The following is a 72089-nucleotide window of genomic DNA, read 5'->3' as shown; positions in this document are numbered from 1 at the left end:
AGTGTGGTGGAAAGGGTCGTAGTTGAGCCGAAGGGACAGTGAAGTCAGATTGTGAAGACTCATAAAACAATCTCGTCAAAACTTTTTTGAAACCGAAACTCTTGTCTCAAATCAGTGTATTCTCTGTCACCTCTTTCTATTCGTTGTGTGAGTTGAACAACAATGTCATCAGCATTGGTGGAAGAAGATGATTGGTGCTTGAGACTACCTTTTCATATAATGTAATTTGTAGCAAGTTGTCATGTCTCGTAGACTCATCCTTTTTTCTTCCCACCAATAACATCGACACAATCATGTCATCGTGATCATTACACTTTTCTGATGTATCAGGACATTACCCATGCTTGGATCTGACTTGTGAAAGTCTACTTGAAAATTCTTCCTGTTCAACATGATGCATAATGACAGTAAGGATATAAATGAATAACTTTAAAGTTTAGAGCAATTAATATTAAAAGTGTTTTCTTACATGAGTCCTCCAAGACCTTTCATCAACGAACTGGCCAGATCCCTTCCGAGGATGAGTGTGTTGGAAAACCTCATCAACATGGACAACCCGTCCCAACTCTTGTTCTTGTAACAAAATATGGAGTTACATATGTACATCAAATTTAAAATACATAAGTTATATGTAATGGATACAAAAGGAATGAAGGTTTACCATATGAATGGCATGATTATGAATAGTGATTGATCCACCTGTATACAAGGATGCACCCTTTTCTAAAGTTCTATTCCTCTGGGTAGTAACACATTTATTACGATAATCTGGCAAATTTCAATGTGCTAGCAAGTAATTCTATATTTCAAGGAATAATAATTCCATAGGTCGTCTCTCAAGGACCAATATTTGGTTCAGTCATTAGATCAAACACTTGGTGGGGGGAGTTGTGAGCAGAATTGTGAACTGAATGAACCTATTAAACACAAATTAAAATAGGTTGGCATCTAGATCAATTTCAATGCTTCCTATCACAGATTACCAACAATTAAGAAAATGGAGAAGAGATGTCTTTCTCAAATCCGATTTGGGTATATACAAACCCTAGGACGAAAATGCCCTCTAAATGGGCTTCTCCTAATTTACTAAAAATGGGCCCAAAGTCATAAAGTTTGACCCAATTACAAAAAAAAAGAACGATTTTAAAATGAAATTAAATTGTAATATTGATGTGGATAATGGAAAATGACGTGGCCACACTCTTATTATCCCAAAATATGATTCCAAAATTGTCCTACAAATAATAATTAGAATAATTAAGCCCAAATAATTCAAATCAATTAAAATAAAAATTACTAGTCAAATTAAGCCCAAATAGTGAAAATGAGACAATAATGGAGAAATAAACACAATTTATTAATACAATTCGATGCGGAAAGCTAAGAGAATAGTACAAAATAATGATTCGTTAATCATGCTCAAACACATTCTAAACGTAAGAACATTAAATGCATGAATGTGCAATACCTTTGTCTACTTTGTTTTTTCTGTCTTTATCTGTGCAGATAATAACAACACTAAGCTTTACTCAAAAGCACTGCATATGGATCAGAAAGACATTGAGAAATAAGAAGATAATCCTGGAATGTTTCTCTAAAGCTTTATGTCCTACCATAGTCGTACAAGCTCTCACTGCTAAAGCAATGTTGCTATTCCCAATTGCAGATAACCACCTACTCTCAAGGAGGTCAACTCTCTCTTAGTAACGATTGTCTCTCTTAGTAACGATCATCTCTCGAAGAAAGCTATATAAGGAGTACTCACAAAAGAGAAAAGAAGAACTTCTGCTCTCATTGAATAGTTAGGCTGTTATTCACTCTAAAAGCTTACATTGCTTATGACTATTCTTAGAAGAAGAAAAAAGTCTCTCAAGTTATCAGATTTCATTGTATTCATTTTATCCTCTCTTTAAGAGTTATTTAAATTTGTTCATGTAATCAAAACACTGATTGTGTTTGTATATTTAGAAGTGAATTAAAACACTTTTATTGGTTAACTCAATTGAATTAAACATTATAGACAATTGTCTAGGGTTAATACCAAGAGTGGTTAAACTCAAACTAGTCAACTTGACTAGGGGAACCATAAGTGGTTGATAATACTTATATACCAAGAGTGGTTTGTACTCATGTGTACTTGTTTGTAATCTTTAAAAAATATTAATGGAACCCCTTAAGAAGTCTTAAATGGAGACTGGAGGTAACTTAGGTTGAGTGAACTAGAATAAAAAACATATGTTATTGTCTTTTCTACTTAAAATGTTTTCTTAAATGCTTGCTTGAAACCCAAGCATCTAAAACTACTGCAGTCTATCTAACACTCACAATAGTTATGAAATGTTGTTTTTACGAAAATAAATGTGAAGTCATACTCAACATTAGGAGCCCTAACATCCTAAAGGAGGTTCAAAGCCCGAATGCAAAAATGGTCCTTCTCTTAAAGATTGAACCATACTTAGCAAAAATGGCCAAACTCCTATTTAAACTACTTAAAAGGTCCAAGGCATACTACTAGAACAACGAAGGTGAAATGATGTTCCAAAAACTAAAGAAGAAAATAACAACACTCCTAATATTGAGCTTCCTTCAATCAAGCACACCTTTAGCTTAGTACTTATTTGTATCTCACGTGACTATAAGCTCAGAACTCGTCATAGAGGAAGGGAAGAAGCAAAATCTGGTGTACATTACAAGCCAAATGCTCTAGCCAAATAAATAGCAATACCAAACTATAGAAAAGCCAGTGTTTGCCCTCATCTTCTTAGTTCAACGACCTCAACAATATTTTTGGAGTTTTAATATAAGTGTTAGAACATAATACCCCACAAAACAAATCTTGCAAAAAACTAAACTTACAGGAAGAATGAACGCCTAGTTAGTAGAACTCTCTGAGTTCGAGCTTACTTATCAGAATCATGGACCGATGATAGCCCACTTCTTGGCTAACTTCCTAACAAGATCCCAACTACAAGAGAAAGTCATCCTTGGTGGTTGTTTAATGTGGATGGATCCTTGAATAAAAAAGGAAGTGAAGTTGGAGTTATACTTGAGCAACTCGGTGACCTGATTATGAAGTAAACAATCCAGTTCACTTCCAACATATCCAATAATTATATAGACTTTGAATCATTGGTTGCCAACCTACATCTTGCATGTGATCTCGATATAAAGAAGTTGCAATGTCAAAGCGACTCTCAACTTATTACTAGTCAAATAAAGGGAGACTACCAGGCTAAGGAACCCTTCCTACAAAAGTACTACCGCTTAGCCAAAACCCTAATTGTGGAATTCAAGGAGTTCTAGATACATCATGTCCTTAGGGAAGAAAATGACTAGGTTGACGTGTTATCCATGCTCACCAGCACCAAAAAAGTTAACCAATAAAGAACCTTGATTCAGGAGACACTCTCGAGTCCAAGTTGGGATTAGGAAGAGAAATTCCATGTCTTTTACACTACATCCAATTGGATGACCCGCATTATAAAGGCAAGAGTCCTATTACACTATGAAAAATAGAGAACTCTTCAAAAAAGGGTTTTCCAACCTTGATGGCATACCCCTTAACCATGGTCAGGAATCTACGAGAGGATTTGAAGTCATCCATGAAGATGGTTTAAACTGTATCTTTTTTACCACTTTTGGAGTCATCATGTAGCATAGCTTGTAGTAGAATATGTTTCTTTAGACCGTGTATTTTGGCCAAGTAATGTAGGTTTCTTTAGGCCATGTATTTCGGCCAAGTAGGTAGGTTTATTTAAGGCTTGTATTAAGGCGTAATTAGTATAGGATTTTTCCTTAAGCTAGACATCCAAACCATGTAGAAAGTATGTGCCATGTGTCATGCTTCCATTGGAGAGGATTTAGCTTTAATAATGGCCACATGACACTCTAGGAGTGGAGACCACACGTCCTTCCCTCATTGGATAGGATTTGTGGACACTTGTCCACTCCTGAGAAGGCCTAATTTTTGGCCAATGAGTGCAAGGGTGTGAGATCATGCTTTTATGGTTTTTAGGAGACACCCTTGCCTATATATAGAAGTGTCTCCTTTTTTAATCATTTTTTATGATAAGTAATGTTATGCTTCCCATTTTTGGTCATACTACTCATCTTACATCAAGACTAAAGCAACCCATGAGGTCCCTTTACTCACATCTCTTAGAGCGTTCAAACACCACACCACCACCATTTAACCACGATATGGTCGTGAGCTACTAGGCTCACAAACACCATAGATTTCCTATTTCCAGCCCCTAACCTTGATGATCCACCACATTTCCTCACCATATATCTCTAAGGGACCCTCTTCATTACATGCTCCTAACTTTAGCCCAACCTAACCAAGGAGGCTGGTATCATTTGGTATCAAGAGCTTAGGTTCTTCAAGAGCTAAGTCTTTTGGTCATTATCTATCCTTTATTGTTCCATATTATTAATGTTATTTCCTTACTTGTCTTGTGTTTTTCCATCTATCATTTGTTCGTGTAGTAAAATGTGACAATTTTTCAAAGTTAAACTGCACCTTGCCCAAAGGTCCAAAAATTATATATTTATAGTCAAATTAAAGCCTTTTGAGTCTAGTTTCCAACAAAAAAAATATCATTTCATTTGGAGTTCTATGAAGAAAGTTATGAGTAAAACACTCTGCAAATGCCAGAGTTGCCAGAATGTTTTCATCATCATTTTTCAGGCTCTGTTTTGGTAGTTTTGGTTACTATTTTGTGCCTTCTAAATGTTGCTTAATATGTTGGATATCATGTTCTTAGTTTTTATTGAGTCTTTATTCATATATTGGTTTTTTTATTTTGATTTTTAATCTATCCAAGTTATCTAGAGTTTCGTCTAGTCCTTTATATGTCATTACTTCTTAGTGGAGCTTTGAAAAATCACAAAAATATGTGTTCAAGTGTGTTTTCCGAAAACTGTTTTATGTGTGTGTCTTTGAGTGCTTTTATTTTATATATTTGAGTTCATACTTGTTGTTAGATCATGAATATGTTCATAGAGTAAGGTTTCTATTATGTGAGTTTTTGTGTTTCATGCCATATTTGATTCTAATAGGTTTTCTTCGTTTTTGTGCTATAATTTTTTGTGCTCTTCCAAACCCTTGTTGCATTTTAGATTTGAGGTATGATTTTGTGTGTGTATGTTTGTGTGCAAACATACCATTTCCACTAACTTTGTGAGCACTTTCATGTTGATTTTCCTTGCTTTTTTTCACATAAACGCACCTCTGTCCAGTAACTGTTTTGAGCCCAAAAGAGTATCCATAGTGCAACATTTGATCAAAGCTTGCAAGAGACAAGAAAAACACCTTGCTTTTTCTAGTAGTTTTTGGTTTTTGTGGTCTATTCTAGTTCCTTTCTTTTGGTAATCTCTTTTGTTGTGCTAACCATTATTTCTTGCCATTTATTTTCTTGTTTGAATCCTAATTTATCTCAGTATTGTCCATATAAACTCCTTTTGCAAGAGCCTTTGTTCATTTTAGACCTTTTCTTACTTTATCCTTGGAGTCTATTTGACTTTGTGGTGTTATCTTGTGGTGTATGTTTCTTTGGTGAACCAAAACTGTGAGGTTCCTTTAGAAAGCCAACACAAAACCTTGAGGTAGAATCCTAGATGAAGGAGGCCTTGTGGTAAGCTTAAGGTCTTGGCTTGAAAAGAAGAAGATGAAAGAGTAAACACTTTGTGAGAAGAGTGATTTGTGTGTATTTCATTTGAGTTGTAATTTTGTTTTTCTTTGGACTTGTAATTTTGTTTTTGTTAGGTGTCTTGGATGAGTCTTTGGTGCTCAATCTCGTGTCTTAACAAGAGCCTTTAACTTTTATTTTTTTGCGTTTTTAGTTGGTTTAAGTGTAAGGAAACCAAAGTTCCTTCTAGCTTAACCTTAGGCCGCATAACTTTAGATTTATGTGTTTTCTTAATTATGGTAGCTTAGTGCGTGTCTACTTGTATTTCAAGTTTAAGTCCCTTTGAGAAGTAAGGTATAAAAGGACTTAGAGTTAACTTTGGTTAGGAAAGACTTGGTACTTAAGTAATCCTTAATGGTTCACTTCTTTCTTTGAAGTGAGCTCAAGATCCTTTTGTCTCCTTAAGTCTCATAAGGATTTTTATTTGAAATACTAAGTTTGTTTGCATAAGCCATTTTGAAAATCTTAAAAATACCTAGGATTATTTGTGAATGTTTTTTTTTAAATTCTTTTGAAACAAATGAATTTTTATAGTAGCTTGCATTTAAGTCATGGTGAGAATGAGCTACATTATAAAGTCAAGGGTGACCTTCCATTCTTTTGTGAGAATACTAGTGCATTATCATACCTAGCATGGGAGAAAAGAATAGAAGAGCTTCATTCATTCTTAGTTAGGCATGGTAAATATCATATGCTTAGTTTATGCATCTATATGGTTGTAGGACGTGCAAGTGAATGTTGGAAACAAATACAATCTAAGGTTGAGAAAGGTGTAAAATCTCCAATTAAAAATTAGTGTGACTTGAGAGCATGCATGAGAAGAAAATTTGCCCCTTCTTCCTTTGTGATAAACCAAGAGTAGATATGTGAGATAAGAGAACTCATTAAAAAAGGAAAAACTTTTCTAAAAAGTGTAAATGGTTATCTGAAAGAAAAGATGAGTTTGAAGAAAAAGTGAGAAAACTGTTACCAATAAGGAGAATTGGTAAATCTTGAAGAAAATTGTTTTGATGATGTTGCAAGAAGTTTCATTTGAAGAGAACATTAGAATTATTTAAAAGAAATTTATAGAAATTGAATGTAGTAGGAAAGTCCTTAAGGAATAATCGATTATCACATTTTGAAAAACCTGTGACGGACTTAAATAATCGATTATCACTTACAATAATCGATTATTCATGGAAGTTGGAACTTGACCTTTGATATTCAGAGTAGATGGCTATAAGTAGGGATTCTGAGAAATTCAAATGCAACGTTTTTTAGCAGAAGCTCAGTAGAATACTGTTTGTCAGAGGAAGTTCTCAGAAGCTAGAGTTCAAAGTTCCCTTGCTTGGTCTCGTGAATAGGAGAAGCTCGCGAATCGTTGGTCGATTGTCGGAGCGGTTCTCTTCGAGTTAGTAAGGTGCTCTGCCTGGTCTCGTGAATAGGAGAAGCTCGCAAATCGTTGGTCGATTGCCAGAGCGGTTCTCTTCAAGTTGGCAGAGTGTTCTTCTTCCGGTTCGTTCGTCGAAGGAAGGTTTAATCTTATCATTTATTCATTACTGTTGTAATCTGTAAAACCCTTTTCTTAGTGAAACTGTTAATCACTTTTTATAGTGATTAACGAATGGACGTAGATTCTGTTGAATCGAACCAGTATAAAAATACTTGTGTGATCTTTCTCCTCCCTACACTTGTTATTTTTATCTGCACACAAACTGCTCGATAAATTTTCTGAAAGAAAATTGATTTTCGAAAAAGGACAAATTTATTTTAAAAAGTGACTGAACACGCTTTCCGCTTACTCTAAGTTTTATTCCGCTGCGTCATACTCTATCTCAGAACGATACCGATTGTTCTGACAAAAACTCTTGAGTGACAAGAGAAAAAGAGAGATTAAAAGAAAAAGTAATGAACAAATGAGAGAGATAGAAAAGAAAGAAGAGAATAAGCTAGAATGGAAGAGATTAAAAGAAAAAGAAAGGAAGATAAGAAAAGAGAGAAAAAAGAGTGAATAAGATGAGAGAAAGAGGAGGAAGAGAGAAGAAAAGAGTGTGAGATAAGAGAAAAGAATAAGAAAGAAAAGAGATAAGTAGGCGAGATTGAGAGAAGAAAGGTAGAAAAAGAGTTACTAAAGCCCCCTACCACTCCCACAATTGTAGTTAAGACTAAGATGATGAAGGGAGTTTTCTAATCTTTAACTTTTCTCAATACATCTAACCATCTTTCATAACTTCAACTTTTACTTTTGAAAAATTTTCAACTTCTTTTTCAGCTCCCACTATTTTTAAATCCTAAAATTTTTCCAAATCAAACTTTGAGTTGATGTTACCTTCTAGGTTACAACTAACTCAAAGTAAAAACAAACAATTTTGTGGAGTAGAGCTTCAAAGTTTTCAAGTAAACTCTTTTGAAATTCACATAATGTCGTCTTCAAATCTTTCATCTAGATACATGTTCTTTGTGGCACATAAGATTATTGGATTTGTGTTTGATGACACTTGCATGTGGATGTTAGATCCCAATGGAAAGATACATAAATTAACCAATAATAAAAAAAAAGTTTTTGACATAAAAGAACATGAAGATTTGAGGACAAATCCTTTCAAAAGGGAGGGTATGATAACATATCCCTAAAAATAGACTCTTATGTTTGAATGGATAATCTTTCAAACACATACATCCAACACAAAACAATAAATGCTTCAAAGATGCTCCTACTCTCCAAGACCTTGATAATTCATTTGATTTAAGGTGTATCATTCCTTAGAGCTATATTCATAATCTACTCACTATCATAACACTTGTTTTAAATTGTGTTATAAGATGGGTATTTGACCCCAGCGGAAAAGAGCACAATGACTCGAAAACAGATGAGGAAGTTTGCCTTAGCCCAAGTTGAAGATTTAAGGGCAAATCGTTTTCAAGAGGTAGGGGATGATGACGTACCCCATAGCCATGGTCAAACATCTACAAGAAGACTTGAAATCATCCATGAAGATGGTCTAAACTCTACCTTTTGGACCACCTTTAGAGCCATCATGGAGCATATCTTGGAGTAGTATAGGTTCTTTAGGCCATGTATTTTGGCCAAGTAATGTAGGTTTCTTTAGGCCATGTATTTCGGTCAAGTAGGTAGGTTTGTTTAAGGATTGTATTAAGACCTAATTAGTATAGGATTTTTACTTAAGCTAGACATCCAAACCATGTGGAAAGTATGTGCCATGTATTATGCTTCCATTTGAGAGGATTTAGCTTTAGTAGTGGTCACATGGCACTCAAGGAGTGGAGAGGATTTTTCTTTATGAGTGGCCACATGTCCTCGCCTCATTGGAGAGGATTTTTGGACAATTGTCCACTCCTCAGAGGGCCGCATTTTTGGCCAATGAGTGCAAGGGTGGGAGATCATGCTTTTAGGGATTTTAGGAGTCACCATTTCCTATATATAGAGGTGTCTCATCTCTTGTAATCGTCTTTGATGTTAAGTAATGTTATCCTGTCTATTTTTGGCCATAATACTCATCTTAGATCAAGACTAAAGTACTCATCCTCTAGTCATCTTCCTCTTAGAGTTGGCCTAACCTTTCTTAGAGCCTTCAAACACCACACCACCACCATTTAACCATCAATGGTCATGCCCTCCTAGGCTCACAAACACCATAGCTTCCATATTTCTAGCCCTTAACCTTGATGATCCACCCCATTTTCACACCATATATCTTCAAGGAACTCTCTCCATTGCATCCTTCTAGCTTTGGCCCAACCTAACCAAGGAGGTTGCTATGAAGCCCACTCCTTAAGTGCCTTGATCTTGAGCATGTGCAATATGTGTTGGCTGAAATGGATCGATCAATGTGCAACATGCACTCAAGAGCTCGAAGCATGGCTTCTCAAATACTTAAAGCCACTACTGACAGACTTTAAAAGAAGATACATTATCCTAGTTTATGAAAGATCATTTAAGAAATAAGGGAAGAAGCCTGAGTTAGGGATTCGCTGGAAAGTAAAAAGCAACTCGAAAATACATTATCCTAGTTTATGAAAGATCATTTAAGAAAGGTGACCTAGTTTGAAGAAAGCTCAATGATGTTCAAAGAAACAAAGCAGAATGAAAGCTTTCCCCTAACTTGGATGACCCTTGTCATATAGTTGATTCACTCTAAAATAGAGCATACAAGTTGGAAGAACTTGGAAGAAAGCTAATCTCGAGAACATGGAACGCCACCCATCTAAAGATGTACTATAACTAAATGTAAGAGGAAGTGTGTACTCTTTTCCTTCTCTTAGATTTTATTCCTAAGTTGGGTTTTTCCAAGCAAGGATATAAGAAAGAACACCATATTCCATTAATAAAATACTCTTCTGATTACATTATTTTTTTACTTAATTATTAGGCTAAGAGTTCCTTGAGACAAACATTGAAGAGCGAAAACAATTTTTTAAGCTCGTCCAAAGATGACAACATAACATGAAGCCTATCAAGCGACAACACCAAACACATTTAGGAAACGAGGATACTAACCTCGCTTAAAGACAACGACATCCAAGCTTACCTAAAAAAGGTAACATTACACGACACGTAATCATTAAAGACAAGTAATTATGACGCTTGACTAGCATGTCAAGAAGTAGAAACATAAACATAACTCAGTACATTTGCATAAATATAGAGATAAGTTTCATATATAATAAAAAGTAAAATCTAGAAAAACAAAATATGACAAAGTCATAAATGTCATCACCTAAGATGTTATCTACAATGTCTTTATCTGTAACAAACTACTATAATTTTAAGCTGACAATAAAAAGTTGCTTACCTTTAAATTTCTTGAATCCTGTAGCATAGGCAACTAGGTCAAACTCTGCCAACTTAACCTTTTCAGTAATCAATTGATGCTTAGTAGAATATAACTCCTCCACTTCCTTCGGAATATGGGTTACTTCTTCTTGGACTGCAACAACATTAATATTTTACTTCTCATATCGATCTCTCACCCCTTGTTTCTCTTCCTTTAGAAAGCCGAGCTTAAAGCTCAAAAAATTGATCCGATTGAAACCTTGTCCCAATTGTAAGTCCAAACACATGTGAAAGTACTATAAGGATGAAGCCCCTTACATTGATGTTGAAACATGGTTAACTTGGGTAAGGGGATCTTTAAATCTAAGTATTAACCTAGGAAGCTACATGGGACTTGGATGAGGAGGAGAAGGAAGAGGTGTAGGAATTGGCCCCTTTGCTCTGAAGTTACAACCTATATTGGGCTACCTTGAGAACGACCATCAAGGGGAGTTTGAGCAGATTCCTTAGGTTGAGGCTCTACTTCATGTGCATGAGCTTTACTTCTAGTGTTAGTGGCATTGCTACTAGGAGACTCGAGGTCGTCAAGTCCATCATAGTCAGCACGATGACAAGAGGAGCGCTTCCTTTAATAGCAATATCGGTCATTGATGTCCTGACTTAAGTCTTTTGCTTCTTAGAAGGAAGTCAAACGGTCAAGCCAACACACTGGTGGAGGGCCTTATAGTCAAACTGGTTCGACATAATCTAGCAAAAAGAAAAGAAAAGTAAGGGTATCAATCATAGAAAAAACATTGAAACACGATATTAAACATACCATCAAAATATTCCTCACGGTCCTTGACATTTAGGACACAAAGCATTTCCCAACAATTTATTCCTCGAGGTAGCTTGCTAAGAAGCTTAACCTTTTTCTTCTCTTTGAAGCTTAGTAAGTTCTCCCCTACAAATTTAAACTTATGGGGGAAATTCTAATTAAGAGGAAACTTTGGTTGCGAGTACCAAGGTTTAAGAATAAAAGAAGCTCTATTTTGGGAGTTGAGGCCGACAGGTTTAAAGTTCTTGAAGGATTGAGTACATACAGAAAAGAGCAAGTTGTACTAAACACCACTTAATGATACCCAACTGTAATAAAAGAATTGCCTTATATCTCAAGTCAAGAGGGGGTGAATTGAATTAAGCCTTAAAAATTGTTCTTTTCAACATCTTTGTGAAATCTTTGGCTTTCTTGAAATCAATAAACAAAAATGATGAATCAACAAGAGAGAAGAGATAGAGAAAGATCAACATAAACAATCTATACTGGTTCGGCTAATCTCAAGCCTACATCAAGTCCTCCTTCAACAACCTTAGTTGAAGGGAATCCATTGTATACGATTGAGTTTACATAAATACAGAGATACCCCTCTCAATGCACTTCTCACCACACTCAAAATCAATATAGCTACCCAAGAGATGAACAATCCTCAATCTCTTTATACAAAAACACTCACAGCCCTTAAACCCCTGGCTAATTAGCACAAGAACACAATACAAAGATTGTCAACGAAGAATTTGATCTCTAAGATACACTCCTATAGTGTAGATCAAATCAGAGTAACTTTAGCCCACTTTTCTTGAAAGAATCTTGATGTATAAGCAACCAATGAAGCCTTGATTCTCCAAGATCTCTTCTCGAACGCTCATGTATTCAAAACTCAATGTAAACGTTAGTATTTGAAAATTATATCAATTGTTGTTTTGAAACAAGTATTTATAGGATTTTCTGAATCTTGATGCATTATAATCGATTAAGGTTTTTATGTAATTTGTTAAGTTTTTCCTTCTGCTTTAACAATTTTTCTTCTGTTTTAACAAATTATCCTAAGCATGTAATCGATTATATAAGCACATAAGCCAGTTGTTGATTGACATTTATAATAGATCAGGCTATTAAATGAAATTGATTAAACAAAGTAAATTGATTTAACCGATTAGACAACTTATATGTAATCAATTAATCCTATACTTAAGCAAATTTTTAATCCAATTTCCATTCTAAACAGATTTACTCACTTATTAATCAGATAATGGCATTGCTTTTTCTTTAATCGATTATACCACTTATGTAATTGATTACTACAGAGCAGTTTGCCCCTGTTAAGCATACTAAGTGATATGGTGAAATCTAACAAACTATATACTATGTTAAATCGATTATTTCACCCAGAAATAAGATTATTAATCTATTTAATACATGATTCATTTAATATAAATGATTTCTCATATCAAGCTCACACAAGATATAAATAAAATAATTGTTATGTCATTTGTTGTGTAAGAAACTATAAAATCATTCTATTGTTCATCATAAAAAAACAAAGATATAAGCAGTTGGTTTGGCTCCCCTTATCAACATTAATCAACCTTGAACTCGTGTTTCAATTGGTAAAAAAAACAAAAAGATGAGGAATACATATAACCCCCAAGTGAGTACACAAAATATGGAACGCCTTTACAAACAACCAAGTATTAGGATGAAGTTGGCTTAGATCCACGTTTAAAAAAGATTTAGGATCGACCTCAAAATTGATCAATGGAAAGGTAACATCAAAATTCTTGAAGTAATACTCATAGGCAAAACTAAAATTATTCTCTTTCACCTAGGACTTCAAAAAGACCCTATCAAAGAGGGAACAAGGAAGAGTAGTGAGCCTATCTTGACAAATTGTGAACGTTGCAGTAAACTCGGCTACCCTCTCGGTTGAAGTAAAATCAAAGATGTAAGAACAAACTTCATCTAAAACTCAGGTGTACCAAGTTTGGAGGAAACGATCCCAACGTTTAGCTTTGGATGTAACAAACACTACTTTTTTCCCCTTTCCCTTCGTCTTAGAATTATGTTTCTTGGAAGCTTTAATTGCAACCCTTAAAGAAAGGATTACAAAGGAAAGAAGGGTGAAGGGTTCTGGTGAAGAGACCCTATCAAGAAAATCAAAAGATGACATAGAGCCCTCATCCATGGAGTTAATCTCCCTCTTTAGTAGAGGGTAACTTGAAGAGGATATGGATAAGGTAGACATACCTAGTGATGAAAAGTAGAAAATGTGAGTGTAGTTTGCAAAAGACACTTGAAGAAATAGCTTCACGAGAGTGAAAAATATAAAGGATGCAAGAGAGAGATAATTTGAGGAAAACATGATGCAAAACAAGTTAGAGCAAAGAGGAGATAAAGTATGAGAATTAGAAAGGTTTAGGGGTTCGCTTAAGTGTCACTTCCCTCTAAACGGATGTGACCTTAATCATTTTGCATCCACTACTCAAGCCAATAGGATGACGCCATATCAATAGGGCAGTCAGATGCATATAATAGGATTATCTTATGATGTGATTTTGGTGGTGTCGAGCATCTAGAACCTTGACTTACAGGTGGCGCTAAGTGAAGAGTTAGTGATTCTGGTTGTTCGGAGAAGACGGTGGGGCTGTGGAGGTGTGATTTGATAGGGCTTTTCTTCCTCTTCTGCCATGACACAAGGTCACACTGCCTCTGCCTGAACAAATCGCCACATTTTAAAAAAATGATGTGACACACCGTTAGCGGCATCAGATTAAATTTAACAGAGTTAGTTTTGAAGGACGAAAAATTATAGTTTCCTTAAGGACAAGGATCAAAGTGTACCAAAGTTTGAAAGAAGAATTAAAACTAAAATCGTTTGATAATTGAGGAACTGAAAACATATTTAACCCTAACAAAAATCTATAACAGAACTACTTAAAGATATAATCAAGGTGAAAAATAACAGGTAAACACTTTATACAAAATTAAAAACATATTATATAAACACTTTTACGTAACACCTAAGTCATAACTAATAAAAGAAAAAATCATTTCTATAAGTTTCATCAATTTTATTCTTCACGCCTCTATATTTTTCTCTCTCTTTTTTCTTTTCATTTATATCAGTATTACCAATTCTTTAAAGTTTTTACCTTTCATTTCTTTTAATTGATTTTTCTTCATGGAATTTAAATATAAATCTATGTTTTCATTTACTCTAGGTATTCGAATTGAATTTAAAGGAGCTAAAAGATACTCAGCAATTTAAAACTCAATACTCCTTAAATATGTTTTTAATTTTCAAATTTTAGAATAAAAATATCTTCTAGCAAAACGTAATAAGAATGCATGTTTAAAAAGAAAAACACAAACATACATAATATATATATATATATATATATATATATATATATATATATATATATATATATATATATATATATATATATATATATGGTAAAATGTTTGATAATCAATGTTAAATAAAATAGGTTTAAATACTTTATCATTTTTAATATAGTCCGTTAAATATTTAATAATATTTGAAACAAAAAGGATTAAAGTATTTTTTGAAAATTATAAAGCATCAAAAGTATTTAATTTAAATATGGAAAAATAAAAGTAAACTTATTTAAGTTTGATAAATTAGAATTGTTTTTAAGTTACATGTACTTTTCAAAAATATGATATTTATTTAACCAAGTTAAATTAAAAATTTTAGTTTAAATTGTTTTAAAGTATAAAATAAAAAATTTTACATTCATTTATTTACCTATAATTTATCAGTTTACATATTTTCAATCCAATTTCTTGTAGATTTATTAATTTTTTTTTAAATAATCAATGCACAAATATTATAGACGAAAAATATTATATATATAAATAAAAATTTGTTAACTTTTGTAATCTTTTAAAAATATATTAAATTTTAGTTGACAAAAACACTTTATTTTAAATTTTAAAATTAAAAGTATTTAAAATATTATCAACTAAAATTTGATATACCTCTTAATTATATATATATATATATATATATATATATATATATATATAGTTTTATTAGATGAAAACTACACTTTTTTCTTTCATTAAATACGACAACTGTTAGGCCAATAATTATTGTATGACGCACACCGACTAAATATCGATTAGAAAGTGACCCAGCTTTCGGTCGGTTCTCCTTACTTTCTTGCCGTTGACCTAACTTAGTTATTTTGAAAAAAAAGAATAATAGTTTATCCTTTTTAATGTTATTTTTTACTAAAATAATTTTTTTATCCTACATCTTACGAACTATCTCATACGCCTTTTTTACTCTCTGGATTTTATTTATGCTGAGTATTTTAATTTACTATTACATCATCCAAATTTTTTTTTCAATCAAAATTTAAATGGCTAGTTGAATTAGAGTTCATGAAATAATAAGTTAGTTTAAATATTTTTTTATTAGTGTTTTCATTTGATCAACTAAACTTTTTTATTATAAAGTAGGTGAATTTTATGTCTATTTGGTCATATCCACATATAATAAATAATCTCATCAATTTGGTGTTATGATTATTATTTGTCATTTTGTTATTATTAACTACATTGTTATTATATGTTTGGGGTAAGTATAATTCAAATAGGAACATGAAATACAACTAATATTCTCCAAGGAATATTTACTTCATAATAACCCATACTTATTATATTCACAAAGATCATAAACTCTCTTACTGACTTGAGCGTCAAAGAGTTTTTTGTAAGTGGATTTTCCCTCTCGGAGCAACAAGGAATCCCATTCCAACCAACAAGAGCTCTTAAAGCTACCGTTATGATCTTGTCACCTTTCCATACAAATCTACGCTTAAGATCCTAGTAAGATCATTTGGTGCCCAATTTTGGAACGATAATGGAACATTATTAGGTCCCTTCAGCCTTCCATTGGGGATTGCCAATCATTTCCCTTATACCTCGATTGGGGAGCTTATGTTCTTACCACACCTAATAGTCCATATCGCTTAGGAGTTAATGTCTAAGGTAATTTAAATACTCCTTCCTCCTCCACCCCGTGGGGCAACTTTTAAGTAAAAAATCATGATGGAGTTTCACGTTCCAAAGTGGACAATACCTAGGATGTATGGTGATTAACCCTAACGATTTCACTCGATGGGGTTGAGATCGAAACATTGGCACCCACTGAGAGGCCGATAACGAAACCTTCGATCCCTTAAGCGCTCAATTAGGTATGACTAGTAATTCTCCTTAGATCTCGATTCGAGACTTATGTTCCTACAATGCCCAATATTCCCACATCACTTAGTCAAGGCCTAAGGAAATTTAAATAGTCCTTCCTCCTTCCACCCTCAAAGGTTCCTTTTAATGTAAATTCCCAGGTTTCATGATAAGCCAGAAAAACATAAAGGTTGCCCTATATTAATATGAGCCAACTCGGCGTAGAGCACCCAATGTTGCCATTTAAGCATCCATAAGTGAATAGGCAACTTTGATCTTCACCCTTCTTAATGAGAAAATAGTTTCATTCGTTACTAGAGCTCGACAAGACAACATTTTGACAAAGAACACAATGAAGAAAATCTTCGAGCTAATTTGGATCTCAAAGTTTGGGAATGGCAAAATAGAGAGTTGCACCACAATTTAATCCTTGAGTAAAAGAATTTGAAACTTAACACAATCAAGAAAAGCCCAACGAGCAATTGCCTAACTTTGTCTAAATAGCGTAGCCTCACACATCCACTTCAAGAAACAATAATCTTGATCTCTAAAATTTCCAAAGCAGTAGGGTAGACTAAAAAAGGATTCCTAAAGGTCTGAAATATATCGTAAGCTACCTCATTGATGTAAAAGGGTGGTTGGTTCCCATTACCCAACAAAGGTAAGGCCTGAAGACAGGACCGCAAGAATGAACCCTTCAGACGAATCAAAAGCCCATCATTACAATTTAGGAGCACAAAAAAGCAAATTTAGCATGTACTAGAATACAAGAGAAGCACGACATTTCAATGTGTGAGTATTAAAGAAGCCCAACATTAAAGTGCCCGAGTACTAACAAGAAAAACGGTGTGCCAGTGCCTAGTTCAAAGGAACTCAATGTTCCAGTATTCGAGAACAGAATCACATTGGAGTTCAAGTGCTCGAACACAATAAGAAATATAACGACCAAACATTGGAGCAACTCGACATTAAGGCAACTTTACCTTGGTGCAAAAAAAAGTTCAGTGACAATATCTAGCTCAGGGATAACCCAATAGTCTAGTACAAGAGAAACTCATTGTTCCAATACCTGAGTACAAAAAAAGTTCAGTGAACACAAGATCAACTCATCGGTACATTGCCCAAGTACAAAAACAAAGTGGGCATTCCAGTATCCAAATATAGGAGTAAACTTGGAAATCTAGTGCCCGAGTAATATATTAGCTCGGTGTTCTAAGGCCAAGTACAAGAGTACAGGAGGGCTTCAGTGAGTACAATAGAAACCTAACTTCCCAGCGACCAAGTAAGAGTATGAACTCGTCTTTCCAATGTTCGAGTACAAAAATAACTTGGCGCTTTAGTGCCCAATTGTGTTAGGATATTACGTATCTGGTGTTGCAATACTTGGATCTAAGAAAGAATAGTGCAGAAGGTACAACTAGTTTGGAGAAAAGTTTTGCTATAAAATAGAAAGTTTGCACCTAATCAGGACCATTATGGATCACCTCCATTACAGAGCCCACAAGGTAGAAAAATCATTGAGGTCATCTCAAGACAAACCTCAAGAATAGATAAGCACGAGGACAAATGTCCACTAAGAGACACCCAAGTTACTTAGATAGCAACAAAAGCCCTCCAACCAAGACACACAAAAACCCTCAAATCAAAGCAAAGCATCAAGTTACTCAAACAACATTAAAAAGGAGATATCGAACTGTTCAAGTTAAAGTAAATCACTAGACTGAGTACAAAGGAAGCTCGACATCCTAATATAGAAGCAACAACAAATCAATGTTCCAATATTTGAGTATGAAAGCAAAAGAGACTCGGTACCCGATACTTGAGTATAGAAGCAAGAATAACTCGACATTCCAACATTAGAAGACACGAGTTGTCCGTAGGATCCTACTAATCGTCCATGTTTCTTGTGGTCACCATTGGGTTTCTTCCTACGTCCTCAGGCCCCACAATGGACGCTAAAGTGTTTCAATTTAAGGGGTTGAGGTTAAGCTTGCTTCTCCAAACAGTCTCCAACTTCCAAGCTCAAGTTAAAGTTCTTCCTTCACTCCACGCTAGTTGTCATTCGGTCGAACCGAATACCTGCTGAAAACACTCTGATGTTAAAGTCAGTGTATTTCTGATAATGCTAGCAATAAACGTGTAAAATGTAACCAACTACCTAAATACTATAAACCTGTATTTATAGATTTCGAGATGAGCTTTTCGATTAGTGCTAGAATAATTACATCCTAAACGATAATGGTCTAGCTTAGGGTTAATATATCTATCCTTAATGTTAACTCTGTTTTTAGTGTGACCAATCGGTTTGCCGAACGACTCACATGACCGTAGGCTGGTTGACCACCCGGTTCTTTAGTTGACCGGACGGTCATACCTCATAATAACTAATCCCAACAATTTGATGTTATGGTTATTATTTGTCATTTTGTTATTATTAACTACACTATTATTATATGCTTGAGGTAAGTATTATTCCAATATGAACATATGTCCACGACCCATGTTGATCTTATGAATACAACTAACATTCCCTAAGGAATACTAACTTCATAATTACTCATACTCACTATATTCATAAAATATTAAACTCTATTACTTGAGCGTTTAAGAGTCTTTTAGAGGTGGATCTCCCTTCTCTAAGTATCAAGGAATCTCATTTCGATCAAGAAGAGCTCTCAAAACCACCATTAGAATTTTGTCACTTATCCCCAAATCCACGCTCAATATTCCGATAAAAAAATGTATAATTATGAAAATATTTAAAAAATTTTAATTCATTCACTGTACATTATCATTTAAATATCAATTTTAATAAAATCATTTTTAAAAAAATAATTTGAAGCTCAACACTATAAAAGTATATGTTTTATACTTAAGACCTATTATATAAAAAATAGATATTAACTATTTCTAAATGTTTAAATAGATTTCTAAATTATCATTACATACAACATATATTAAGTTTTGTTTTAGCGCTTTCTCACTATATTTACTAGTATAAATATTATAGGGTAAAGTAATTTAATTAAAATAAATTCATATCTTTGAATATGTAACCTATATTTCATATTTATAACAAATAATGATAATGTTGGGATTAGAAATTTATATATTTGATTTGATCAGTTAAATTTTTTAAGTTTGTAATTTTGTAATTTTCATATAGATAAATAAATATTAATATGTGTGTGTGAAAAAATTATTTAGGATTTTTAGGGTAAGAATCTTAAAGAAATTTTGGGAAATATAATGAAAAAGTTCATAAAATTTTAGAAACATTAATATCTCGAGTTATAAAATTTTAATTTGGGTGTTTTCAAAACAAGTTGAAAACTTATGTTCTGAAGTTTAACTTTGGCTTAAGAAACACTTAATTTGGACATGTAAACGCAAATTATGACTATGAGATAAATTGGGCAGAATTGAGTTTCTATAATTCGTGAGAAGAAAGAAAAATAAAGTGAAAAATGAAAAAATGGACGAAAAAAAATCACTCTTTCCAACGGAGAGAACACATGAAGGATGGAAAGTCCTTTAATACAACCAAGGGATCTTGAATCACTCAAGAACATAGGAGAATCACAATTTGATAGGGGGAGCTATGGGCAGCTGAACCCATATCTCACATATGAGTATTTGATGATGACAAAAGAAATGTTTTATAGTTTCTTGCATAACAAAATGTCAAAACTATTGCTTGATTATATCTGTATTTGTGTTTGAACTAATTGGTAAATGTATCCATTGAGTGAGAATGAATCATTGGGCGAAACACATTGCATATCTACATGAAATAATCAATTACTATGTTTGTATAATCTGTTAGATTTCATCACATTTCAACATATGCATAATAGTGGCAAAACAACTATGTTTTAACTGATTACATTAGTTGGATAATTGATTAAAACACGTTGTGTCAGTACTTGATTGTTGAGTGCATTGAGGTGTTTTGAATGGAAAAAGTTTTCAAAGTTGCTTAAGTATGAAACTTAACTGATTATGTTGTTTTCCTAATCAATTAAAATGTGTTATATGTCAAAACTTCTTTCTTGGAAAGCCATAACTGTCATAACATTCATATTTTTAATTGTTGTGGCTTGTATGATATGTTGAATTGATTGCATACACATTTAATCTATTAAATCCTGTGCAAATGTAAAAGTGTTAAAGTTGAAGGAATTGCTTAACAGAATACATTAATTAGCTAATCGATTAAAATGCGTCAGAGTTGAGAAATCTATAAATAGACGCGTTGCTCATTGTCTCAACAGACTTCTATGAACTTAATTTGTCATAACTAATTTGTTTGTTGAGATTATAATTGCAGGAGCGTCCTGAGATCTCTAAGAATCAAGGGTTGCTACATTTAGAAGAAACCAACAAAGATTCTTGCAAGAACATAGTGTTTTCATAGAGTTGATCATTTCTGCACATTGAGGTGTACTTCTTTAGATTTGTGTTGTTATACAATCAAGGTTGATTGTTTCCCTGTTGTTGCGGCCAGGAAGAGGACTTGGTGAAGTTCTAGGACTTAAAGTTGATATTGCTCTAAGGGTGACAGAAAGTGCGTGATCTTTCTGGGTTTGTACTATAGTTGATATTGAGTTGAAATGAGCGTACATTTGAGAGGATTATTCTCTATATGTCTTGCTTGTAAGAACTTTATCAATATATCTAAGGTTGATTGAAGGAAGACTAGACGTAGCAGTGGGCCGAACCAGTATAAACAATTGTGTTAATCTCTTTATCCCTTCTCTTTTACCTTGTTCTTATTCTTGATTGATTGCATTCCAAGAAAGTTTCAAAGATTTCAAAGAGATTTTAAAAGAACTATTTTTTAAAGGGGAAAACCAATTCACTCCCCTCTCTTGGTTGAGTATATTGGCCTAACTTTTTCTACAACAATCACTAATTAAGATAAAAGAGATAAAACCCTAATTTGTTTTCTGCATAAAACTTCACATGTCTCTTTGATGAAAAATGTTAAGTTTATAAGGGCTGCTAACTAAATTTCCAATTGGGCCCATATTACAACTTGAAAATAAAACCAAACTAAAGCCCAATAATTATTTATCCCAAAACATAATTTGGTGCAATTTTACATGATTATACAAATATTTAAAACAAAACTAATAACTTAAAAGAAAAAAAAAACACTAACATAGAGCTTTATTCTTCCTCCATTTGGGTCATGATGCAATTCACCATCTTACTCTTTTCTTCTTGAAACTTGGGTCTTTATTCAATTAATATGGACAATACTTGTTGAAGATTTTCTTTTGCTTTCCTTATTGTATGTCTTAGGTCCTCAAAGTCCTTCAAGTGGATCCTTTCCCTTTCTGATGGTCATGTCCTCGTCATTCTCGCCCTTTTGAGAAGGATTTATATTTAAATTGGATTCTTCATTTACTTCAAAAAGATATAAGTCAGAGACATTAAAATTTCAACTAACATTATATTCACTAGGCATATCAATTTTGTAGGCATTATCGTTGATTCTTTCAAGCACTTAGAATGGACCATTCCCCAAGCTTTGATTTCCTTTGTTCTGGAAACCTTTCCTTTCTCATGTGCACCCAAACCCAATCTCCAGGTTGGAAGACAACCTTTTCTTTTCAATTTGAGCTTTCACTTACTCATGCAGCTTCTTCACATATTCAACTTTTAGCCTGTGTTTCTTTAAGCTTAAACATAGAAATGTTAGGCAAATGCAACAAATCAAGAACATTCAAAGGATTAAATTCATATGCAATATCAAAAGGTGAAAAATTAGTTATGCTATAGACATCCCTATTATAAGCAAACTCAACATAACGCAAAACATGTTTCACATGTGCCTAAAGTTTTATTGACTACCTTAGTTTGACCATCATTTTGTGGGTCACAAGTAATAGAAAATAACAATTTATTACTAATCTTATCCCACCAGGTTCTCCAAAAATGCCTAAGGAATTTGGTATCCCTATCATTATGCTCCTTAGTAGTTCATGCAGTCTAACTATTTCTTGAAAAACAAGTCAGACACATGATCACCCACCTTCTTGCAAGGTATGAAGTGTGCCATCTTAGAACATCAGTCAACAACAACAACAAACACAAAATCCTTTCCATTCTTTGTTGTGGAAATTGGATATATACTTATGGTGCTCTTATTTATTTTTTAATTTTATTCTTTAAACAAAATTCTTTTAAAATTAAAATGATTATTTTATTACTTTTACCTTTTAACTGTATGTTTCTTTAAATTTAACATTTTTTTTGGCTTAACGATTTTTTTATTTATAACGCTACCTATATAGTAAATAAAAGCTTTTTATAATAAAATTAATTTTTTAATTTAATTTAATTTTATAATAATAATAATAATAATAATAATAATAGCAATAGTAATATTTTATTATTTCTTATTATCATAAAAAAAAGTGAAAGTATTAAGTATGTTATTATCATGATCACTTCTACTCTCTCGTTTTAATAGTCGCTTATCATGGAAACTATGGTTTGCATATTAACTTATAGTTGTTATCACACAATAAAGATAATGATAGTTACAATAATCATTACATATGTGATAATAATTTTAAGGAAAAATGACTTGATAATTAACATGTTTAGAATATAATAATTATGATATTTTAAAAATATGATTACTTGAATTTTAATAAATTATTGAGTAAGTATTTTATGTTAGTCCTTCGATTGAGGTTAATCATTTTTATCTGAAAATATTTTCATATGACATGCTATTTTATCGTCTCTAAAAGAATTTCTGATTGTATTATTTTAATTAATAATTCCATGCAATAATCCAACTATTAATCATTTTAATTAATGCGACTTTGCCACCTTTTAACATAATTCCACTTCTCTACATTTAAAAAAAAAAAACTTGAACGATTATTATATATTATTATTTTAGTTTGGAATAATAATGAGTTATTCAAATTGAATTAAGCTTATTTAAAATATAATTTCATATGGTGGCTTTATTTAGTTTATTTTCATGAATGAAAATTCTAGAATCGAGTTGAATAGAATTTTTAAAATCTTCTTGTAAATAAGTGTTTAAACTCTTTTGTAAAGATTAAATAGTCAGTACTAAATATTAAATACTTAAGTTCTTAAATAACTTTTAGAAAAGTGTTTTAGGAAATCGAATAAATAAGACAAGTTTATTTTTGTACTGGTTTATTCAAATTGAGTTATATCCAGTTTTCTATAAAAGCAATTCCACTAATCCACTCTTGTTTCAACACTAGTCTTCTTGACCAGACCATTTAACTCAACTAAACTAAACAACTAAGTGTTTTAATTCTCTTTCGAATTTACAAACATAACAAGAGTGTTTTAAGAAAACAAGTACAAAATAAAGATCTCGAAGAAAGTATGTTTACAATACAAAGAAATCTGAAGACTTGTAAAACTTTTTCTTTCACAAAGAAAGCATTAGACAATGGATACTTAGAGAGAGAGAGAGAGAGAGTAACAACGTAAGATTCAAAGATATATTCTTGTATTCTTTTTTTTCATCCAGTCTCTTTATATAACCTTCTTCGTGAAAGATCTGTTAGTTAGAGAGAGTTGACTTTGAGAGAGTAGGTAACCTTTAAATACGAAGTCACGTGCTAGGTAGCGTTAGAGAAATAACATTTACGACTTCCTCAAAACAAAAAGCATTAAGGAAACATTTAAAGAATGTTTACCGATCTCGTAACGTCTTTCTGATTGTTACAGAATTTTTGAATAAAGCTTGGTGCTGTCTTAATCTGTACAGATAAACAAAACAGACAAAAACATAGCTTTTATAAGATACAAAGTTTAATAAAGTTTTATCTTAAACTGTTTTAAACACATTTTGGTATGTAAGTTATATAATATCTCATTCAGACTTATCAATAATAATTTGCTTAAGTTATTCAATATTGTTTTAAATAAACATATCTTTTAGATAGTTTAGTCAATAAAGACTATTTTGTTAAATATTTAATTGTTAAATTTAAAACATACTAGATGATTTTATCTTTCTATACTATTATGCCTTTATAATAATGTAAAGATGATTAATCCTATAACACTCTACTTTATTAGTTATAAAATGTCATGCATATTTAATATATTGATCAACTAGATGTTATTGTAATATTATATTTTGTTTTACTACACATTCTTTTTATATGGGATACTTTTCCTTTAAAACAATAAACTTTTACACGTATTTTACATCTATATATTATTTTATCTCTTTAATTCTTTTCTATAAATACAAAAAGTAATTTTTTAATGAGTAAAATATTCCTAACAGTGAGTTGTTAAGTGTGGATCTAATCTTAGAAAAATATTTTCCTTGTATGTTTTTTTACTCTTTAATACTTAAAAATATACTTAAGTATAAATATAATATTATATAAATATAAATATAAATATATAAATATAATATTTCATTATATATAAATATAATATTTTATTATCGTAACAAGCTGTCACATGCTTCTTTTCCAAGCATAGTTTCTCTTTCCTTTTAACCTCAATGGTCGTTGTCCCCGTCATATAGGTCCCATTTCAACACCCTCGTTTCGTAAAACGAAATCTTTTCTCAAGGGAAAAAAAAAAGTGTCTAAATCCAAATGTCAAATCCATTTTAAAAGTTCTGAAACCTTCTTGACACATGGAATGTGAAATATTGCCAGATTCTCACACACTGTTATATATTATAGATAAATTTTTTTTAGTAAAGTAGTAAGAATATACTTTTATTATTTTAAGTATATATATATATATATATATATATATATATATATATATATATATATATATATATATATATATATATATATCGGTCTTATTTTTTTTTTAATTTGATCTTTTTTCATGATGATGTTGTTTAAATCTTTAATGATATAATATTCACGTGAATCATGATTGACTGACCTGTTTCATTTTTTGTTGACGTAGTTATCATATAATTTCACATTTTTTCTAAACACGTCCAAAAATCTTAAAGAGTCACTATGGCCTCTTCCACTATTAGCCATGCGATATGCTTTGTTCCTCCACCATTGTAAATGCAACTACCATTAGAGCCACAGTCAGAGTCATTTTGTTTCTCCACGATCGTGACAATTTATGTAATGATGATGTCACTATTTGTGCTTACAATTTCAAGTCTATTTCAATTTGGGTGGCACGATTTAGGGCTTTCATTGTGCGATTTAGGGTTTGTTGGTTTGTTCCTTGTTCTTACTGGTCTTCGATGTTCGTGATGGACTTGCAGGTTTATGGCTTCATTGCAGATGTGTGGTGTACGTTGATGGCTATCATGATTCATGGTAGATTGTGATTTGGGGTTTTTGTGGAGGAATGATGGTTAGATGGATTCTGCTTGTGCAACACTGTCAACGAATATGGTGACTGAAAGCATGAAAAAAATGGAGATCTGTGTTAGTTGTCGTAATGAATGAGTGATTGTCGGCATCAATTGGTGACAGTAGTGACACGACCAACAGGAAAGGAGAACATGGTGATTGCCTAGGATTTTTGAGTGTGTTGGGAAAATATGAGGTGATGTGACAATCATGTCAGAGAGAATGGAACATGTTATTCAATCACTGCTCATATAAATACTTTGTCATTAACGATTTAGACATCATAATAAAAAATGACCAAATTAAATAAAAAATACAAAAAGTAGGATAACTTTAAACACCCTAAAAAGTCTAATCTCAAATAAGATTGACGAAAATAGAAAAATTAAGCTTGTTTCTGTGAAGTGTTTTAAACTACAACTTATGGAGGAGAAAATGTAGACAACACTAGTTCATAATTGGGCGTTAATGTCACCCCGTAAACATCGGTCCAGAAAACACCCAACGTAAATAATTGACCGGTGGCATTTTCGTAAATAAGTTGGGCATATAGACGTCGATTCGGAGGGGCTCCGACGTCTAAAATATTATAGACGTCGGGGTCCCTACGAACTGATGTCTATATGTCTGACAGGTAGGTGAAAAGTCATTTCTTTCTGCCATATAGACGTTGGTGTGGCAGGATAAGACGTCTATATGCTATTATAGACGTCGTGCCCTTCCTAACAACGTCTATATGTCTGACAGGTAGGCGAAAAGTCATTATTTTCTGCCATCTAGACATCTAATCTACCACCCTGACGTCCATAAGCGATTATAGACGTTGGTTCCCCTGCATCCGACGTCTATGTATATTCCACGAATATTAATTTTTAAATCGAATGGACGTTACATTAGTGAGGTCCCCGATGTATATTCGAGAATAGGCGTCGGGCGTTGGGGCCACCGACGTCTTATTTCCTATTAAATCAAACATTGTGAACCGATAGTTTCACACACTTCATTGTCTTCCTTCACCTTTTCTCTCTGCGACATTGCATTTCCAGGTGTTTTGTATCTCTTTTGAACAGTTTAAACTTACTTTTACTCCAATTAATGTAGTCTTTGATGTATTATATATCTTTTGTTTGAACCGATTAAAATGAGTTTTCGTTGTGTTTTAGTACAGTTTTTCTCATGTCTTTGGGTAGCGTAGTGCACCTTCTCCCTTTACTAGTTTCCTCGTAAGAAAAGCATGCATCTTTTGGATCTCTTATGGCATTTCAACCCAAAGTCGAACCTGGGTCCTTGCCTAGTTTTCATGTCACCATATTCTTTTTATTTTTGGCGGTTGGAATGGAACTAGGCAAAATCCTAGGTTCGATTTTGGGTTGAAATACCAAAAGAGATCAAAAAGACGCAATTTTTTCTTACGAAAAAACTAGTAAAGGAAGGAGGTGCTACTACGCTACCCAAAGACATGAGCAAAAATGCTCTAAAACACAACAAAAACTCAATAGACATAGATTAATGTCATGTCTGACGTCTATAGTGCCCTTAGACGTCTTTATAGTGTCCTTAGATGTCAGTTACTTCCATGGCCGATGTCTTTACAGACGTCGGACATGACATTAACCGACGTCTAAGAGCACTATAAAGACGTCGAACCTACAAAACATCATATTAACGTCATCTATAAAGACGTCGGGTCAGAATATGACATTAAAAGCCCAAACACATGTACTAGTACAAACACATGTTTAAAACTCACCGTATGTTACCTTATCATCCACGAGTGTTGCTAACTGGTGTGTTTGTGTATATATATATATATATATATACTGAAATTATTTGACATGTGCTGGGCATATATAAAGCTTATTACCCGATCTTGTTGGATATAGAGTCAATGGTGAAATCATGATATATAACACGTTTACAATGGTACAGTAGAAAATTTGAGCTAGTTTGTGTAGTAGAATCTCTTCTCTCTGTTTTTTCTTTTTTATATACAAAACACAAACTCTGAAACGATCGAAATCAACTGAACCTGCAAAATCTATCTAACATGAAAAATGACGTTTTCATTGCCTTTTTCCCATCGCAGTATTCCACANAGTAGTGATGGATGTTATGGTAAAATATGCATTTGACAAAAATGATGATTCTAGAGATTTCCACTTTAAATTTGATTATAGTTAGATAAAGACCTATGCCCCCACCATGTTGCTGCCTCTATAAAACCCAAGCTTAACTCAAACGGATCATTCATTGACTTGAAAACCCTTCAAAGCAAACGCATTATTCTTCTTCCACCCATCACATTTCCTCATTTCCATAAAAACAGCCATAGCGTGAACTCAGAGAGAGAGAGAGAGAGAGAGAGAGAGTTGCTACGTGTGTATGGAGATCATTGCTGTTTTCTTATGCATTTTCTTTTTCTTCTCATCCCTTCTTTCTTATCCATTAATAAAGAAGCAGAAGAAACCTCAACAAATACCTAAGCCGAAGCTTCCCCCTGGTTCAATGGGTTGGCCTTACATAGGAGAGACCCTTCAACTCTATTCTCAGGACCCTAACATCTTCTTTGCATCTAAGCAAAAAAGGTTCTTAATTGGCCTCATCATATATGATTATTTTTTCTTTTTTCATTTTTAAGCTTTCTTTTGCATGGAGCTTAAACGAAGGAACATGGTGGAGGTACTGCTAACTTAGTTTCACAATTTCTTAATTAATCAGATATGGAGAAATCTTTAAGACACACATACTAGGTTGTCCATGCGTGATGTTGGCCAGCCCCGAGGCTGCACGTTTTGTGTTGGTGACTCATGCTCACTTGTTCAAGCCCACATACCCCAAAAGCAAAGAGAAGCTAATAGGCCCTTCTGCATTGTTCTTTCACCAAGGAGAATACCACACTCGCATCAGGAAGCTGGTGCAAACCTCTCTTTCTCCTGAAACCATTCGGAAACTCATCCCAGACATCGAAACTGAGGTTGTTTCATCCTTGGAATCGTGGGTTTCCGCTGGACAACTCATCAACGCTTTCCAAGAAATGAAAAAGGTTGATATGATGTGTTTCGAGTTTGTGAACCTCATTTTTCTGTTGTAGTAGTAGTAGTGGGTCTACTTTCGGTTTATATCTTGTCTTTTTCAATACTTTTATTGCATGGTGTTGAGTTTTGTTTTCATTTGTCGATTCCTTATTAATTTTCCTCTCACTGGGTCCTCCATTATTGTATGGTGATCACGATTTCACAACTCCTGCCTTACCTTAACTCTTTCTTCTTCGCAGTTCTCTTTCAATATTGGCATCCTCTCTGTCTTTGGACACTTGGAACCCAAATATAGAGACCAGCTTAAGGAAAACTACTGCATAGTGGAGAAAGGGTACAACTCTTTTCCAAACAGGATACCTGGAACTGCATACTCAAAAGCACTTTTGGTAAGCTTTAACTGATGCATTTATCATACCCAAATGTTACATGTTACTAGTAAGAAATATTTACATACTTTTTTTATATTAATTTTTTTTACTCTCCTTCTCTCGATCACGTTTTTTCATTAACTTTTTTACCTCAAAAAGACCAAGTACGGTAACAATCAGACTGACTACTTATTGGTCCACTGACATACTCTTTTAAACGTGATTTTTGTTGTTGATAGAAATATGTTAAAAATCACAAAAGTTTCGTGAATCTTTCTTCCTGATAAATGGGTTTCAGACACTATTTTGTATTTATCTATAAATTTAACAGTGTGATAGTACTACTACTCTTTACAACTACTGGTCTGAGAAAATCATTTGATACTAGGGATCAGATCCTGTGTCTGATGAATATTTTTTGACATGATTTGAAGGCAAGGAGGAGAATCAGAGAGATCATAAGTGATATAATCAGCAAGAGAAAGGAGCAGAGATTGGTGGATAAGGATCTGTTAGGCCACTTGCTGAACTACAAGGATGAAAAGGGACAATCAGCAAGTGACGACCAAATTGCAGATAATGTAATTGGGGTACTGTTTGCAGCTCAGGATACTACAGCAAGTGTTCTAACATGGATTCTCAAGTATCTTCACGATGACCAGAAACTTCTTGAAGCAGTAAAAGTAAGACTTGTTTTTTTCTCCCAAAAAGATTTTGCAAATCCATGTAGGCCACCACAAGTGTTAAAAAGTTAAGCTAATTAATGAGTCAACGGAACTGTTTTGCAGGCAGAACAAATGGCAGTGTATGAAGCTAATGATCAAGGGAAGAAGCCATTGACATGGAGTCAGACCAGAAATATGCCAATTACTCATAGGGTATGTATGGTATATAAAATATGATGCAAAATAATTTCTTGTCGTGGTTTGATCTGAAACCAAACTTGGATCTTGTGTAACTTGGCAGGTAATTTTGGAAAGCCTTAGGATGGCAAGTATCATTTCATTTACTTTTAGGGAAGCTGTGGTTGATGTGGTGTACAAAGGTAAGAACCTGAGACAGAATATTCTTTTACCTGTACATTTTAATTCTCAAAACCTTTTACTATTTCCTACGTCATTGATAAAATGTTGTTTCTTGCAATTGTCAAGGTTATCTTATACCCAAGGGTTGGAAAGTCATGCCACTGTTCAGGAACATCCATCATAATCCAGAATTCCACCCTTCTCCTCACAATTTTGACCCATCAAGGTTTGAGGTACATGCTGCAAACAAATTTCTCTACAACCACTCAAACAAATATATTCTCTCAACATATATTAATTTCAATTGTATATGAGTGCAGGTTGCTCCAAAGCCCAATACTTTCATGCCATTTGGCAATGGAGTGCATTCTTGTCCAGGAAATGAGCTTGCCAAATTGAACATGTTCATTTTGATTCATCATCTAGTAACAAAATATAGGTATATATAAGGTGTTTACATTGTTACTTAAATCTCTAAACTATGATTATGAGAGTGTTTAGTAGTGACAGTATTGAATTATTTGGATGACAGGTGGGAGGTTGTGGGATATCAGAACGGAATCCAATATAGTCCATTCCCAGTCCCTATGTATGGTCTACCAACAAGATTTTGGAGAAACCATTGGAATCAAAGATGATCATAGATCATATCATAAAAGCTTCCATTGTTCATCATATATATTCAACTTTTTGGAATTCCTTGCCACCCATTGATTCCTCCTCCTTAACCCAAAACAACCTCACCTCCTATTTTAAAGCGAGGACCCAAGTAACATCATGTTTATCCTATTTGTAAATGGTGGCATAGCTTAGTACAATTAATTAGTCTGGGTGTGTAAGTTGTTTCAATAATAAATGTTATCAACTAATGGTAATTTTAGTTCATCATCACCTCTATTCAATGGTCCTATAATACAGTATAATATAATATCATACATATATAAACTTTTCAACATCAAAAACAAAGTCTTGGATTCCAGATTATTATTGATTTTAATGTGTATATATATGGTCTCCGTTTTCAAGATTACTCATGGATCTATGGTACGAAGTTTAGCTTCATTGTGTCCTTCCCTCTCACTTCTCAAACAACCATTGACAATTTAAACTCAAAAACATAATACTAAAATGGATTCACAACTTGCATAGTGGTTCTCGTAGTAGTTACAAGGTGTGACTGTGGAAAAGCCATGTGTTGGTAGTTTATTAGCCAGTTGAAAAAGGAGATGCCCTTGGCTAGAGGGATGTAAGGCCTCTCTAGGGCATGAAGGTTGTTCATGTTTGGTGGTGATGATGCGGGGACCAAAATAGTACATCAACATTATTGGACCTTGTGGATTGGTTTGGTTGGAGATTTTCAAGAGACTTATACTGTGCCTTTTGCATTTGCACAGTGGACCAAAGGTAATTTTCTCAAGGGCACCCTCCATTTTTGATCTAGCAATACCACTAACACTTTCATACACTTCTTTTATATGCTTCATTCTCACATGATATTTTCTCTCCCTTCCCTTTTCAATTCTTCAGTGCTATATATCTAACAAAAAGGTACTTAATAATAATAATAAAATAATAATAATAATAATAATAATAATAATAATAATAATAATAATAATAATAATAATAATAATAATAATAATAATGTGTTGGATAGACTTAAACTTTCATAAAGCACTAGAGGGTGTCCTCTTATTATAATACTACTAGCTTCTTTATTCTAATTCTTTTTTTTTTTGTTATCTGAGTGAGTGAGACGTTCACAAATTTATCAGAATAATATCATGACACATTTTTATATTCATTTGACACATATATAAAGATAAAATGATTTAAAAAATATAAAATTTTATAGTTTTTCAAGAAAGAAAAAAATAAAAATAAATAAGAATAATGTTAAATGAATGTAAAATATTGAAGTGTGTCAAAAAATCATTTCTTCACATTTACTTCGTGTTTTATTGTTCCCAGTAGTCTCTTGATTGTGGTCCCGAAAATGGAATGATTTCATTGGAGTTTAATCCATTCTACTAAAAGAGAGGATAACGATAGATTAATACAATTTTTTTAACAATATTTTAAAAAATATATATATATATATATATATATATAATATCATTTCATTAAGTTTAGAGTATAACAGCAGAATAATAAATAAACAATGAACTAGTAAACGGGTGCTGCATAATGATGTCAAAAGATATGTATCAAAATATCTATTTTTCTATTAAAAATATTTGTGAACCTCAATTTATTTGATAATGTGTAGGAGAAAATTAAAAAACAAAAAAGAGAAAGACATTAATATGATTTATATGAAAGGTTTCCAAATATTTTAAAGATGACTAATTGATGACTACCGACAAGAGTCTAAAGTGTACAGTGGTGAATGAGAGGAATTGCTTATCTAATAATACGTTATTCAACATAACATTGAAACTCATAATTTGATTGCACACAAATTAAAAACTGGTTGTGGATTGAGAAGATGTAAAATATTTTTGTAAGATATATCGTTTATTAGAAATAGAGTTGTCAAAATAGGTCATAATTCGCGAGTCAATCTTGTTCATAACGGGTTCAGATCGGGTTGAGTTTGAAAAAATTGAATTTTTTTTTATGTGGGTCAGATTTCAGTCCGGTTAATTTAAACTTGGCTCATGCGGGTTGAACCCGTGATGGGCCGGGTTGGCGCACCAACCCACATTCCTAATTTTAATTTTTTAATTTATTATTTTATTTATGAAACCCTAAAAAGTAAAATACTCTCACGGAACTTGCTCTTATTTACATTGCTGTCACTCTCACTTCTTCACTGAAATTTTTCAAGGAGTAGGTTTTTTGTATGTTTTTTGTGTTAGTTTTTGGATGACTTGGATTATATTGTACTTTTTATTATTATTTTGAATTGTCTTCGGTTTAACATCATTGGGAGTGAAATTTGTTTAAATTTGAATATAGAAAGTTTGAATTTTTTTTATTTTAAAAGAAAGCTCTAATTAAATGGACTAGTGAGTCAATCCGTTTACCTACCAACCCGTGGTGGGTCGAGTCGAGTTCAGATTTTTTTGACTCGTTAATAAATGAGTCGGGTTGGGTTGACTCACTAAGTGACCAACCCGTAGTGGGCCGGGCCAGGTCGAGTCGGGTTACCCGTTTTGACAGCTCTAGTTAGAAAGTCAATATTACTCACTAGTACAAAATACACATTTTACAGCGTTTTTTTTTTGTACAAGTTGAAATCTATTAGGTATAAAATATAATACGGTGACCGTCTTGTAAATAAGATAAGTTTTTTTTATACTGCTTGCATTTAAAACAGGTATAGAAAGTGGTACAGTGACAAATCTATAATAAAAGACAAAAAATTTTATGCCAGTTGCATTCAAAACAGCTATAAAAAGATGTTTTTCTATACCGGTTAAATTTATAACTAGTAGAGAAATAACGCAATGAAAAATATGTAATATTAAAAAAAAATCTATACCTGATAAATGCTAAAACCAGAAGAGAAGTTTGGACTAAAAAAATATAATTTGAAAGTTAGAGAGAACCCTATAAACAAAATTCTCTCCTCTTCATACTCTGCCTCTATAAGGCTGAGACCATTGTCGCTACAATCATAGCGGACATCATGGTAACAAAGGAGATCGAAGGCACGAGACTGTGTCTCGGCATCGATCTCTCATTCTTGATCTCGACTTTATTTTTTTTTCTCCTGGCAAAACTTGTAGAACTGTCAGGTGTTTATTTTGTGTTTTCCAATTTATTTTGTTCTAACAACTAAATTGAAACCCTAGGTAGAGGTGTTCTTATGCTCTCTCTTTTTCTTGCATCATGATGATGAGGAAGTTTACCAAGACGATAATCTTGAGTTCGAGTCTGGATTTAGTAACATCATTGTCGTTGACAACCTCCTTGTTGTTACGAGGGAGAAGTTTGAAAATCTTGAAGGAGTGGTTCATAAAATTTATAGTCAAATTGGTGTTATCAAAGAGGATGACCTTTAGATGTTGTTGATCCTTAAACTGGTAAAACCCTAGGGTATTGCTTCATTGAGTACAATATTCCTTAGATATAATTCCCTTTTTCTTGAATGTACCTTAAGTGAAATTTCAAAGATTTGTTCTATTAAGTCTTTTTGTTGTTGGAGAGTTGATTGTATTTTTGAAAGTTTTTTAATGTATTGAATTGGACCTTTTTTATTCTTATAATGGGCGTTTCTTTAGGAAGCAAAGTTTGCTAAAGAGAAGACTTGTGAATATTTTTTGTATGAAATAGGAAGAAGATTAGGAGAAATCTCCCTTATGTGTCTTTGCATACACATAGGGTAATGTATTTATAATAATAAGAATGTGGGCTAAAACCCAAATACAAATGAATATGTAAAAAGAAACTAATAAGCATAGGGACTATATTTCCCTAATTAACATAAACACACAATATCTAACACTCCCCCTCAAGCTGGAGCATATAAATCATATATTCCAAGCTTGTTACAAAGATAGTCAATTCTAGGTCCTCACAAGGACTTAGTGAATATGTCTGCCAACTGGTTGCTTGAGTTAACGAACTCAGTCTTGATATCTCCAGATATGATTTTTTATCTAATAAAATGACAATCAACTTCAATGTGCTTGGTTCTCTCATGGAAGACAGGGTTAGAGCTAATATGAANAGCAGCTTGATTATCACATATAAGTGTCATGTGAGTGACATCTCCAAATTTCAATTCACTAAGTAATTGTTTAAGCCACACAAGCTCNCANGTAGNNGATGNCATAGCTCTATATTCTGCTTTTGCGCTGGACCTNGCCACAACACTTTGCTTCTTACTTTTCCAAGATATCAGGTTGTCACCAATAGAGACACAATATCCAGAAGTAGACCTCCTATCAGAAGGGGAACCAGCCCAATCAACATCTGAATAACAAACGATCTTTGTATCGTTGTTAGGACCATATAGCAAACCTTTTCCAGGTGATCCTTTAATATACTTCAGTATGCAAACAACTGCATCCCAATGGTCTTTACACGGGGAGTTTAGAAATTGACTCACCACACTAACTGCGAAGGAAATGTCAGGACGCGTAACAGTAAGATAGTTTAATTTACCAACTAATCTTCTGTACCGTTCAGATCTGAGAAAGGCTCCCCCTGATTTGCTAGGAGTTTGATGTTAGGATCCATAGGTGTCTCAACAGATTTACAGTTCATTAACCCTATTTCCTCCAAGATATCTAATGCATACTTCCTCTGAGATATGACAATACCATCATTGGATTGTGCTACTTCAATACCCAAAAAGTACCGGAGTTTGCCAAGATCTTTGGTTTGAAAATGGTGACAAAGGTGTTGTTTCATCTGAGAGATGCCAAGATAGTCGCTTCCTGTGAGAACAATGTCATCGACATACCCTATTAAGTAGATACATCCAACACTTGAGTGGCGATAGAACACTGAATGATCCGCTTCACTGCGAGACATACCAAATTGTTGAACAACACTGCTGAATTTACCAAACCAGACCCAAGGAGATTGTTTTAGGCCATATAAGGATTTGTGAAGATGACATACCAATCTAGAAGACTCCCCCTGAGCAACAAAGCCGAGTGGTTGCTCCATATAAATTTCTTCATGAAAATCACCATTAAGGAAAGCATTTTTTACATCATGTCGGTAAAGAGGCCATTGTCGAAGAGCGGCCATGGCAATGAATAGGCGAACAAAGGTCATTTTCGCCACTGGAGAAAAAGTATCACCATAATCCAAACCAAAAATTTGTGTGCAGCCTTTGGCAACCAGTCTAGCCTTCAAACGATCAATTGTACCATCAGGGCCAACTTTGATAGCATACACCCACCTGCAACCAAAAACAGGCTTTCCAGATGGTAATTGGACAAGCTCTCAAGTTCCAATTTTCTGTAAAGCACTTAATTCATCTAGCATGGCTTGACGCCAACCAAGATGAGGCGGCGGTGGAGGCACGTGACGGCTCCTCTCACGGAGTGACTTCCGACGTTGTTGTCATTGGAGTTGGGCGCACCTTTCTATCCTATGAACGAACCTAACCGGCGACGGCGGCAGCGGTGGTGGTCGGACAGCGGCAGCGGCGACAGCGGTGCGATGGTAAGTACCAGAGACTGTGGAATTGGCTGGAACAAAATCTAAGCTCTGATACCATATGAAATAGGAAGAAGATTAGGAGAAATCTCCCTTATGTTTCTTTGCATACACATAGGGTAATTTATTTATAATAATAAGAATGTGGGCTAAAGCCCAAATACAAATGAATATGTAAAAATAAACTAATAAGCATAGGGACTATATTTCCCTAATTAACATAAACACACAATATCTAACATTTTGCATGAGAATGTTTGATGATTTCGATAAATTTATGAAGGTACCCAACGAGTGGGCTCTGCCAAAAACTAAGTTGTATGCTCAGGGGTAATGCTTATATATACTTTTCTTTTATTTGTCTCTTATGATGTATGCTATTTTGCCTAGACTTTAATATATCCATACATAAATTATTATTTGTGACAGTCATGGTCCTGACTTTTCAATTAACAATTGTGGCTTTTTGATACAATGATATTAGGATTATTTAGGATTTGTGAATACAGTTGTTGTACTTGTTGTATAGTTTAAAGTTTGTGCATTATTTATTTGTATTTAGTTATGATCTTATAGCTTTCACACTAGAACTTTGTGGCTTATTGATATTTATGATGTTCTTTATTTGTGGAATCTCTTTCAGGAAAATTTTCAAAATTGACTCACTGATGCAAAGCCCAAGGAAACCACTAATGTAAATCAAGTTTCTTAAGGAGTTCTCCAATCTTATTCTTCTGATTAATTTAAATTCTTCTCTATATCTTTTCGTTCCTATATAATATGCATTACCATTGGTGAATAAGATGTTGCATCTTATTTGATTTTCCTTTTCTCTTTATAGGCAAAAATAACTCTCAAACTGAAAATAAAATAAGAGGACATTTGTTATTGCTTATGCATTTCTTTAAGAGTAAAAGAAATCAAGACAAGATGGCTACATGGTTAATATTCCAGAGGTGTTAGGGACAAGAAAATACATAAGGTCAAATCCAATTACCTCAAAATATATGTCTAACCCTTGTATCATGGCTTTGACAACTTGGTTATTGAGATTGTTGGTAACATGCTCTGGTTTTTTATGATGACAACACATTATTAATAACACATGTATTGTTATGTGTTACATGTTCTATTCTTTACTATGTTTGATATCTTAATGAACATGTTTGTGTTGATTCTCATATATGTATGCATATTCACTGATCTTATATCTGATACATCACTTATGATTGCATTACATATGTTTATGAAAAGAAAACCACACAGACTTTGATGAACTTATATTATGTGGCATAACTGCAAGTTTTTAAGTTGACTTCATTATGAAGTAAGTCGATTAAAAATCGTGGCTTTGCACAGATTTTCAAAAGCAATGTTGTGAGTGATTTTGCATTGAAATGATTTTCAAACTGAACTGAAGTATCTAAGTCGACTACATGCCAGTGGATCCGACTTAATTAGTTACTTGATTTGAAATTTAGTTAATGCTTGTGTATCTACAATTGTGTACATGTATTATCTACAATTGTGTACATGTATTATCTTACTACATCATGCATGATAAGATCGATTAATTGATATTTGATTGTGTGTATGTTTGTATGATTGATTGTTTGAATGATTTGTGTGAAAATCAAATTTTACGAACTATAGTCAACTTGATTATGGACATAGTTGAATATGTGTCTTTATATGTCTGTGTCTGTTTTGAAAACTTCATGTCATACAGTAGTCAACTTTGATTTTATTAAAATCGACTAAATGTCTCTGTTTTGGGTTTCTCAAACTTGAAAATTTAAAATGGGTCAGTTTTGGTTTTGGTCTTTCACACCTTTTTATAGTATGTTTGTCTTCTTGAGTTGTATGGTGTGTTCAAGCATTAGTGTCTTGTCAAATTCCAAGAACCCTAGACTGAGAAAGAAAGTTTTCAAAGAAATTCATACTTCATGGCTTCCACCAATCATACCGCCGATGGAAACAAAGGAAAAGAGATCATCACTACTAGGAGTTCTAATCCAATGGGATGGATTAGCGACGAAGAGACTCGAGAGAGATTCCTGAATGCTACTCCCAAAATTGTTGTGACTCCCATGAACATCAATCTGAATCTGTTTGAGAAAGAAGGGTTCATGTTTCCCAACTGGCTAGAGAGGCAAGGGTTGTCTATCTTCGTACAAATGAAAGGATATTGGTATCCTGATCTTGTCAAAGTATTCTACCATAATCTGAAGGTGGTGGACAATGACGTACACTCCAAGGTAAAAGGGGTTGATATTCGTATTGATGATTTTATCTGGAATATTTTAACAAACTTACCATCTGAGGGCGCTTCCTCACACTTGCCATCCACAGAGATAAATACCTTGCTGGTATGTACTCCACAAAGAGTGTATTTGCACATGAAGGATTGCTGAAAGAAGAAAAGATAGTCGCTCATCTTCTGGCACGAATAATGCTACCCGGGAGAATAAGAAAAGATAGAATGACCACTGAAGACATCTATCGACTTCATGCAATCAGAAATAATATTTCTACAAACTGGCTGCAAGTTGTGAAAGATCACATGAAGGGTGCGGCACTGAAGAGATCCTTATATCTGTTGTATGCTATTTTCATAAGCAAAGTATTGGTACTTCAAGGTGTTGATATTAGGAATGATCAAAAATGTTTTTGGAGCTCTTTAAATGTTTTTGACAGAGACTCGATCATGTCTCTTGGATTAGTGAAAACCATGAGTGGATGGGGATTCGTGAGTGAAAACTATTTAGAGCACAGTACAAGAAGCACACCTACAATGGAGGAACGAACAAATTTCTTTCCTGAGACTAATTTTGAAATATATGCAGCTGAACAAATCAGTTGCTTACATGAGAAATATGACAACCTTGTAAAAGAGCATCATGCTACCCCTCGGCAAGCTGTAGAAAGTTCTTCTGAAGAGGATTCAATGGAATCCTTCTGACTTAGCATAGGGCCTTGTGAAATTTGACTATCTTAGCATAAGTGTGTCCTGTGTCTTGAGTCTTTTGCTGATCTTTGGTTAGTATCTTTGTTCTTAGTTTCTTTTGATAATGGCTTAGACTGCCATTATGTTTGTCCTGTTCTAGTTAATCATTGTAACTTCTTTTGGCCAAGTAATGAAATCAGTTGGTTTTGGTTCAAATCCATTTGCTCTAATTTTCTTGATTAAATTTGCTTGAATAGTATTGAATCGACTGAGTGATTATTGAAGTTGATTATGCACTTGCTCACTGTTACAATAACTATTTTGCATACTCACTTCTTACCTGCATATTTTCTTGCATTACTATGATTCTAAATTGTTTGATCTTCAAAAGATTGTGAAAGGGTTTGCAAGAAACATTGCTTTGGAACTTACTGCTGGGATCACAACTCTTTGAAAAGCAACGAAATCAACTTGACAAATGGATCAATCGACTTATCACTTACAGGAGTTATAAATTCCATTTTTTGGAATTTGGTTATTAAGTTGCTTGATCATTTTATATCAGTTGTCTTCAATATATCTTTGTTTTTATATGACTGTTTTAGCAATGAGAATATATTGTAAAATTGTTGATAATTGTATCTTTGCTTGATTGAATTGCTTGCAATCATAACTCTAATACAATTTTGATAAAAAATTGATTATATGCTCTGACAGTTGTGAAACTGCATTGTGCATCTGAATTTGATTTTATAATATGCATAATAACAGGGGGAGCATTACATAATTGCATAGATTTTTCACATGCCTGCACTTTAGGGGGAGTTTATCTATCTCATTTCAATATCTGTGATAGGGGGAGCATTTTTGAATGTTTAATCTCTTTACATTGATTTACACTGATGCATCTCTGGTATTTCATTTTATCAACATATTCATATCTAAAAGCAAACCTTTTTTGCTAATGCACAAAGGGGGAGAAAAGGTTGAATTGAAAAGTTAGAAAAGTTTGAATGCTTATTTGCTTAATATGTGATTGCTTGATACTATTTATTCAAAGTAAATGTTCTGTGCTGAAATATGTTGAAATTATCTTTTGTTTGCTCTAATATATTGGAAAACTCATTTAATCACTTGTTCTTACTGATTGCTTATATTAGCTCTGATATTAATGATTACTTAACTGATTTTATGTGTTGTTTGTGTACAAACATGGTTGCTTATTAATCATGGTTTTGCATCATAAAAAAAGGGGGAGATTGTTGAGATTGTTGATAACATGCTCTCTGATTTTTTATGATGACAACACATTATTAATAACACGTGTACTATTATGTGTTACATGTTCTATTCTTTATTGTGATTGATATCTTAATGAACATATTTGTGTTGATTCTCATATATGTATGCATATTCACTGATCTTATATTTGATACATCACTTATGATTGCATTACATATGTTTATGAAAAGAAAACCACATGCACTTTGATGAACTTATATTGTGTGACATAATTGCAAGTTTTAAAGTCGACTTCATTATGAAGTAAGTCGATTAAAACTCGTGGCTTTGCACAGATTTTCAAAAGCAGTGTTGTGAGTGATTTTGCATTGAAAAGATTTTCAAACTGAGTTGAGGTGTCTAAGTCGACTACATGCGTAGTGGATCCGACTTAATTAGTTATTTGATTTGAAATTTTGTTAATGTTTGTGTATTGTAACGACTATATTTCAATTGTCTGTTAAAGCATTAAATGAAAGTCAACTGTATTAAATGCGAAATCAATTTGGTTGTTATGACTACTACTAATTGACTTAATCGTTATAACTGTCTGGTGACAGTTGACTTCATTAGTAGCACAGTCGACTACAGGAGCTTCTGATTTATAGAAAACTATAAATAGACGTGACTTTGTTGATCGTATAAATTCCTCTACTCCTCTCCCGTACTCAACACTAATGCGTGGTAAATTAATCTAATTTCGATCCATACGATCCATACGTAAATATTCTGACTTATATATTCTACAAAATTACAATACAATAAAAAGTTTATTCATCATTTAACGACAAATTAAGGTTAATTCAATTCAATCATACAATCATTCAATAGAAAAACATTGAAATAATCACATATTCAACATAAAAATAACATTGTAAAATAAAAAAAATTAAACATTAAAATCATACCATCATAGAAAATTATACAATCATACAAAATTATTCAATCATAGAAAATTATATGATCATTCAATCACATATTCAATCATACAAAATTATACAATCTTATTGAAAAGTAAACTTTAAACATTAATATAAGAACCTGATAGTGTGAAAAGCCAGTAACGATGGACAACCCGCGATCAAAACGCTAGAAAATTCAACTCTAAAAAAATTCAAACCTACACAAATATATAAACAAATATTAGTTTTAGAAATAAAAACAAACATCAAAACGCAATTTACCTCTTAAGGGAAGAATCGGAAAAACCAAATCAAAAAAACATTTCGAACGATTTTGATCAGATAAAAATCTTCCTCAACATTGAAAATGACCACAACACCAAACAAAAACAAGTTTAAACGGTGAAAATGGATGGAAAATAGAAGCATACCACAATGTCGCGTGCTAAGAAGGAAAAGTGAAGGCTCTCTGAAACTGCGCGAGGAAGACGACATTGTTCCTTTTGCATTTCTTTTTTTTAACCTACGAAAGGTTACTACCTCAGTTCATTAAGTAACCGAGGTGATAAAGGGGATATGGCCTCGGTTCCCAACTTAATCGAGGCTTATTCTCATAAAAAAAATTTAAAACTGATCTAAAATGGAAATTTTGAAATTTTTTTCACACTTTATGTCGCGGTTCCCCGTCCAACCGAGACATATTCTTTTAAATATTTAAAATTTGTTCAGATCAGGCAATAGGTCGCGGTTCCCCTAACAATTGCGGTCTATTCACTAACGCTCTACCTGCCCATTTATTGCAGGAGTGCCACGTGGGAAAAGTCAGAGGGGTTTTATGCCGCGGTTCCAAGGGGAACATTAGTTTATTCCCTAACCTTTATGTTGTTCAGACTGCAGCAGGGAATGTCAGAATTTTGCAGGGACAATAGGTCGCGGTTCCCCTTAGAACCGTTGTCTGTTCCCTGATGCTCTACTTGCAATTTATTGCAGGAGTGCCACATGGGAAAGGTCAGAGGGGTTTTATGCCTCGATTCAAAGGGGAACCGCAGTCTATTCCCTAACCTTTATGGTGTTTAGACTGCAGCAAAGAATGTCAAAATTTTTGCAAGGACAATAGGTCGCGATTCCCCTTAGAACCGCGGTCTATGCCCTAACGCTCTACTTGTCCATTTATTGCAAGAGTTCCACGTGGAAAAAGTCAGAGGGACAATAGGTCTAGATTCAAAGGAGAACCGCAGTCTATTTCCTGACATAGGGACAATAGGTCACGGTTCTCTTCAGAACCGTGACCTATACGGTCGATATAATTTCAGAAATGCTAGTGTGCAATATTATACTTCGGTTTCTAGGTAACCGATGCGTAATGTGCATGGTAATAAATCAATTTTTACTAGTGATACAACTATGGTGGCAGCAAGCAACGACTACTGTATCAAACAGGGCTACACAACTGTGGACAACGAAGCCAAAACGGAGGAGGCCACACCAAAACAGAACCATTGACGGAAGGGCATATAGGTCTCAAGAACAATTGAGAAGAAAGCAAAATGAGGAGTTTGATTATTATAAATGATATACTTTGTTAATTAGATATGTTTTGTTACGTATATACTCGTTTTAAAATATTTATGTAAGTTTTGTCATTCTATATGCAAACCACAACGTATAAAGTTTGATTATTATAAATGATTCACTATAATTAAAAGTTGGTAAATGAATTGCAAAGATTGTATAAATTTTAGGTAGTATCAAGAGGGTTTCAACAGAGTAGTGTAAAAGGATATTAATTTCAAATATGTGCAAATGAATTATGGGAATTGATTTTGGCATTAAGTACATGAAAAAAAAACGGTGAGTAATGTTATGTTGTAATCAAGGATTAGAAATCATAAATGTTGAGTCTATGAAGTTGGCTAAAAATCCACTATAAATTATTTGCCACAAATACTTTTCCAGCACTTTAAACAAAAACTAATAACTTGTGTAACTAATTAGAGATCAAATATTTTTAATTAAATTATTAACTAATAGAATTTATTAAAAAAAATAGTTACTATATTTATAATTTTAAATATTTTTATATCACTATTGTTTATATATATATATATATATATATATATATATATATATATATATATATATATATATATAAGGGAATAATCGTTATGTTTTACTATGCATTAGTCAAACTAACAATGTTTTAGTAGTCGTTAGTTGGTTTATTAACTATTTTGTATCTTTTATTCCACTCAATTATGCAATTTTTGTTATCCAAATTATTCAATATAATATGAATAGGAAATAAAAAAAAAATGTGAACTTCAATGAAAATAACCCACAACCCTAATAGTTGAAAACAATGGTGGCAAGTTGGTCATAAATGTACCAAAACAAAAGATAAAATTACACTTTGACATTCTAATATAATAATAATGTTATAATTATATTTATATTATTTTTAATTTAAAATTATAATACAAAAGAGTGTATTTTTATGGAGAGTGTCAAACAAACTGTTTCCAAACGTTAATAACCGATATCCATTAAGAAGAACAGAGTTTCATTATTGACCAACCATTTATTCGAAACTCTAGTATGCATAAAGGCTTATTTCTGATGAAGCTTTTGAGTACAAAGCCATGTGTTTCTTTCAATTAAAGAAATTCTTATTGAAAAGGAAGAATTTATTTAGAGAAGTGAAATTAGTTATTTATATATAATTAATAATATGTGATTGGATAGATTTAATAAATAACAAATTTAAGTAAAATACATTTTAACTTGATTTTAATATTATATTAAAAATTATAAAATTTAATTATAGTATGAGAAAAATATATCTATTTATGTATAATAAATTTAATTTTTTATTTTTAATTGATATAACATCTCCAATCATAATATACATGTATCTAAAATCTAGTTTTGTTTCATCATATCGTAACATTAGATTAACGTTTTCAAATCCTAAGTAAATAAAGGGGAAGAAACTGGTTAGAGAAATCAAAGAATAGAGTGCTGAGAACAGTGATAATTAGATAACATTCTTTTTATAATATTTAAATATTATTTATTTATGTGTCATTTTATAATTGATTTAAAATTATTTTATGATAAATAATAATAATTATAAATATTATTATGAACTAATATATATATATATATATATATATATATATATAAAGAATATTTAAATATTATAAAAAAATATTATTTAAATATCTTTGTGAAAGAAAAACACAAGTGCAATCAGATTCATTTTCACGTGGGAGAAAAAGAGTTGGTAGTCTCTAAAAATTGCAGGACGAACAATTAGCCGCCACGTGGGCTTATTATACGTCCAAAGATGGGCCCGTCCAAAAATGAAATCAGATTAAATTAATTAATTAAATGAAAAGATTTCACGAGGACAGAAGTTATAATAAATAAATAGAACAATGATAGGATGGCGTAGAATATAAAAATAAAATAATTATAAAAATGTAAAATTTTATATTTTTTAAGAAAAAAAATAAAAAGTAAAAAAGAATAGTATAAAATGAATTTAAAAGGTTAGATGTATTAAAAAGTTATTTTCAAATAAATAATGATTAACATAAATAAATAGTAATAAATAATGAATAAGTAAAGTGGGAGAAGAAGATTAAAGGAAAGAAAAGAAGAAAAAACAAAGCTTCTAAGACATTTCTTTTCATTTGCATTTTTCCGTTTCAAGCTCTCTCTCCCTCCCTCTTTCGCACACACTTTCCCTCCGTCGTTTCGTTGGCTTCTTCCTCTGCGCGAATTTCCGCTTTCACGACTAACGAAGCCGCCAGCGAAGCCATCCTTGAAAGCAGGTGAGAAACCGATCTCATCGTGGCTATCGCTTCGATACATGAAAATTCTTGCATTTCCTTTTAATGCTCTGAATGATCTCTGTCTGTGCTGTTATTGTTACTCATTCTCTCTACGCTTTCCTCTGAAACTGCAGCTGTTGTAATCAGCCATGGATTTCCTGTGGTCCGAGAATGCGACGCCGCACACCTCGCACTTCTCCGCCGCGATCTATTTCGCCTTCGCCAGTTTCGCGGCCAGGTTCTTCCTTGACAGATTCGTTTTTCGTGTAAGTTCCTCTGTTTGCTTAGCGAATTTATTGTTCCTTGCCGAATTGGATTCCTGTAGATGGCTTGTTTCTGTTTTGTTAGAGATTTAATTGAATAAAATAGAAGAAACGGCTAGTTCTGGTTTGTGCCTGTTTTATTGATTATCCTTTTTAGGGTTCCTTTAAAGAAACTGCTGAAGCCGTCGGTTTTGTTAGTAATTCAGCACAACTTTTCTTTGAGTTGGTGCTTTTTTTTTTGTTTTCTTTTTCTTCTGTTTTTGGTTGCATTTAATCGGTATTTGTTTCCTGCAATTTGTTCAAATTGGTGAAGGATCTTTCAGTTGAACTTCAATTGGTGTTAATTAAGCAATTGAAAATTAAGGCATCCCTCTTATGGAAATGTTCTAATGCAATGCTGCTCATTTGTGTTGAGTTAAATCTGTCTATTGGTATTCTTTTATCCTTCTTAATTATGTTGTTGGCCTTCTTTGGCAATTAAGAGTTATTCTTAGCTCATATATGGCAAAAATATATGATCCATACTTCCTATTGTGTTGGGACACGGATTGTATTGGGAGGTTTTCTACATTTCCAATTGATGAATGGAGGGTATCATGTGTTATTACACAGTCGATTTTTTGTGTTACCTTCTGTTCCCTATAGTTACCACCACCGTGCATTACTGTTGGTAGACATTACTTTCTAATCTTACTGGTGAAATTAGGAAGCAAAAAAGGAAAAAGCGCTGTTGTTTGTAAAGGGTTATAGAAGAATATCGTCTTCTCAAAACATGTAGGAAATGACTTGGCCATTGTTGTTGTTCTAGTATTACAATTCCGTAAATCACAGAAATTTATCTTGTGTCTGGAAGGGATCTGTTTGCCAAATGTCACTTTGGTTTCTTTCACCTGTTGTGTTCGGAAGAAAGTAGGATAGTGTGGTGCATTTTCAGTCTGGCCGTATGGGATATGTTAAATATTTTCTGGCAAAACACATCAGTAAGGATGATCAAAGACATGTAATGCTTGAGCTTGACGTTTTTGTAAATTCTTAATTGTTCCACGAAGTTTTGTCAATCAATTCAATGATCTGTGGAAAAACATATTTTTTGGAAGCAACTATGACCCTGTTGCGGTTTAGAATAATTCCAAATCCTCTTATATCATATTCTTATTAATCCTCCCACTTACTAAATGAAAAATAAATATATAGTATCTTTTGTGTTTTCAAAATTCATTTACCTTTTCCTTCATATTATTAAATACTGTTGTTGTCTACAGAGGTTGTCCATTAGGATGTTGACAAAGGGTAAAGCTCCATCACGTATTACTAAGGAAATGCAAGTAAAGATTGGAAAATGCTCAGAGTCAATGTGGAAGTTAACATATTATGCTGCTGTTGAAGCATTCATTCTTAAAATTACCTACAAGGAACCCTGGTTCAGTAATACGAAATTATACTTCAATGACTGGCCAAATCATGAGTTGAAGTAAGTATTTTATGTTGCATGACGAACAAAACCAGTCTAGTCAGTAACAAATGGTTTTCCCACATTGAGTGGTCTGCATTTATCTTGTTGACCTGTTCTATTTGTGTTCATCAGGAAAACCTTCTCATTGAACCTTGTACTCATCTTCAATTTTATTTGCTTTACATCTTAAATTTTCTCATATGGTTAAGATCAGAACTCAATTCATAATTTACAAATCTAGGTTCACATTAAGACTGAGTAATAAGTTTTCAGAAATTGACAGTTGGACCTTGGGCATTTTTTTTTTTTTTTTTGTAAACTACTAAACACCTAAATGTAGTCTTTTTATTTTAGTTTATGGAGAACTAGGTGCATGACAGCAAATTTCAAGAGTTTCAAAGCAATATACACATGTTTCTCACTTTGTTAAAAGACAATGCACATATCTATTTTATATGGTTTTATTGGCTAAGATTAATTTGTACCTTGCTTCTTTTAACTTGATGTCATCTTTTCTAACTTGCCACTTTTTGGTACAATTATTCTTTTTTTTGGTACAATGCAACTTTCTATCTAGTTCTATGTACATAATTCAAATGGGGGGAATTTTAACTTTTAGGAAGTTGTTTATAAGATTATTGTACTTGTATGAGTTTTGTGGTAAATAGAAGTTGGCATATTAAAATTTATATTGCACCCTATTTTATGTCTTATCCCAGGAGTTCTCTGGTGTTGTACTACATGTGCCAGTGTGGGTTCTACATATATAGTATTGCTGCTATTCTGACATGGGAGACTAGAAGGAAGGATTTTTCGGTGATGTTTACCCACCATGTAATTACTGTTTTACTAATTGGGTGCTCATATCTAACGAGGTAAAATATCTTGATGTTTCCAACAAGCCTTAATTTTATTTGCAGAATATCCAATACCTGTTTGACATAAACATTAAATTTGGAATTTAGTTATTATTTGCTATTTTTTAAACAGGCATGAAAATTCTCATTTGGTGTCTCATTTCTAGAGTGTTTTTAACGTTTTGCATCTGTTAAGAGTTTTAGACATTAATGTGTTTTGATGCCCAAATAATATTCATAAACGTAAGTTGTGTTTTTAAAGCCAGTAAGTTTTAATTCTCTGTTTCTAAATATGTTTTGGGATTTATCACATGTTTCTACTTTCTATCTTTAACTGGTATAGTTTCTTTAAATTTCATTTTTTTTTAATTTACTGCATGGAGATGGATGACCATTTAATCATGCTTGTTTTTTCCTGTATAAAATAATTAGGTAATTATCTCACAAGGCCTTCTTAAATTTGTTGCATATGATTAAATTTCCATTTTTATAAATAATATTTAAGAGCCTGTATTATTTCTCGAGGCTATGTTTGGATATCCTCTGTTGAATGGAATGCAATGGGGTGGAACAAAATGAAGTGGATGGGTGAAATGGTGGATTTTATCCCACAATGCCAAGTTGCAAGGGGAGAAAAGGAGGGATATTGGGTGGAATGGGGTTCGTTCCACTGAGCTCCATTCCACTATTTTCCATCAATGCAAACACACTTGAAACTTCTAGTCCTATATGTACCTTTTTAGAGCATTAATACTGGCTGATAATTACATATTATGGTCTGTGGGATGTATTATGTAATTACATACGTAACTTGTATGCAATAAAACAATCTCATGTCCACACTTAAATAGATGTATGCTTTAATTTGATTTGAGTCTCTGTAAATGCTTAGAACTGAGAAATGCTGGACAAGTATCTTTTTTCTACGATAGATTAGAATGTTCTTCCATGTCTGCTTTCTTCTTGTGACTTCAGACTTTTTTTAGGTTTTGTTATATTAGGTTGGGTAATTTAGATAATTGGAATTGCAAAACTGACACTAAAATTATAGATAGAAATTGTGAGAGATAACTTACACTTGCTGCATTTACAGTTTTTTTAGGATTGGCGCCATAATCCTCGCCCTTCATGATGCAAGTGACGTGTTCATGGAAGCTGCCAAGGTTTTCAAGTATTCTGGAAGGGAGTTTGGTGCAAGTGTGTGTTTTGGATTCTTTGCAGTTTCGTGGCTCATATTGCGGCTAATTTTCTTTCCTTTTTGGGTTATTAAGGCAACTAGGTTTGTCTTTTTTAATTTTTATCATATTTATTTGACTTTGTTTTGGTAGATGTTAATCTTATTTCTCTTTCCACTCTCCAGCATTGATCTTCAACAGTGCCTAAACCTGTCAGAAGGTTTTGACATGTTTCTCTACTACATTTTTAATACAATGCTCATAATGCTACTCATCTTCCATATATACTGGTGGAAGCTCATATGTGCAATGATCTATCGACAGCTGAAAAATAGGGGAAAGGTTGGCGAGGATATAAGATCTGGTAAGCAGGTTTCATCGATACAGGGTATTATGAGTATTGTATTATTGCTTTGTTCTGGAACCAGTCCAGTGTTAGGATATATGCCAATGATTTCTTTTCATATTGTCTTGCACTGAATCGTTCTTTAGTATTATTTTTCCTGGATTACAATATAAAATGTTACGTTTGAGTAGAATGTTTTGCAATTCTGGGATGCCAATAGCCTTTTACCCAGAATTTGGTGGTTCAGATTTCAGAAGAAAGTATATCCAGACATATTGTTGACTTGTTTTAGATATTATAATGTGTGACCATGGATCATACACGGGTAGAATTGAAGTGCTAATTTATGAACATTCCTATGTTATACCCCCTCCCACCTAGCTTAGTTGTGATTATCATTTTTCTCTTGTTAAGAAGTGAATTTTAAGTCTAACTCAACTTTACAAAACTGACTTATAAGGTGAGATTTGCACTCATTTATAAATTATAAATTGGTTTTATTTTTAGTCGATGTGAGACTTCTAACACACTCCCCTTACATCAAGATATATACATCTCGAGCGTGAGATTAGAAATTAATGAGTGGTTCGATAGCAGTCCGATAGCGGATAGAACAATATATTCAATAACACAAATTTCGCTAGGATGAACTCTAACCTAGTTCTTATATCATGTTAAGAAGTAAACTTTAAGCCTAATTCAACCTCACAAACCGGCTTATAAAGTGAGATTTGCATCCACTTTTATACTTTAAATTGGTCTTAACTCTAGTTTATGTTAGACTTTCAACACACCTTCCTCATGCTGAGGTATATATATCTTGAGTTTGGGATTAGACACTAGGGTGATTCGATAGCGGTCCAATATTGGGTGAAATGATATGTGTAACAAATTTTACTAGGATAGGTTCTAATTTGGTTCTAAGATGAGGTTTATATTTATTTATATACTATGAATTGGTCTTATTTTTAATCGACGTGGAACTTCCAACATTTCTAATCACTTATTTTATTCAGTTAAATCATGATATGTTAATAGCTACGATTAATATCACTACTGTACCTGGTTGCAACCAATTTTCTGCACCTACACAGATCCTTACTTTAGTCATCGTCATGGGTAAATACGTACTTTATTTTTACTGAAGGAGTATTTTTTTTCCATTTCTTTTTTGCAGATTCAGACGATGATTGAGTTTGGATAGACGAAGGATTTTGTTGAGTTTTCTTTGTTCCCGATGATTGGTGATAGATCTGATGATACTGCTTTTGACTTGTCTATAGATTTTTAGGAGTTCAGTTGGTTAATACAACCAATGGAGGAGGGAATCTGAAGTTTCGTTAGTTTCAAAATTTTCACCGATTACCGAGTAAAAAGGGAGTAGGCAACCGTCAAAGCATATTTTGATTCTTATATTTTTGCTGTATAAATGATAGGCATTCCTGTATAATTGTTTTTCTAAACCAACCCGTTTAGGTAAACTAGGAGTTGAATGATAAATTAGCTTATAAAGAATATGAAGGAGAAAGAAACTTACAGTCATTCTGCTTTTGAACGCTTTGTAGCCATAGGCCGCATTCTGGTGCATTGTACTGTTTTGACTGCGCATGTTTGATTTAATTTGTTTTAGTTTTCTTGTCTTTTTGAAAAATAAACATCTTTTTTCTTTTAAGCTTAACTAAATATGCTATAATTCTGAACCTGCCTTTGTCTTGATGTGGTTTTATTGGAAATTTCATTGTTCCCAGATGTTCAGATTAACAGACCCCCACCTCCTCCCTAACACAAAAAGTGTTATATTTTTAGTGTGGACGTGTTGATAAATTTCAATCATATTTACAACTTTTAATACGGTCTGTTCTTTCTTTATAAAAAAACTGAAGGTTAGAATTGAAGTAGCGTATTTAAATTTACCAAGTAAACATGCAATTCTAAACTCAAAGCAGCGTCACTGTGTTACTAGTGCATGGAAATGGTCCCCTGAGGATGCCAGATTTTCCCAATCACTTATTGCATATTCCGCAAGAGTTTCCTCTCTTGAACGTTTCTGATCCCAACTCTATCAACTGGTTTACTATCTATTTATCTATCTTCATCTAAACTCAGAAACTAAATTCAATTCTTTGTTCAGCACAACTCGAGAGGTTTAACTAATAATCAAATTATTATAATCGAGAACACCAATCACTTTTGGTTTATAAGCAAGTACATCACTCTTCATAATCAAATTATTATAATTTAGTACACCAAACACTTTTGGTTTACAAGCAAGTACATCACCCACTCCTACTTTACAAGCAAATATAATAACTACTATTCATTCTTACAAGTACATTAACCACTCTTGGTTTAAATTGTATTAATCTTTTATTGATATTAAGAACTCTCAATATATACAAAATACTCTTAGAAAGAGTACAATTAAAGCTCACTAGATTAACTTTACAATGTGAAAAATTACAAAACTATTACTCACCCATAAAGAACATTATACAATTTGTATATGCTTGAAAGAATTGTATATAACACTTGTGTATTCTTCATCTTCCTCTTGAGCTCTTTATATAAATTTGTCAATATGATTTTTGTAATTTTATGTTTGTTAACACTTACTTAACTTTGTTTGATCTTTGAATTGTTATCAATGTAAATCTTCAATTTTGTTTGCCTTATGATATGATTATTCAATGCACTTCTTCATCTATTCTATCATGGAAATAATTCAACAATTTTTACAAATTTCACGATTAATAATCACAGTTAAACATAATCACATGGACTCATTTGCTTCCTTAATAAGCAAATTATAAGATCATTGTGATGGAAAAATCTTAGTCAAGGGTCCTATCACAAAAAGCATGACCAAGATTTTGCAAGAAGGGCCATTAAAAGGTGAAGCCAAGCTCTTCTTCAATTGAGCCATCATGGAGAATGAAGAATAATTTAGCAATGTATTTCAACCAAATAATTAGGTTTGTATAAGGCTTATATTAAGGCCTAATTAGTGTAGGGTTTTTCCTTAGTTGGACACCCAAACTATGTGAAAAGTATGTGTCATGTGACATGTGTCATGCTTCCATTTGAGAGGAATTTTATTTAGTAGTAGCCACACGACACTTTAAGAATGGAGAGGATTTTGCTTTATGAGTGGCAACACGTCCTTCCCTCGTTGAGATGATTTGTGGTCACTTGTTCACTCATTAAAGGGCCACTATTATCGGCCAAGAGATGCTTACTAGGGTTGGAATGCAAAGTTTTGGTTTTTAGGGCTTTTAGGATGTTAAGACAAGACTGTCTATAAGACTGAATTGTCTAAACGCCCTCATATGTTTTGAAGTTTAACAAACAATAATAAACGAAATGAGCATATGATAGTGTTATCATTAGAAAATTAATATAGCTAAAATATAAGTGATTTATGAAAAAGCCTTGAGAAATCTAAATACTATAAGAAAAGCTTCAATAAAAAACACTAATGTATGAACAAATGCACCACTAAATGGTTTCCTTATTAAATGTGTCAATGAGAGTCCTGCTGAATGCAATTAGTGTTATACACTACCAAGCAATGATCAAACAAACTCTTAACATGTCCTGATAGATAAATGTGTTAAAAGATATTTCCAGAAAGTAAGCTAATAGTTCTAAACGATGATCCAAAAACTTATGTTGAATGACATATTGTTAAACGCGCTTTTGAACGAAATAAAGATAACTTAAAGAAGTGTTTACATATGCTAAACGATACCATGTGCCAAACTATCTCTTTCATCCAACAATGAAGCCTTTATCAACTACTTGGTATCTTAGTGAAAAGCTTAAACGATCAAATTCTGTATGAACAGTAGAAAATGTGAAAAGAACTTTGTCGTTCTTAACATGCATTAAATGCACAACATTTATAAACAACAAAAGTGATAAGAAAAAGAACATATTTTCCTGCATGCATATCTACTTTACTTTGTGCAGATTACCTATGTGAAGTATCCACCTACTCCATCGTATAAAAATCAGAAGTGGACCTTAGAGACAAACAAGACATTCACGAAATGTTGTCTCTATCAAAAGTCATGCCAGAAAGTTCGTACAACCTACTTTTGATAAAGAACTGAAAAAACATGTCTGCGCTGACAAGTTAACTTTAACCAACGAATGCTACCTACGACAAGGCTAAGAAGATCCAAAGATTAAGGCAACGGACTATCTAACAGATATTTTCTTGAAGCCTATATATTGAAGAATGTCAAAGAAAAGAGCAAGAGAATAAGCAAACGAATACGAAAGAGAAAATCTATGAAGAAAGGAAAAGCTCAAAAGAAAAAGGACATACACTCAAGCTTCATAGAATCGTAAGCTTACATTTGTAAGAAGAGAGAAAATTCTGAGAGTATATTAGATTGAATTGTATTATATCCACATCCTCTTTGCGATAGTAACAGTCTAAAGAACTTGTATCAAATATGTTTGATTGTAAATTCTGAAGAGATTTAATACACTTTGCGTTTAACTCGGTGGGGTTAAGCGGTAACTAGATAGGTTTTTCTAATGGGAACTAGGAGTGGGTGAAACTCAACTAGACAATGTACAAATACCAGGAGTGTTTAGGGATATCAGGAATGGTGAAGAATACTGCACAACCAAGAGTGGGTGAAACTCGGTTCTTAACAGAGTAACGAGGGTTACTTGGAGTGACTAGGTGATACCGAGAGTGGCCAGAATATTCAGTTGTAATCTTATTGAACATTATAGTGGAACCCTCTTAGAGGTCTTAAAGGAAACTGGACATACCTCGGTGAAGCGAACCAATATAAAAATAACTATTAGTTTATTGGTTTAATCTTGCTAAACGCTCCTTTTACAAACTTTGTAGTCGCACACTTTCTTATTGAATAACCGTACCCTTGGCCTAAGCACTTTCAAGAGGAAGCTAGAATCATATATGCAAGGTGGAGCAAGCTCTTTCTTATAGGCCATCATGGAGGTTGAATAGTAATGTAGTTTATTTAGGACATGTATTTGGCCAAGTAGTTAGGATTGTTTAAGGCTTGTATTAAGGCCTAACTAGTGTAAGGTTTTTCCTTAGTATGAAATCCAAACCATGTAGAGAGTATGTGCCATGTGTCATACTTCCATTAGAGAGGATTCGCTTTTAGTAGTGGCCACATAACACTCTAGGAATGAAGAGGATTGTGTTTTGTGAGTGGCCACATGTCCTTCCCTCATTGGAGAGGATTTATGGACACTTGTCCACTCATTAGAAAGCCTAATTTTCGGCCAATGAAGGTAAATGTGGGAGATCATGCTTTTAAGGTTTTTAGGAGACACTCTTACCTATATATAAAGGTGTCTCCTCTCTTGTAATCATCTTGGATGCTATGTAATGTTATGTTACAAATTTTTGGCCATGACACTTCTCCTAGATGAAGACTAGAGAAATCCATGAGGCCCCTTTAGTCACCTTCTTCATTGAGTTGCCTAACCTCTCTTTGAGCCTCCAAACATTACACCACCACCACCACCACCATTTCACCTAAGGTCATGAGCCTTCCTTATTGTCCACCATATTTTCACAACCTTGGACCTTTATTCCTACCATTTTTCTAGTTTTGGCCCAACCTAGCTAAGGAGGTTGCTATCACTTTCTTAACCATTATAAAAGCTCTTCTCATCAAACATTATTTTCACTAAGAGCTGGTTTTATCAAACTCTACAACTAATTCATTTAAATGATTGAAAAATATTTGTTTTTAGAACTTATAGTTTGAACAATACCTTCAAGTCAAGCGTTTAACAACTTATATAAAAATCTTTTGATTCTTGACAAGTCTGTTAAACTATTTCCTTTGTGAAAAGTTTTCCTATAACACTATTCAACCCTCTTTCTAGTGTTTTTCATGTACTTCATAAGAGACATCATTCGCTAATAAACAGAGGTGTCTTCTCTCTTGTAATCATCTTTGATGTTGATTAATGTTATGCTACCCATTTTTAGTCATACTACTCATCGTAAGATCAAGACTAGAGAAACTCGTAAGGCCCCTCTAATCACCTTCCTCTTAAAGTTGGCCCAACCTCTCTTTTAGCCACCAAACACCACACCACCTCCATATCACCACCTAAGGTTGTAAGCCTTCTTCTTCTTCTAACCATTGCTTCCACATTCCATGTGCATCTGCCCACCATATTCCACATCTAAATCTCTTAAGAGACCATCCATCATAGCCTCTCTTCTAGTTTTGGACCATCGTGGCTTGGAAGGTTGTTATCACATTGTCGATACAAAAAATTTAAATCATAAATTTTATAGTCATTAAGAAAATATTTTCAACACTTAAAATTTATCGAGAAAGTATTTGATTGTTTCGGCTTTTTCATAACTTAGATTCAAATTAAGAACTTATGTGGTCTATTATACTGTATCACAAGACTAGACAAAGGCACTAAAAAGTCTAGTGTATCCTTCACCTATAAAAAAACTGTTATAATGCTCAAATAACTTAATCACATTCAAACAAATAAAAAACTAAAAGTATTTGTTATAATAAAAATCTCATTGATGATCTATTAGTGTTAGACCATCTAGTGGGGTTCAAAGAATTAAATCGTCTAGAGTCTCGACAAATTACACAAAAATTGAGGATTATGACTAACAAGTTGAAGGGATAATATAAGCATTTCTTCACTGAAAATAAGTTTTTTATCCTTTAATGGTGTTCCTTTTCTAAAGATTACGCACAAATTTTAAAATACATGTGCATATAGTTTAATACTTATCAAAATATGGCAAGATCATAATTTAATTCATGATGCATATTTGTCATAATGTTAGGTTAATGGATATTTAATATGTTCAACATATATCAACCAAAACTTACTTTTTCACTTGCATTATAGTAGGACAACTATAACACCCCTAATGGGATGCCACATGTAAACGAATAATGCGCAAATTATTTCAAATCGTTCTCGCAATTTTTTTTTAAAAGTAACACCGTGAAAAAAAAAAAACCGTAATTGTTTCAAATTTTAATACATCATCACCAAACAAACCTTACATATCTTTTTAAAATTCAAATGTTCGAAAAATAAAAGAACTTTAATTATAAAACCTCAACAATTATTATTCTCTGTCTCTCGTCGTACTACTCAATTTTGCCTCATTTGCAACGTCATCTACTTCCATACAAGTATAATCATTGTAGGTGGAACCACAACCACAACAGACAAGGGTGAGTAACCAAAAAATATATCAAAAGCATACGATACAACATAATACTCTCACACACAGTCTATGTAAGACATTACATCACAGTAATCAACACATAATCCATATCATACACGCAAACCTATGTTGTTTCCTTGAACTTTGTCATACAAGCCTGCTTCGCAAAACAGGGCAATTTGAATCATATTTCATCACAACTTCTAGCCTATCTCCTCGACTCCTCAAGGACTAACGAGTAAAAACACCGATACTACACGCACCGGTGAATTATACTTAGCACGAGTCGAATTCATTTGAGTAAGACATTCAACCCCCTCTTTCCTCACGCAGGAGGAATGGTGACACTCGAATATTTGTCTCCACGCGAGACCCAACTTCCTAACGTATCGCAATACGAAAAGCTCACACGTTCGATAAAATTATAAGGAAATAATGTAGTCTATGTACACACCATAATATCATACATATTCTCAATAATGTAACATCCAAATTCTTACACTTGACATTTCATAGATAGTATAAATATTGTAACATTTATATAGTCATCCACTAGGAAATGTAAAAGATTTTACAATTTTAAACTTAGATTTCAACTCCACACCCATGGATATAACTCGAACTCTTCTCTACTATTCTTTTGCCTCTCTCTTTACTTGTACTGGATTAGACGACATTCCCTCGTCTGCTCTCGTATAACATATACGTTATACGATCATCACACAAATATTTATACAAACACAAATAAGTAAGGGTGAGCTACCATGAAAAAGACTACTAAAATTAGGTATATTACTACCTCTACACATTACTCATTCATAATAAAATTCATGCAAGGTGCAAATGATTATACTAGACTCTGTTATCCAGATAGCACGATGATGGAAATCTCAAGTGGTCGTGCACTTGTGATAGCCCTCCCCATATAAGAAAAATCATGGCCAAATACAATACATCATGTCATTTACAAAGTTAGCCTATCAACACATATCCTATGTCCAAAATCAGCATATAGAGTAGAACATATTGCCCCTCTCACCACATAACTCATCCTTCTCTACTTGAGACTAGAGAGTTATTAGAGTATCAAGATTACCACCAACAACAGGATCCTCAACAGGATTGTGTACACTAATACAATGTCACTATAGAATCTCTCCACGAAACTCATACCATGTCCAAATTCATCAATTCATATCCAACATAATAAAAATGAATTTATCACAAAATTTTCAAACCAATTGAGTATATTGCATAATAATTTACCAACATATATATATATATATATATATATATATATATATATATATATATATATATATATATATATATATATATATATATATATATATAATTTGTTCAATAAGAAATAAGATGAAAACTTTTCGAGTAGACTTCCAGAAAAGAGGGGTGTGTCTCAATGGACAACTTAAGTACCAAGTCTTTCCTTAGCCAAAGTGTTCCTAAACTAGTTTTCATGAATTTCTTATTCACATATTCAATATGAGGTCACATAGATTTCTCCTTAACAATATTCACACAGAAATTCCAGAGCATGGATTTTTCGGATTTAATATAAGATCATATAAATTAATAATATCCAGACAAAATTTCAAGAGCATAGATAGTAATACATCAACATTAGAGCATTAATGTAAAAGCCTAGAAAGATTAGTTCCCCCTACCTCTTTTCCATAATCCTTTTCTTGACCGAAGTTTGTTCCTAAAAATCTTCCAGAATCTCCACTCTAAAAATTTCTTACTAATCTCCTTTCTTCCTTTCTAAATATTCTCTCTTTTGCAGAAACCCCTGTCTCCCTTGGCTATTTATAGGCCAAGTTTAGTTACTATTTAAATTTTTTTAACATTTTTTAATTTTTATTATTTTTTTAATATTATTTTATTAAAATATTATTTTAATCTTCCACCATCGAAAGTTATTTTGGTGGCTTCCTCTTCATTACTATTGCTTAAAATTGTTTGTCCTCTTATGATTTTGATTTTTTTTTTTAAACCATCCAAAATTTTGTACAAATATGTTTTCAGAAATTTAAACCCATTTCCTCTAATTTTACTGTAATTTTCTACAACAATCATATTTTCTACTCATAAAAATATTACTACTAATAATAATATTAAGAGAAAAATTACTATTATTTATTATTTTTCATGAGTCTTACAAATAACATGCATAACACCAACAAAAAATAGACCAAACCAAATTACAAATAATCACAACACATTATTAAATTATATTTTCCTGAAATGCCCCTTGAAATTACTAAGTTCACACCCATATCCACTAGAACAACATTGTTGACACACCCCTTGTTTTTACCAAGTTAAAAACCACAATTAATCCAACTACTATTCTTATGCACCCACCCTTCTTCTCCATACACACTCCATTTTTTTACAAATACTTTTGCAGGTGGGACCCACTGGTCCTTATTATTTTAAAATAAAAAACATATTCTCTCTCACCAAGGTGGGCCTCATCCAATTTCTAATTCAATCTCTTTTTCGCTCTCCCTTTTCATTTTTTTTACGTAAAACATATTTCTCTCTCTCATCTTTTCTTTTTCACACAATTAAAACTTTATCTACTTTACTCTCTTTTACTTAACCTTCTTTTTCTCCTTCTCCTTTTATCTTCTTTTCTTAACTAAGCCAAACCTATCATTTCTCATTCTTTCTCTATTCTTTACGTAGTGATAGAGGTTGTGCCCAAATCCTATTAATATGCAATTGAAGTGCAGTATATACTAAGAAGTGACTCCTAGGTCATCTCTCAAGGACCAACAACTGGTTCATCCATTAGATCGAACACGTAGTGGGCGGGGGGTTTTGGAAAGTTTGTGCTAACTAAATTAATTGACTCAAACACAAATTCAAACACTAATTCAAAAAGGTTGGTCATTAGCTCAGTTACAATGCTTCTAATCCTTGATGTAAGCGAAGATTAATTGGGTTTTCCTACAAATGAATTAAGCAAACGAATTGCACATGATTAGTTGATTCTGCACCATAGGTTAATCAACTAAGCGAAAATTAAATCTCCAATTAGTTCACTAAGCGTCTACTAATTGCAAGTGCACAAACAGCTTAAGCATGATACAAGGCAAGGTAGCATAATTACAATAACAGTTCAGAAACATTGCAATCTCACTAATCACCAACCTTAACAAATTTATGCTATTATTAAAATGAGTTCAACACTATAAAGAAGAATTCTAATCATGACAGGAAAAACGATTGGAAATACGAAACTCAAAACAGATACAGAGAGAAAATACGAAACTAAAAATGGATGCAGAGAGGTGAAAAATGAATGGAAACGGAATTGGAAAAGGGCAAACGGAACAGCACCACAAAAACGAAAGTGGAAATGTGAAAATGAACCAAAATCCAGAAACAAAAATGAAATGCCAAAATCAAATTACAAACGAAATTCAAATCAAAATGAACTTTAATTTAAATTGGGAAACAAAATTCAAAACGAAACCTAATGAGAGAGCATTTCTCTTGTTCCAGCCACCTAAAATGTGAAATGTGCAGAATGAATAGAATGAGAGAGTCTTCCTCTCTTGGGCACTAAACCCTAAGTAATAAGTCAGTCCCCCACAATTGGACTTCTCCAGAATGACCAAAAATGGACCCAATAGTGCTAAGTCTGCCCAAAAATAAAAATCTTGTACAAACAATAAAGGAACAACAAAATTATAACCAAAATAAAACTAAATGCTAATGTGGAAAAAAAACACATGACGTGGCAGCACTCTTGTTGTTTCAAAATACATTTCCTAAAATTGCATTGAAAATAATAACAGAAATAATTAAGCTCAAATAATTCAAATTAATACAAATATGAATTACTTGTCAAATTAAGCCCAATATCAAAATTGAGGAAATTTTGGTCAAATTAAGCATATTCCCTAATTAAATCTAGTACAAGAAGTTAAGTCAATAAGAGAAAATGTTGACTCATCACGTAGCATACTAATGGAATAAGGCCAAGCCTAGGACCATTAAAAGATTCAACATTTTCAAAACTGGAGAATCAAGCTAAATCTTCATTGAATGCAATATGAAATCTTCACTTGGAAGCTTAGGAACAGCCTGCTTATTTCTGCCCAAAATAAGACATGCTTCAGCAACTTAATTAAAGAAAGATGAAGCTTAGTGCCCAGGGAATTGCGCTTAGCGTCTGAAGATGCACTAGCTGCTCACATTTCTTCACCATCAGCTACTAGCTTGACTGGCCATGTGGCTCTTCACATTTCTTCTCCCTTGCACTGTTAGCATTTATTCAATGCATTTAAAGCTTTGGTTGAGACTTGGTTTTCCTTTAAATAGCTTGCTTCCATGATTGTATGGGCACCTTTGATTTGAATGAAGAATTTATTTATGTTGATTTATGTCCAGAACATTCTTTTTGTTGAAGGTCATCGAGAGAGGGCTTGAGAGTTTCCTCTAGCCTCTCTCCCTAGCCAGGCTTCATTCCTAGCACGTTATTCATCATCCGCATCCAACACAACTTATAATTTTCTGCTTCCATTTCATTTCCCAACTCACAGAACACCACCATTTGAAATTGTGCTCTAATTTTTCCATCACCGAACCACTATTCCATTCCATTTTTCCTCTACTTCAACCTTATCTTCATCACTGACTCATTACATCTCCTTCAATCCAGCCACTAAAAACCTCTTGACAGTGGCTTCCACATGTTTTTGTTTCCTCCGGTCATCATCATCATTCTTCAATCCATTTCGTTGCGTTGTCCAAGCACATCTTCCATTGTTGCATGTTGCTACTGCCCATCCGAATAAGACAAATCTCGCCTCCATCACATACACTTTCCACACATTTCTCTCTCTCTCTTTTCTTTTTACTCAAACCCCACTTTACACATTCTTCTCTTTTTTACGTAAACCACTTCATGCACACACTACTCTTCCCTTTCACTTTTATTTTACGACCCCATTGCACCACACCAATTGTTCTTCTTTCTTTCTTCTTTTTCCAACTAAAACCCAAACATCATTCTCTCATTTTGTTTTTCACTTTTCTCATTATATGTAGCCACCATGCATCAACAACCCCTATTATTCTTCCTCATCCTTTCTCTTTTTCTTTTGTTTTCTAAACCACTCCAACTAAAACCCAAACCATTTCTTCTCCTTTTTCCATCTTTTATGTAATACACCTTTTTCATTCTCTCTTTCTTTCCTTTTTCAACTAACCCAAAATTTACTCTTCTCATTCTCTCATATTATTTACTTAGTGCATACACCCACACTTCTCTTGCTCTTTTGTTTTTTTTTTCAACCAACCTTCCATTCTTTCTCACTACTTTACGTAAAACACACAAACCTTTCTCACTTTTCTTCTTTTCTATTATGTTTCCTCACATAATACAACACCCACGTCTCCAATTCTCCTTCTCATTCTTTTTCGTAAATAAACCCTTCTTCCCATGCATCCCAACACATCTCTCATTTTCCAAAAACTCTTTTCTTCACCAACTAATCACATTAACTATTCTCTTTTCATTTTTCTAACCAAACTCAATCCTTCATCTTTCTCCCTCTCTCTTTAGTGTAAAACATGAACTCCAATCTACCAACCCCTATTCTTTGTTTTTACTTTCCACTCACTTGTCCTTCTCTTCCAATAATAGGAAGAAAAACTCTCAAGCCATACACCTACCAAATTATTGGTTAGAAATTGTAGGAATGTGCCCAATCTTAGTATCATTTTCACATGAAATAAAAGACACTAAAATAGGAGTGAACCACGAATATATAAACATGCAATAGGAACATCAAACAAACAATAAGAACATGGTTAGATAGTGTTAATGGCGTAGTGGGGGTTGAATAATGTTAAAGAAAAAATTCTTTTCGCAACCCTTCTGATGTAGCATATTGTAGAGCTTTATGATTTTCTTTTAAGCACGTAGACGCTCGACCTACTAAACGATTATAACAAGAAATGCTTTTGTCGTGCTATTCAGAATGTACATTGTAGGTTTTATAAGAACTTTGTTAAATAGTAATCGCTTAGCTTGGAAGGTTCTTGTGTTTAGAAATAAAAACACAATTTTAGATTTTGTAAGAGAAGCGTGTAGGCAAGAGAAGAAATAATTGCACAGATATTTTTATACGAATTCATTCCAACTGAGCTATGTCCAGTTCCCTCCGTAGAGGGTTCCAGTATAATCTTCACAAGATGACATTGAGTACTCACACCACTTCTGGTTTCCACAATCAGCGAATAACCTCCTGCTACCCTAGACTTGGATAAGTATTCTCAATAGGCACGAGTTGCCTTTCCTCGATAGGTGATGTAGAGCTAATGAGAATGGTAAACATTCTGGTTAAGAGAATGGTTTAAGGGTGTGATGATGGTGGTTGTAGTCTTATTGAGTATTGATGATTGTTGGCTATGATAAAATTATGATAAAGACTTAACAATTGTGATATAAATGTTATATCGATTGATTTGATATTTATTCTGTTAGCTCACATTTGCATTTTTCTTGTGGTTGTGTTTTCCACCTGTGATGATCGTATGATTCAGGTTGTTATATATGAGCATATGACGATACAAGTAGTCTGGTGGATGCTTAATGTGGCAAGGATAATGAGAGACTTGGGAATTTTACTTTTTTGGGAATTTTTTAATACAGAATACATTTATAAAATTGTTGAATTGATTAATGTTTTATTTTGTTTTAATTAGTTTCTTAGAGTTTAATTATGGATATTTGAAAGTTTTTATTTAATATTTACGAGTTATTTTAATGATTTAAATTCAATTATACATTAAAACTAACTACTCTTTAGAATAGTGGAACTTGGGAGCTTGTCTCATTACCGTCTGAAAAATGTGTTGTTGGTTGTAGATGCATTTTTTCTATCAAAGTTGGTCTTGATGGAACTATTGATCGCCTCAGAGCTTGTCTTGTGGCCAAAGGTTACACACAAATTTTTGGTTGGATTATGGTGATACTTTTTTTGTAATGGCAAAGATGGCATTTGTTCATTTATTTATAGCCATGGCGGCTCTTCAACAATGGCATATTTATCAACTAGATGTCAAAAATACATTTTTTGACGAAGATTTGTAAGAAGATACTTATATGAAGCAACCTCTAAGATTTGTTGCTTAGGGGGAGTCTTTTGGGTTGGTGTGTCGTCTTCGCAAATCCTTATATGGCCTAAAATAATCTCATAAGGCCTGGTTTGGAAAATTTAGTAATGTTGTTCAACAATTTAGTATGACTCGATGTGAGGTAGATCATTCAATCTTTTACCATCACTTGAGTGTTGGATATGTCTACTTGATAGTATATGTTGATGATATTGTTCTTACAGGAAGTGATAATCATGGCATCTCTCAGATGAAACAACATCTTTGCAACCATTTTCAAACCAAAGATCTTGGCAAACTTAGATATTTATTGGGTATTCAGGTGGCACAATATAACGATGGTATTGTTATATCTCAAAGAAAATATGCATTCGATATTTTGGAGGAAACTGGATTGAGGAATTCAAAACCCGTGGACACACCAACCAAACTTCTACCAAAACAGGGGGAGCCTATATCGAACCCCGAGAAATATAGAAGACTAGTTAGAAAATTGAATTATCTTACAGTTACTCGTCCTGAAATTTCCTTTGTAGTTAGGGTGGTAAGCCAATTCCTTAATTCCCCATGTGAAGATCATTGGAATGAAGTTATTTGTATATTAAAATACATTAAAGGATCTTCTAGAAAAGGGTTGTTATATGGTTCTAAAACCATACAAGAGTGGTTTGTTATTCTGATGTTGATTGGTCAGGATCTCCTTCTGATAAAAGATCTACATTCTGATATTGTGTCTCTGTTAGTGGTAACTTGATCTCTTGGAAACGCAAGAAACAGAGTGTTATGGCGAGATCTAGTGCAAAAACATAATATAGAGCTATGGCCTCAGCCACTTGTGAGCTTGTCTGGATTAAGTAATTGTTTAGAGAATTATAATTTTGAGATGTGTCACTCAAATGACACTTATATATGTGACAATCAGGCTACCGCTCATATTAGTTCTAATCATGTCTTTCTTGAGAGGATCAAACACATTAAGATTGACTGTCATTTCATTCCAGAAAAGATTGTATTTGGAGATATCAAGACTGATTTATTGATTCAAGTGATCAGTTAGTAAATATTTTCATTTAGTCTTTATGGAGGACGAGAATTGAATTATTTGTAACAAGCTTGGTACGTACGATTTGTATGCACTAGCTTGAGAAAGAGTGTTAGATTTATTATCTTTATCTTTTATCTTTAGTTGATTTATTATTATTTTTTATTTGTATTTTAGGCTTAGCTCATATTTCTTTTATTATAAATAGAAGACCATATATATATATATTCAACACAAACAAAAAAAATAATCTCATTGGTTTTCATTATATTCAACACATATTAACTAAGTGTAATTTGACAATGTTTATTCATTAAGTTAGCTTTACATCTACTTTCTATAAGTTAGTTAGGTTGCATCAATTTGTGGTTTTATTTATCTTTCTCTATTTTTCTAAATAAATTTACGTTAAGCAACATTCTAAACTTTCATATCTAAACTATATTGATATTCTAAAATTCATTTATCATTTGTCGTCACATAAAAATTTATTAAAATAAAAAATAAAAAATAAAATGCAAGACATGAGAAACCACACTAAATCTATGTTAAAAAATTAGATCTAATAAAACATAGATAAATTATACTTATTATAAAAAAATATATTAAAAAAACATATAAATAAAATATTAAACCACTAAAACTGATCTTTATAAATAAAAGTTAATTAACTTAGCACTATAATTTTCTTTACTTTACATAAGATATGATTTCTCTATTTTCCTTTCACCGAACCAATGATAGAAAAGAAAATTGGCTAACACGTGAAAATTAGTATTTAGGGTGAAACACGAGTCCAAATGATGATTGTAATCATTTTATATGTGGTTGATAAGGTAATTTGACTTTTACTTAATTTTTTGTTACAATTTTTTTTTTAGTTTTCCTATTTTTTATAACTTTTAAAAATTGGGACTGATTTACTAAAATTTTATAAGGAAACTCACGCAAGTTAATATTCGTGTATTACCTTAATTTTTTTTTATAAATCTAATCAAAACTTATGGCCCATATTTTTTTTTTAGTTTTCGGAGTTTATATAAGACTTAAATATACTCAAAACATACAGAATCAAAGTTTTAGTTTCCTCTTTTCCACTCTTTTATATCATTTTCATTTTTATCTTTTTCAATTTATTTTATGTTGTATTTTCAATTGTTTATGAATGAGAAACTAAATCTTTGAGGATTAATTTACAAGAATCAAAATCAAACAAGTCAAACTGAACTTTTCATAGATTATTCCTCGTTCTCAGTTTGTTTTTATCTTAATTGATTTCAGGTTTGCTCTTTGTGATATATTGTAATTTTTATGTTAGAATTCAAATTAGGAATTAATTGTGTACCGTATGCCCGTACGGATATCGATATAGACCAATTGGATATTGGCTAGGGTTTGGACGGACGGTCTCGTCGAATCATAGATTCTAATCAAGTTTATTAGTAAGCATTATTTATTAGGTATTGGACCACGATTATAATTTCTTTAATCATAAGCTCATCTCGAAACCTATCAATACATTGAGGTAAATTAAGCGATTGCATTTATTGCGAACTTACGATTTTAATGTGGTACCCGTTTAGTTAGATTACTGACTTGAGCGTCAGAGTGTCTTTGACAAGTACCCACTCATACGATTTGGAATTTGGACATTGAGAATAAAGAAAAATTTGACTAAGTGTGTTTGAGGCAACCTAAAGTGATCAGGAAAAAATTGTGAATGAGTGTTTGACAGAAATTTTCAACCCACACCCAAAATAAATTGAATTTTTTATTGACAACTATACGAATGAAATGAAGATATTTTAATTTTAATTCCTATAGCCAATTTAATTTATTATTGAATAGATTAATTGTTCAAACTTGAATTTGAATCTTTATAAAGTTGTAATAAAAGAATTGTTTGGTTTTTGAAATTGTGAATTTATATGTTATGATTATTTGGATTTCCGGTTTGGATGTATGTTTTATTTTCTTCAATTTTTGATTTACGTGTTTAATCCTTAAATTCCAAATTTAATTTTGTATATGAAAAATAATAAATATTGAATACAATACGTGTACTCTGATAATAATGAATTGTGTTCTATATTGTAAAATTTAGATGATTTTAATATCTTTGATTTTAAGTATGCAAATCATTGATAAAAAAAATGAAAATGGTTTAGATTTAAAGATAAACTAGTATAAAAGAAATGAAGTAAATAAATAGAGATTGTGTTTGTAAAATTAAACGAATGACCTTTATATATTTTGTTAGATAGAATTGTAAGTAACTTGTATACAGAATTTCATTTAGTATCTGCTATAAATTTTTTGTAATGTATTTGATCTACAGCAAATAGATCCATGCTAAAAAAAACAACATATTAGTTAAACTGACACAAATAAAATATTAACATTAGATTTGTGTCAATCTTTGCATAAGTTAAAGCAATACTACATGTTAAAACACAAAGTCAATACTATTCATCTCTTAGTTTTGACTTTCTAAGTTTTCTATGTAAAACTTAATTAAAATAATCATGTGGATGTACTTGTTTTCATTATTTTGTTGTTGTAGATCGGGTGAAATAACTTATATATAAGAACTAAACTTCCATAGATAAAAAAGATTTTTCTTTAAGTATTTATTAATCAATATTTTTACACCAAACATCAAAAAAAACCTTAAGGGCCTTGTTCATATGGATAGATTTGTGGAAGATGATTTGGGAAAGAGTGATTGAATGAATTTGAGATGATTTAAGAGTAAATATTTTGTTGTTTGTTAGAGTGGATTTGTAAGTAATTAAGAGTGAATTTGGAAGTAAAGTTTATGAGAAGTAGTGTAGGACTTTGTGACAAATTTAAAAAATTTGTTTAATTGGTAGAAATTAAATATTATCAAAATGTCCCTAATTATTAAAGTAATATAAAATATTATTTGTTAATGTTATATTTAATTGTAAAAATATTTATAAAGAGTACAAAATTAAAAATAATAATTAAAATTAATTTTTAAAAAGTGACAAAATTATAATTTAATAAAATGAATTTATTTTTAAATGTAGTATATGTTTGTAATAAAATGTATTATTATTATTAACAAAATTTAATAAAGACTTAATTGAAAAGATTCTAAAATTTAATTAAGTATTTATTTAGCAAGTAAAATATTTAATTGTATATATTATCTTATTTAAATTGAATCTTTATTTATTTACAAAAGTTTGATTTTATTAATTTTTTAATTTAAATTTTTGTTTACAATTTTCATCTGAGTATATCTTTTTATATAGAATTATATAAATATTTATGTTTATCTAAAATTGTAAGCAAGTGAGTCTCAGTGTATGCATCTCATCATCATTTTGACCAATTGTAGAAATAATAATAGTTTCATGTGCAAAACCACAACAAAGGATAATATTGTAAAACTTCATTCTTTACCTTCAAATCTCCTCTATTATGTGAAGATAGAATCTCTCTTCAATCTCGCAAATCTTCGTTTTTAATTACTCTCAAATCATTGCAAACGAACAACCCTTCACTCACATATCCCTCTTTCTTAACACTAAATCCCTTTATACGAACACAGCATAAATGAAATTAAGGGGAAAAAAAGTAATTGATATAGATTTAGATATTTTTAATTTAATTATTATTATATTAATTTTTTTTATTATATAAGAATCTAAAAAATAGCGTATTAAATTAGATAGGTGTATTAAAATAATGAGATCGAGTATTTTATTTTAAAATAATCTTATAATATAAATAGAATTTTGTAAAGTTCGTCACATTATCTAAATACCTTCTATCTCTCTAAAATAATATTTTCTTCCTTTTCTCTCACATCTCTCTAACTTTTCTCACACTTGGATCCTTTGTTTGACGATTTGGGGGTACCTAGACATTCACGGCATCAAAAGCTACTAATCTGACCAATCAATTGGTCGAATTGAGCGAGTAAGCAGTTAACCCCTTTCTTTAGCGTTTAGGGTTCTTGATCCTGTGAAGGATTTCTGTTTGCATGGATCAAGAGTTCATTTTCTTCAATTCTTGACTCAATTTAGATTCTAAGGTTGGTTTTCTATCATCAATCAGTGATTTGTAGGATTTCCTAAAATTTCCTTGCGGTTTAAGTCACAGTCGGGGTATTTGCTTGAGCGGTGCGAGTTTGCTAGAGGTAAGGGAAGCTAGTTAACTACTTTCAATAAAAATATATGGTGTGAATTTTATGGTTTATAATGATTAAAATGCTTGAGTCATAAGATGTGGTTTCGTGTTAACAGTCATTTGAGTAATTGGATGAAATGTATACTTTGTATGTTAATGGATGTTGTTAATGTGTGAAATCTATTGTATGTATGTTTGTGATGTTGGAATTGATGTTGATGAATTTAAATTGTATAAATGGGGTTGTTAAAGGAGAAGAACATCTTGAGTATGGATTAGTTGGTCTAAAATGGGAGCTTAAGGTAGTGGAATGGTGTGATGGGTGGTTGAACTGATTTTGGTGAAGTTAAGGTTGTTTATTAACTGGTTTGGGTTTTGTTTAACATTTTGGAATGTTAGAAAATGGAGTTAGGAGGGTGTGGTAGTAATGAAGTAGAGTTTTACTTGATTTAGAGCTAAATTTTAGGAAATGGGGTAGTGAAAACTTTAGTTTGGAGTTCTGTGTGCAAATGGTCAGTTTGAAAAGTCTTGGTAAGTCATTTGGGACTTGATAGAGTTCCTAAGTTGCTTAGAATTGTGCCACAAATGGTAGAATTCAATTTGACTCTTTAAGTTGAGTTTTTGTAAGTTTTTGGGTGAAATTTTGAGTCTACTTGTTTAGATTGAGGTTAAAAGTGTTTAGACAACATTGGTTAAGTATAATTAGGTACACAACACAATCTAGGAGGGTTAGAAGTTGGGAAAATAGTTGGAATTTGTAAATTTGGTGTATGTTGCGTAATTTTGCAGATTTGTGTTGTAGATTATGTAGACTCGTTGTGCGAGTGGAGTCGCTCAACGAGTGGTTGTGGAAATTGGCTTACTGTTTGATGATTGGCACAATGAAAAAGTGCGCTGAGTGACTGGTTGAGGTCTGGGAGCACTGTGAGTTTTATTCAATTAGCAAATTAGGTCACTTAGCGAGTGTTTGGAGGGTCTGGACCACTGTCTGAACTTTCACATAGCGAGTTAGGGGCACTAAGCGAGAGGTTGGGATATGGTACCACTGGTAGTTTAATTCGCTCAACGAGTTGGGTCGTTGAGCGAGTGGTTTAAAGGTTGAGGGTACTATCAGTGGATTCACATAACGAGTGTGTGCGCTATGCGAAAGGAGTCTGTGGTCGTTCAACGAGTGTATGCGCTGAGCAACTGGTCCAGGTGATAGTTTCCTTTTTATTTCTTTGTCCTAGTTTGATTTAAATGAAGTTTTAAATTCATTGTGAAGTATGTATGAATGTGTATTAAGGTATATGATTGATCATGTCATGAGTTATGTTTCAAAGTGAAAGTATGGTTTCAAAGTGGTGAAAGTAAGTTTCAAAGTGAATCCTCTTGGTGAGGTTCAAGTATATTTAGAATGAATGCAGAAGCTCGGTCTTAGGGGTTATCCTGAAACTCCAATGGTCTTCCATTCTCACTTAAAGAGGATTGATCCAGTATGCTCCATGGCCCGTAACAGACTAACCTCGTGAGTGTGGTAGGGTGAAACTCATTGACAATGACTTTGCAAATCAGTAGAAGCCACGACGAGTGTACGACCCCCCATAGCTCGACAATCTTTCTAAGTCTGGACGGTCAAAGTCAGTGAAGTGTCATGCATAAAGTGTTTTGTGTTGGGAATGAGTATATATGATTGTATGAAATGTAATTAGTAAATATAATGTTTGTTCTTTTATTTAAACTAGTTTACCCTGTTGTGTGTGCTTGTGTTTTGTATGTGTGGTGTTTTTCCTTTGCAATGATCACCCTGTGGATGTGAGCAGAAGGAGAGAAGGTTTCTTTGGAACAGGCTTTAGACGGAGGTGATGCGACAGCATAGGCTAGTTAGATTAGCATTGTATATAGTTTGGTAGTAGACTAGTTATATATAAGGTTTAAATTTTATGGTTATTTTGAATGACTGTAAGTTTATATTTTATATTTTGGTCTATAATTGTTCTATATTATCATATCTGTGATGACTATTTTATATAGTTTTATACTATATTTTTGGGTGTTATATATTAAATATTAAAATTTTTATCCTTTTAATTAAGTTTTTTTATTTAATTTTTTTTAATTAGTTGACGTGGTTTTTTTTGTAATGCTTGTCTTTTTATATGTAAGATTTTTTTAGTTAATATAAACTATATGATAATTAATGTAAAATGATAGGTAAATTTTATTATTTTCACTAAAAATATTTTGGATACCAGGCGATTGTTATTGTCACATATATTAATCGTAATGAAAGCAATAATTATTTAATAGTTGTAAATAATGAAAGGAAAATTATTGAAATCATAATAATTTCATGATCTAACATATGTTTAATTAAAATAATATAAATCAGATGTTATTTTATATTAATTATAAATCTCAAAATTTTCACAATATTTAAAAAGGTAAAAAAAAATATAAAAACAAGATAACAGTTATATTATTCAATTTATGAAAAATATAAATTAAAAGTATTCAAATGGAAATATAAAAATTAAATATTGAATATTGTGACATCCCAATAATATACGACATGTATATATAATCTAGACGTCATCCATTATAATAGAAGAAAGCAGTTAGAGATGTACTTGAAACATTAGGAGAACAGTCATCCTTGAAATAGCTTAAAATTTAAAACTTAAAGTGCTAGAGAGTATCTCAAAATAACTTAAGTGGAAAGTATTTCAAAAGAGGGTAAAAGAACTAAGAGAGTTCTAGAGAATCTAGGCAGCAGCATCTTCATTTCCTTCCAAGATATGCTCCAGTGAAACCTCATTCTCCTCTGCTCACATCCAAGTGGATGATCATTGCAAAAGAAAGACATACGCAAACATGGTACAGACACAAGCAGTGCAAGGGTGAGCTAATTATATAAAAAGCATGCATCGTGTCAAACATAGCATATACAAGAGTTAATCTCAAATCAGAACAGATTAAGGCATATACCCTAGCATGTTAATTTCTAGACTTGACACGTCCGGACTTTAGAATGAGAATAGAGTTATGGC

At 32.6% G+C, this 72089-nt stretch overlaps 2 protein-coding genes and 1 pseudogene across 2 annotated transcripts; 2 read left to right on the top strand and 1 right to left on the bottom strand.

Annotated features, from left to right (window-relative positions):
- Positions 1-27841: 27841 nt before the first annotated feature.
- On the top strand, positions 27842-31220 carry LOC106765605 (abscisic acid 8'-hydroxylase 4). The gene is made up of 9 exons (XM_014650282.2): positions 27842-28451; positions 28585-28909; positions 29141-29290; positions 29707-29955; positions 30061-30150; positions 30239-30317; positions 30424-30530; positions 30618-30736; positions 30830-31220. The coding sequence occupies exons 1-9, from the start codon at positions 28249-28251 to the stop codon at positions 30933-30935; spliced, it is 1428 nt and encodes a 475-aa protein (XP_014505768.1). The 5' UTR covers positions 27842-28248; the 3' UTR covers positions 30936-31220.
- A 3668-nt stretch (positions 31221-34888) lies between these two features.
- LOC111241942 lies at positions 34889-37444 on the bottom strand (annotated as a pseudogene).
- Positions 37445-45209: 7765 nt separating this feature from the next.
- On the top strand, positions 45210-51064 carry LOC106767204 (LAG1 longevity assurance homolog 2). The gene is made up of 7 exons (XM_014652044.2): positions 45210-45383; positions 45518-45649; positions 46909-47117; positions 47819-47974; positions 49050-49235; positions 49317-49495; positions 50655-51064. Exons 2-7 carry the CDS (start codon positions 45533-45535, stop codon positions 50669-50671), a joined length of 864 nt encoding a protein of 287 aa, XP_014507530.1. The 5' UTR covers positions 45210-45383; positions 45518-45532; the 3' UTR covers positions 50672-51064.
- Positions 51065-72089: the final 21025 nt, after the last annotated feature.

This window comes from Vigna radiata, chromosome 7, assembly GCF_000741045.1.
Source record: "Vigna radiata var. radiata cultivar VC1973A chromosome 7, Vradiata_ver6, whole genome shotgun sequence".
NCBI classification, from domain to species: Eukaryota; Viridiplantae; Streptophyta; class Magnoliopsida; order Fabales; family Fabaceae; genus Vigna; species Vigna radiata.
The sequence above is the reverse complement of the archived record's forward strand: the minus strand, read 5'-3'. Positions and strand labels throughout refer to the sequence as shown.

Excerpts from the sequence above, each read along its gene's own strand:
- LOC106765605 (XM_014650282.2), top strand. The coding sequence starts at position 28,249 with ATGGAGATCATTGCTGTTTTCTTATGCATTTTCTTTTTCTTCTCATCC. Across the intron at positions 30,318-30,423 it reads GGTTGATGTGGTGTACAAAG|GTTATCTTATACCCAAGGGT; the intron begins GTAAGAACCTGA and ends GCAATTGTCAAG. Across the intron at positions 30,531-30,617 it reads TTGACCCATCAAGGTTTGAG|GTTGCTCCAAAGCCCAATAC; the intron begins GTACATGCTGCA and ends ATATGAGTGCAG.
- LOC106767204 (XM_014652044.2), top strand. The coding sequence starts at position 45,533 with ATGGATTTCCTGTGGTCCGAGAATGCGACGCCGCACACCTCGCACTTC. Across the intron at positions 47,975-49,049 it reads GGGTGCTCATATCTAACGAG|TTTTTTTAGGATTGGCGCCA; the intron begins GTAAAATATCTT and ends CTGCATTTACAG. Across the intron at positions 49,236-49,316 it reads TGGGTTATTAAGGCAACTAG|CATTGATCTTCAACAGTGCC; the intron begins GTTTGTCTTTTT and ends TCCACTCTCCAG.